This window comes from Erigeron canadensis, chromosome 1, assembly GCF_010389155.1.
Source record: "Erigeron canadensis isolate Cc75 chromosome 1, C_canadensis_v1, whole genome shotgun sequence".
In the NCBI taxonomy this organism is placed as follows: domain Eukaryota; kingdom Viridiplantae; phylum Streptophyta; class Magnoliopsida; order Asterales; family Asteraceae; genus Erigeron; species Erigeron canadensis.
Genome location: NC_057761.1, coordinates 32762817 through 32834905, shown reverse-complemented (window position 1 = coordinate 32834905; position 72089 = coordinate 32762817). Strand labels below are relative to the sequence as shown.

Genomic DNA, 72089 nt, shown 5'->3' with positions numbered 1-72089 from the left:
CTCACCAAGTGTCAAAGCGGGCGGGTTGGGTAACATATGCAATGGTTTTAGTCAAAATGTATGGGTTTAGATAGGGTTGGCCAAACTGGATTCTTTTGTTCATTTATTTTATAATTTCATAAGTAATCAATGTATAAAGCACTTCTGCCCGTAATTTCATAGAAGGTTATAGTCAATGGGATTTGAATATAGATGAAGCTTCTGCCTAATTTTTTCGTAAAAGTTGGAAATTAAGAATCTGAATCGAGAATGGGCTAATGTATTTTAGAATGGCACTAACTTATCATATACTTTTAGTCTATATATATTGTTGTTTTGGTCTTATGTCTAGGGATGATGACTCTACCAAATGACATGTATGGAACCCGATTGTTTATCAATGAGGATATCGAAGATACTAACAATCTAAGAAGGTAGAGTTATTCTCTGTTTATACGTTTTTGAACATAATATAGTCCACCTGTTGTGCTATAACTTCTTATCAAGACACCGCATAGGCATGTTGATGAGATTGTTGAAATAGACAAGGTTACCAATGTAAACAAGCCTATACTCAAATGATTAGTTTATTTACGCTAAATGATTAATAAAAACAAGAGTCCAATTGCGTTGTAGTTGCAAGCTTTCTGATCAAGTTGTGCAGTTAACAGCTTACGTTCATTACATCCGTTGGTTTAAAATTTAATGACAATATTTTTGACTTTAGTTAATGTGATTCAAAGTGTACCATGGAAGAAGCTCATCACCAATATGCCAAACTGGATGAGTCTTCACAAATACGAACCGACTCTAAGGTGTTTTATAAACAAGTTTGCGTTTATTTCTGTTTTGGTTCTGCTTACGGTTAAAGATAATATATGGATTCCACTACAACTGCTTAGTAATTTATGTAACATTTTCAAAGGATGTTGGTTCTGTTACTAGAGACTCTTTGGCTATCTAGATCAAGAGGGACTCTGCCACAAGCCCTGGTTTAAAACAACCTAGTCCATTTGTCATTGATGAAACTACAATTGGTGAAAGCTCTACTTGCAGCCTTTAACAAGTGGTGAAAGCTCTACTTGCATGAAATCGCCTGTTTTAAGTTGCAGAGTCAAAAGTCAATAGCCGAAAGCTTGAACCTTCATGTCATTTACTACTTATTATCAGAGCCATTGGTCTTCTTCGGGTATAGCCGGTGTACTACAACCAAAGAAGTGCTTCGATGCTTGTGAAGATGAATATATCGCTAACAAAGTCATGGCTTATTTCATTCAGGCTAGAAAACATGTTTTGCTACAAATATGCTTAAGGTCTTATATTAATCTCGGCTTAATATCTTTTGTTACTATCTGTAATATCTAATGTACAACTCCTACTTTGTCCGGTTTATATCTAATCCTATTTTATTACTTTCACATTATATATAGCTAATAATATTTTAGTGTTAAATTTCGTTGTTTTAAAATCGATCCGCGGTTTCCCGGGGGATAAAAATCTAGTTTAGTTAATATATCATATGTCTGTGGCTATGATTAGTAGTATCAAGTGCTTGAAAGATGATACATTTTAGGAACAGTAAGTTTGCCTCACAAAGCAAAGTTGCTATTTAAAATATATAAATAGGTTTTAGGTAAAATAAAACAACTATTAAAGTAAAACAAATAAAACAATAGGTTTTTATTCAGTGATAATTACCGTGCATCATGAAAATCATCGTACATCAATTGGTTTGTGAGTCTTCGTGCATCAATATAACCATGATCTAAGGATCAAGATCTTGTCTTATTTGTTTTACTTTAATACTTGTTTTACAATACCCAACCCCTAAATAAATAAGAGTTACAAAATAAAAATAGTAGCTCAAAACTAGACATTACAAATATCTTTAGGCCAAAACTTCTATTCGAAATTGTTTCAAAGATTTACATAACCATTTTTGTTTCTTTTTGTTGATAACACAAGAAACAAGTTCCAACATTTCGTTTGTTTGGCCCATTTGATTATTGGATATTTGAGAGCCTAACATCCATCAAATTACTGAAAATGATATCTATCACATCAAGAAACCAAGAATGCACAAAATCATAACTTAAACACGTACAAACAACAAGATTTAAAAATTTTAAGAAGAAAAAAATTACACGTCTGAACCTAACATCGCCCTAACAATAACATATGAATGTTTCGTAACTATATCTTCTACTCAATTCACGAATACATGTCATAACTATTTTTTGAAGATTGATTTTTCGGAATGTTGAATAATATGTTTATTCGCTTGTGTTCGTTTCTTTGCGTTCGTAATTTTTGTTCGTTCATAAACACACACGATCACTCATGAAAAAACCAATTTTCTTTTTGAACGATCATGAACACAATTTCAAAGTGTGGTATGAATAAATCAACCCGCAATCTCATATGCGGGTTATTGGGTTAATCATATTTTCAACATGAAGTTAATTTACAAATTCCAACACCATTCTTGTAACGCAAATCAAAACCAGCCCCATTTTAACAAATAACTCACTCCCAATTAATTGGCATTGACATAAATTGGAAATGCTAAAAGCTATCAAGTGTAGCGAACGTGATCTCATTATCGGGTTTTCAAAACTTATATCTGTTGGAATATAATCACGTAAAATGAACGTATGTCTGAAAAGTATTTAAACCTACGGGGTCACACCTCAACGTGAATGTAACTATAATTAATTAATATATTAAATGTAATTTATTAATTAGTTTGATCATGAAATAATTAATTTAAATAAGTTAAAGGATTAATTGTATTTAAATTAATTAGAAAGAGGATTAAATGTGAAATTAGGAAATTGGTGTTGGACCCTAATTCCCTAAAAGGGGCCGGTTTTGAGAAGCCTTTTAAGACTTTGATTAAACTTGGTCACCAAGTTACTAAACCCTAAATATATCCATATATATAGAGGATTATAATCTAAGGGTTTGATATACCTTCCCACACTAAAAACCCTCCTTCTTTTCCTCTTCTATTCGGCCGAAAACAAATTCTCCAAGAGAATTTGGTTTTGTGCCATTCGATCCACATGGACTTGCTCATATATAAATAATGTTCAATACTTAGCATTAATTGTATTGTATTTTGTTAGATGTTAACAATTGTTTTCGGTTCACAGATGGTTTCGAAAGAAGGGAGATACATAACGGGTTTGTGAGTTCGTGATCAAGTACTAGCATACATACGTTCCAATGTTGAGTGTGCAATTGTAGAGAGGTTAAGTTAAACCTTGTTCTTATCTTTAATCTTTCCATTATAAGGTACAAATTCTATACTTTGGTTAATTAATTAAACTGCATAGATCTTGTCTTCCGTTGCGTGCTTTGTGATTTGTTATGATAATTAGTTATAAAACCCAACAGTGGTATCACGAGCCTACTATGTATGTTTTTTGATTACCAAAAGATCAAAACTTGAAGGGGGGTTAGGGTTCTTGATCTTCAAATTTTCGAATATATATATATATATATAGAGTTAAATTGTTTTTGTAATTTAATTACATTATTTAATTAGAAAAAGTTTTTATTTAATAAATATATATGGTTCGAAAATTTTTTCCAGAAAATAAAAAAAAAAAAGTTTTTTTTAGGGTTTCCAATCCAAGTTTTGATTAATTACATGTTTATGTGATAAATTGTATGTAATTATGTGTTGTACCTTTAATTTTAATTGTTAAAAAGAAGTAAAAATCATGAATTTTTCATGCAAATTATTCATGATTCTTCTTACTTAGATATATTGATATGAAATCTTGATCATTAGGGTTAATTATGCTAGATAATTGTATAATTAATTGTGTGACAATGTGAATTTTTCGTATAAACTTTCTGTTTTGCGACAGTTTACTAAAAAATTCATATCTTTTAATCCGTAATGAGTTAGAAGCTGTGCTTTGAACTGTAGATTCTCAACACATAGGGCTAAAACTTTGTATTTCTGGTCGAAATCTGAATCGGACCAGAAACAGGTCTAAACAGGTCGTAAAGCTACTGGAAATTCCAGAAAGCTAACTATGTGATTATATGATAATTGTTTGTGATGTACATGTTTAAGGCTTACGCAATCAAGGCAACTTGATGTATGTGGTCCTCTTCTTTGAAGGGGGAGCCGGATTAGACATAAATAAACCATAGTAACATGTTTAGGTGGCCTACCATAACTCGTTGCATGCTTAAATAGTTATTGTTTATAATTTTGCATATTTATTGAGATATAAATTGTAATGTAAAATTGTTTTGAGAAAAAAATAAACTTGACTAAGCAATATCGAAATAAGAGATTTTTTAATAAATTTGGAGTCCTACAACCTTGAGATACACCAGCTCACCCATTTGAACAAACTCTAAGAGAGGTATAAGCCGGAGTGCGCTAGCCTTCTAAAAGGGCGGGTTTTTAAATCGCGTTTATCGCATACCTTTGCCTTTGCGCTTCTTTGTGCGTTCAAATTGAGCTACCGAGCTCTCTCATGTTGCTAAGACTATACAAATGATTCTATTAAATATTATGTTTAGAAGATATGCATGAATCTCCTAAACATAACTTTTTGATCACATATCAAATTGTATGACCCAATAAACTTAAGTCATTGCCATCCAATTTGTCAAGGACACATGGGGTCGTTGTTTTACTCACTGGTACATAGTGGTGAAATGACGATTGCATGGCAAAACCCATTCACTGGTACACAGTGGTGGTCAATTTTGCACGTTCTTAGTTGGACGATTTAAAGCGAGTTAAGCGGTGAGACCTTGACCCGTGGCAAAAGATGAGACAAAACATGACTACAAAAGATCGCTTGATGAATCGAGCGTCTTACGTAGGTCCCATACTTTCTAGGAATTGCACTTGTAATGCAATTATTGCTCGTCACTTACCTTTTGAGTGAAATCATTTCTAGCAGATCAACTGATGAAATGGTTGTATGTCAATTGGATCCTAGCCTTAATGAAATTAATTGTTTATTCTATAAACATTGGGTAATTAATTTCTTAAGGATTTATTATCGAAAATACTGATTTTTGAACTTAAATCTGTTTTGTAAATGGCAACAAATCTTTCACAAAACATACACGAATCGGCTTTCAGGTCGATGCTAGAAAGAGAAAACTTTCTAAAACCAATTTCAATGAGTGTTTTTGCCAATAGAGAATTGTTCTAAGAGTTGAAAAGAAAACCGACGTCATTGAAACTCAGATACCGCTATTCCTAATGCGAATGCCACTGCTTTGCAGTTGGAAGCATAAAATACTCGGTACAATAGACATATTGAGGTTGCTTATTTGATGCTAGAAGCATGTCTCCTGAGCTTCAAAAGGCAATTCGGATTGCAAAATCCGTGTGATATGATCAAATAACTCAAGTCTATGTACGAAAAACAAGTTGGAGTTGAATCTCTTTAGCTAATTGAGTCACTCCATAACTTGAACACGAGTATGGGAAACCGGTAAATGCTCATGTACTCAAGATGAAGAGTCACTTTGAGCATTATGGAAAGGATTAAACTATGCGTATCTTCTGTCAATTTTTATTGATATAAGAGATAATTGCAGATTTGCATAGTTGGACTTCATATCAAGTTGATTGAGTATGAAGAAAACCTTTCAAGAAATCTGAGATACCTCAAGTTCTTATGATCAAGGGGGGAATGGTTTAGAAAGCAAAACAACCGTAAAGCTAAAGGCAAGAACTTAGGTAAGAGGAAACAAAGTGTTTAGTCTCAAAACCTTAAAAGACCCTTTAGAAAAAGGAGCATACGGCTAAAGACCAGTCTTGTCATCACTATGCTAAGGTGAGACACTGGAAAAGGAATTGTCCTAAGTATCTAGCTGAGTTGAACAAGAAGAAGAAGCAAGTTGGTTTAACCAGTTCTTCAAGTATCTTTTTAACTGAATTATAAATGTTGATGAGATTCAAATGATAATTCAATAGCAAAAGAGTCAAGTTTACTTGGACTCTATCTTTGACATGGTCATCTTGTTTAATTTTTTTGTCAAGAAACGCAGTTAAAGACTTCAATGTGAAGATATCTTACAAATCAAATGATGAATCATTTGATAAATGCGTGTCTTCGGCATTATCATAAGCAAGAAACGCATTAAAAGTCTTCAATGTGAAGAGATCTTACAAATCAAATGATGAATCGTTTGATAAATGTGTGTCTTTCGAAGTACCGTTAGCAAGAAAAGCATTGAAAAACTTCAACGTGAAGGGATCTTACAATCAAATGATGAATCATTTGACAAATGCATATCTTGTATTTTCGGAAAGATGACAAGTATATCTTTTCCGCGTAAAACCGGAGAGGATTAAGGAACCACCTGGACTAATACATTCCGATGTATGTGGCCCTTTTAGATATATGTCAAGGAAAAATGCTAGCTACTTCATCATTCTATGAATGATTTCAATCGTTATGGTTATGTTTACTTGCTTAAACATAAACATGAAGTCTTTGAAACATTCAAAGAGTTTAAAAATGAAGTTGAAAATCAACTCGGTGAACCATCTAGATTTTTCGTTCGGATCGAGGTGGTGAATACTTAAGCCAAGAGTTTAAGGATTATCTTAAAGCATGTGGCATTGTCCAACAACTTACTCCTCCATACACTCCTCAGCATAATGGAGTGTCTGAAAGGAGAAATCGAACCTTGTTAGACATGGTGAGATCAATGATGACCTGTACAACTCTCCCATTTTCGTTTTGGGATTATGCTCTAGAGACTGCTGTACGCATTCTCAATATGGTTCCAACCAAGAAGGTTGACAAGACACCGTACGAATTATGGCATGGTGATGTCCCTAATTTGTCTTACTTAAGAGTCTGGGGATGTGAGGCACTTGTGAAGCGCGATACGCCTGACAAACTTGAACCCAGAACTACTAAGTGCATCTTTGTCGGATACCCTAAGGAAACGATGGGTTACGACTTCTATGATCCCGCCAGAAACACTGTTCGTGTTGCTCGTTATGCTGAGTTCTTTGAAAAGAAGTTAGTTCAAGAGAACAGTGGGAGGATTGTAGAACTTGATGAGACTCAAGAGGAAGATGTGTCACCTTCTGAAGATACTAGCAATCATCAACTTGAGGGGGGGGGGGGAAATGTTCAAAGTGATGAACCTCAAGTCGATGATAATGAAGCGATTCCACTTCGTAGGTCCGAAAGGACAAGACGTCCTACCGAAAGACTATGTCTGATGGTAGAAGAAGACGTTGTTGGAGATCTCGATGAGCCTCTGAATTTCGAAGCTGCATTATCAGATCCGGAATCTGACAAATGGCTTGAAGCTACGAAGGTGGAAATGAAATCCATGAAAGACAATCAAGTCTGGAGCTTGGTTGATCTTCCACAAAATGCTCAGACTGTTGGGTGTAAGTGGATCTTCAAGAAGAAGACTAACATGGATGGAAATGTACACACCTATAAAGCTCGTCTCGTGGCGAAAGTTTATACTCAACGTTTCGGTGTTGATTATGAAGAAACCTTTTCTCCAGTTGCGGACATTAGAGCTATTAGGATTCCCTTAGCCATAGCTGCGTACTATGACTTTGAGATATGGCAAATGGATGTTAAGACTGCCTTCTTAAATGGTTACTTGGATGAAGAAGTCTATATGGATCAACCGGAAGGTTTTATTGATCCGAAACATCCTAACAAAGTATGCAAGCTTCAAAGATCCATTTATGGACAAAAGCAAGCATCAAAAAGTTGGAATAAACGGTTTGATGAAGAAATCAAAAAGTTTGGTTTTGTTCAAAATCTCGATGAGCCATGTGTATATCGCAAAGCTAGTGGGAGTAATGTTAATTTTCTTGTCTTATATGTCGATGACATATTAATCATAGGAAAACACATTCCAATGTTGCAAGATGTTAAATCCCATCTTGGAAAGTGTTTTGCCATGAAAGATTTAGGAGAAGCGGCATTTATTCTTGGAATCAAGATCTACCGAGATAGATTAAAGCGGTTGTTTAGATTAAGTCAAAGTGCTTATATTGATAAGAATCTTGAAGCATTCTAAGTGTGGGTTTACACTCATGCTAGAAAGACTTAATTTATTTAGCAAGAACAGTGCTTCTACACCTAATGAGGTGGAGCGTATGCGAAAAATCCCTTATGTTTCGGCTGTGGGATCTGTTATGTATGCGATAAGATGCACTAGACCTGATATTGCGTTCGCGCAAAATATAGTTAGCCACTATCAGCAAAATCCTGTATAGGATCATTGAATTGCTGTAAAGAATATTCTTAAGTACATGTGTGCTACTAAAGAGTTATTCTTGGTGTATGGAAGAAATCCTGATCCAGAATTCAAAGTGAATAGATACTGTGATATTGGATTTTAGACTGATAAATGTGATTCAAAATATCAGTTGGGATACGTCTTCATTGTTTAAATGAAGGCACGGTGGAATGCTATGAGCTAAAAACCACAGTCGCCATGTCTGCAACAGAGTCTGAGTACATTGCCGCCTCAGAAGCCGCAATGGAAGCAGTTTGGATAAGGAAGTTCATTAGCGGGCTTGACGTGATCCCCTCAAATGAATTACCCATTGATTTGTACTGTGATAATACCGGTGCATTAATCATTGCCAACGAACCCGGAGTTCAGAAAGGTGCCAGACATTATTACTCAAAGTTCACACAGATTTTAACTTAGCTGATCCTTTCACAAAAGCTTTGTCTAGGCCCAAGCTTGAAAGGCATGCCGAGGGCATAGGATTTAAATTAGCTAGTTATTTCATGTAAATCTGTTGTTTCGGTATTTGGATAAGGGATGTTAAACAATTTATATTTTCCATAATGAAATAAAGTACTTGATATGTTTGATTTCATTCAATATTAAATTGTGTCCTATATTTGCATGTTTAATCCTTGAATATTTCATTTAGTATTTTATATATTATTAAATATTCTAAATTGTCCATTGTCGATTAACTATATGGGAATATAATTAAACGAAGACAAATGTGAGTGATTGGTTATATTCTTGGAATATGTAATAGATGGTTCCCACCAAACTCACATGATATCCATAGCGGATGCATATCGGACTACCCCACTAACGAATTATCACTTTATGGATCATCGTCATTAAGTGAAATTCGTAAATGGTTACTTTTATTGATCCTTTGACTTGAGATACAAGTAGGTTAGAATGTATGAATCGCACTTACTAGATATAGTTCTAACTCACCTGAATAAGGGGGTACATAAAGGGCTATTTTCAGAAAGTGTCGTGAAGTATGATGACTGACACGTGTAGTCAATATAGGATTTGTTCCTTCAATTTGAAATTGAAGTATGATACCATTTGGCGCCCTCGTTAGGACTAATTAAGATGTTTGCATGGCCGTGCCCAAATAAATCCAGATTGTTCTCGATTATATTTGGTAATCATTAATTAGTTATAGAATGAGAAACATAATCGTTAAATTATGAAATGATCTTGATCCATATTCATATTTAACAAAGGTATCGGAACAAAAGGATAATAAATGCCTTAACCGTTTAAAACTATACTTAAATGTTTTCGGGAGCATTGGCGTGTTGCTAGACGCTTACCAATGTTATTACCTTCATTCATTACGAGCTCAAGTGGGAGTTGTTGGAATATGATCACGTAAAATGAACGTATGTCTGAAAAGTATTTAAGCCTATGGGGTCACACCTCAACGTGAATGTAACTATAATTAATTAATATATTAAATGTAATTTATTAATTAGTTTGATCACGAAATAATTAATTTAAATAAGTTAAAGGATTAATTGTATTTAATGTAATTAGAAGGAGGATTAAATGTGAAATTAGGAAATTAGTGTTGGACCCTAATTCCCTAAAAGGGGCCGGTTTTGAGAAGCCTTTTAGGACTTTGATTAAACTTGGTCACCAAGTTACTAAACCCTAAATATATCTCTATATATAGAGGATTATAATCTAAGGATTTGATATACCTTCACACACTAAAAACCCTCCTTCTTTTCCTCTTCTATTCGGCCGAAAACAAATTCTCCGAGAGAATTTGGTTTTGTGCCATTCGATCCACATGGACTTGCTCATATATAATTAATGTTCAATACTTAGCATTAATTGTATTATATTTTGTTAGATGTTAACAATTGTTTTCGGTTCATAAATGGTTTCGAAAGAAGGAAGATACACAACGGGTTTGTGAGTTCGTGATCAAGTACTAGCATACATACGTTCCAACGTTGAGTGTGCAATCGTAGAGAGGTTAAGTTAAACCTTGTTCTTATCTTTAATCTTTCCATTATAAGGTACAAATTCTATACTTTGGTTAATTAATTAAACTGCATAGATCTTGTCTTCCGTTGCGTGCTTTGTGATTTGTTATGATATTAGTTATAAAACCCAACAATATCTAGTTTCAATGCACAAGCACATTATTGCTCAAGTGACTAATTTGGTTTTTGGAATGACTTCTTTCGATCAGCAACTACTACAGGGTAGACGCGGGTGACAGATGTGTTAACTGTACCCACCTACTGCAGTTTAGGGAACGTGTGCCCGCCAAGAATCGAACTCACAACCTTTTCTGTAATTAAAACTCCATATATGGTTGCTCAAATGACTAATTATGATAGATTTTCTATAGAGATCGATATGATTTATAATCCTTTGGAATCTTTATACGTATACTACATATTATTGTATTGTAATTCGGTTTGTTTGTTTTTTTTTTTTTTTAACAAACTTTAAGTGTGTATATAAGCTAGTAAGCTATCCTTTTATGACCATATGATTTCTGAGTGACATTGAAACCTAATTTAAGGTCATATTGGGCCTGATGATTTGGGGTGGAACAATCCCATCAAGTGATATCAAGCCCAGGTTGGGCTAATTGGTGACGCGGATGGTTTCCTGCTTAGAGCTACGCTTCAACGGTGTCAGTGGTTACCCGTATGTTACATCCACGAAAACAGAAAAAAATACAAGTACAATGTTCCTCCTCCTTCCTTCTAATTTTCCGACTCACACACACCAATACTCTCAATCCCCAACTTTAAATTTCTAGAAATATTGGAGTTATTATCATTAATTGAGGAATTTTTTTGGATTTGGATAAATATGAGAAACACACCCAAAGAAGATTGAGTTTGATGTATGCCAAGAAAGGAAAGAAGAAGATGGAAAATAGAGATGAGTCCTAAAAAAGAATGGCCGACACTTTCTCCAAGTGCCACCCTTTTTTTTCTAATTTAGATAAACCTGTTATCCATTAAAATTATAACTAAATTAATCTCATAACTCAAATTAAATACGAAATTATTTTAAAGGTAAAACTATAATATGAATCATTTTAATTATCTTTTGAAATTATTAGGCTACTAAACCACTATTGTTTTGACATGAAGATAAATTGCATTACCCAATCACAGTAGAGGTGCAAATACCCGTTAAACGCTTCCGGTCATTTTTTGTAGTAACTGAAATCGGTTGTATTTTTTTTCTAAAAAATAACCGATTTTGGTTAACTGGTACCAGTTAATAACCGGTTTCTATATAAAAAAACTCTAACCTATGGAGCCGATTGCAGTTAATAATAACCGGTTAACTGAAAGTGGTTAACCGGTACCAATTTTTAATAACTGAAATGCAAGACACTAGAAATATTGAGAAGCCACATGAAAAATAGCACAAGACACATTACACGTTTACATACATTATACAGAGAGTCAGAGACAAGACATAAACATTCAAAACCAAAAACATTACCGAAACATGAATTTTCTTTTTTTGCTTTCTATATTCTTCCCCATTCAATCAATCGATCGACACAAAAAAACCCCACAAAAAACCTTTGTTTCGATCGATAAAAACACACACATACACACACACTCTCTCTCTCTCTCTGTTTTGATCGAAAAAAATCCTCACAAAAAATAAGTAAGGCTTCTTTACCTTTCAATATAATTTCCGATGTCGTCCGACAACAAGTATTGATGACGGCTGGCCGGCGGTAAGTATAGATATAGATCTGAATAAATCGATTGAACATATAACTTATTGAATTATAATGCTAGTCGAATGTTTCTGTCTTCAATCTAGTTTCACAATAATGTTGCTACAGCGGCGGGTTTGTGTGAGGGTTATGTTCAATAAATAAAGATAATAATAGATAAATCTAGGTTAACTGGTTATAGGTTATTATCTAAAAAAAAAACGATTATCGGTTAACCGGTTAATAACCGATTCTTGTTTTGAAAGCCATGATCGGTTACTAACCTACGGTTAATAATAACCTATAACCGGTACAGTAATAATCGGTTAGTAACCGGTTAAGTTAACCAGTTTTTGAACGGATCGGTTAGGTTAACCGCTTTTTTTATGCACCTCTAAATCACAGTCAAAAGGTGACATATATATACGATAACAATCAACAATAATTTTTTTTTTCTTTTTGCCAACAATCAAGATTAATTAACACTTTATTTTACAAAAATGGCATTTCCATCCAACTATTTTAACATGTTTTCTGTATAAATTGACATCATATATTTTTGTTACTCTATTATGTCAAAATACCATTGACTATCATTATGTCAAATTTTAATATGGTCGACTGGTCGTAAATACGTTCTTCATTCAATCATTCCTAGCTAAGTGATGGTTCAGTTTTATTTATTTAACTTTTTCATTAAAGGAAATATTTTGTGAACCAAATCGACTCAAATTTATAACACTACTTATTATTTTTGTATATTATTAGGATAAGATAACATACCATCTACGTTTTTCTAATTTAAAGGTCAACCAATAAAATCCAACTATCCGAGGTATCAAATGGCGAAATGTGACCTAGCTTGTCCGTGAACGCTGATGCGTTTGGTTCACAGAATGTTTTGGAAAGGAATGAAATCTTTCAAAGAAATTGGAATTTGAAGGAATGGAATTTGATGGAATGTTTTTGATTTTTTGAAAATTCAAGTGATAGAAGGAATGAAATTCCTTCCTCCATCCCCAAGTAATGGAGATTCCATCAAATAATGGAATGTTTACATTCCTATGGAATGAGATTCTCTCTTCTTTGTGCAACCAAACGCACTAAGGAATGGAATTCAATTCCAGTTCCATCAAATTCCATAAGATTTTGTAAACCAAACGCGACCTAAGAGCATCAAGTAATCCAATCCCATCATGTAGCTTCATCCCAACCTAACCATTTAAGGTCTATTTTGAACCCTAATCTCATGAGTAAAACCTAAATGTTATACCGGGTTAGTGAATAATGTTTACCATCCCATATATATATTTAAATCATTGGCTACGATTAGGGGTGTGAACGAGATGAGACAGTTCGTGAGCTACCCGAAATCGACTCGCAAATTATTCGAAATCGACTCGGTCTGAGTTGAGCCGAGCTCGAGTTCGAGCTACTCGAGTAGACTTTCGAGTCGAGCTCGAGCTTCAAAATAACCTACTCGAAAAGCTCACGAGCTTAACCGAGCTTGTGTATATTTACAATTTTACCCTTGAATATTATATATTTTTACATAATTACTATCCTGCCAAGCCGAGCTTAATCGAGTCGAGCTTATAGGACTAATTTGACTTAAAACTTAGTTTAATACTTAATCGATTTGAGCCGAGTCGAGCTCGAAAGTGTCGATACGTATGGCGAGCTCGAGTTTGAGCATGAAAATTAAAGCTTGGTCGATCTCGAGTCGAGTTTCGAGCTTCGAGTTTGGTAGTCGAGTCGAGCTCGAGCTTGGCACTGTATTGGCTCGACTCGGCTCGTTTACACCCCTAGCTACGATACTATCTATTATTGGGTTGATAATCTGATTCTTGATAAATGGTTGATGAATTTATTCTTGACATATACTAGTAATTCTAGTCTTTTCCATACAAAACATTTTATTTTATAAGCTATTTCTGAAAGCAATGCCAAGAATAAACTCAATTCATGTTTTTTTCTTTAGTCAGACATCACAAAGATGCCATTTGTTTTTTCAGCGTAATATGTGGTTTGTAGGTCTATGTAGCACGTATACCTAAAAAGTACTGTATATAAAATCATCAATCATATATACTAGAAAATTTGGGTCGTGCGTTGGGCCACTTCGATTATTACGATTACGTTTATTTTACTAATATAATTACGTTAAAGTAATTTATTAAGATTGAATCTACAACCGTTTAACTGAAAACCAATACGTGTTTTATATGAATAGTAATGAAATAAAATTATGACAATAAGATTACCACAAAAATGATAAAAAAAAAATCATGTAAAAAACAAAGTATATAGCAATTTAAAAGTTATAAAAGAACAAAATTTTAAATGTACAAAAGTATAGAACAACAAATGTTAAAATGGAAAAATAAAAGTTAAAAGACATATTATAGAAACATAGGGGCTAAAATGAATCAAACAAAAATTAAAAGGGGCATAAAAAAAGCAAATGAAAGAGACAAAATGCAAATACTACAACACGATACTTAATTTAAAATCCCAAAATACAAAAAAAAAAAAAAAAAAAAAAGAAAGAAAAAAGAAGGAGCGGGGTTTCGAACCTTAGTCCCCTCTCCCATAAGGGTATAGCCTCAACATTGAACCAAGACAGAGACAAAAGTTATTGTTCATGACTTTCACCACCATTAATGAGGTTAATATATATATAGAAAAAGTGAATATAAGACTTTCTGTCACTTAAGTTTAGGTGTGGAACCCCTCACATGCTAATTTTTTAATATTTATTGAATTTTAATTAAATCACATGGCTCCCTAATTTTTATGAATTAAAAAAATAATATATGAGTGTTCCACACCTAAGCTTAGCTACCTAATAACCTTAGATTCCCATATATATATATATATATAGGGGTTATTTATAGTACATGCATTAAAAAAAGTACAAAAAGTACATTTGTAAGTTAACTTACTTCCTTCTTTTCCGGCGAGACGGCCACCGCCAACCACTACCATGATCATCTCCGACCACCACCATGATCCTCCGGCGACGACGACCATCTCCGGCGAAACTCACACATGTGTAGGTTATTCATGAAACATATTTTAACGAGTGTAAGTTCAGTTGGTTTTGACTTGTAAGTGTAGATGATCTAATACTTAAAAAAAGAATACGGTGATAACATTTAAAAACATGATTTTGATGCATTAAAAGTGTATAACTAATATATTATATGACTAATTATCATTATTTAATTGTTTAACAACATATAGATCTGTTAAAATAAAAAGAATCACGTTTTTTGCTCTGTGCATCCATTTTGTTGAATATGCATCAAAGATGGATGCACAAAACAAAAAATATGTTGTTGAACACTTAAATAGTGATAATTAGTTATATAATATGTTAGTTTTGGTTACTCATTGGTAATGTCTTTGACCTTGGGGTATCCATCTGGGTTCAAGACTTCAAGTCTCACTTCCCACATTTGTGCTAGTGGATTAATAGGGATTGTTCAAGAGTCCCGGGTTTCATCCCAGACATGCAACTTAAGAGTATGAGTAGATTAACATGCCATTCTATAAAAAAATGAAGTTTTTAAATATTTTCATCACGTTCTTATATTAAAGATGTTCTTTTTTGATTTATCCTTGTTCAAACATTAGAAATAAAATTTTTATTCTGACAAATTGGTTAAAATATTAATCGACAAAATCCAAAGCTTTTGAGTTCTATTTCTCGAAAATATATCCTTATCCTACAAAAAGAATCATAGTACCAGACTACCATCCCGCACAATATGCAACAGCCATAAATAAAAAAACAAAAGAAGCTATTCCAAAGTAATATATTGATTTTTCTAAGAAGTTTTAGTAAAGGACTAAGGCCTCTTCTTATAGGAGGAGTAATGATTGCCACGTCAGTAAGACTCCCATCAGGACTCCCTCTAGGACTCTCCCTGCCTATAAGCAAGTTTTTTCAGGACTTTTTCGCCACATCATCATTTAATTTATCATTTTTTTAAAATACATTTAACCAAACTATATTTTTAACATTAAAACACACATTTTGGTAGATTGAACTTGTGGGCTAGACGACGACATCACCGGTGATGGTGGTGGAGGAAAGTTGAGAAGGTTTGAAGCATGTCGTCTTCAACATTTTGGTTGGTTTTCTTGTTTTGGTTTTGGTTGTTTCTCTTAGGAATGGTGGTTGTGGAAGAAAAAGAATATTGGAGAAGGAGAAGAAGCTGTTTTGGAGGTTGGTTGTGAAAGAACAAGAAATGAAATGGGGGTCTGCTGTGTGGAAGAAAAAGAAAAGGAGAAGAAATAGATTGGAGAAACTAGCCGTTAATTTCAAAATGGAGAAGAAGACAAGTTTTTTTTTAAAACCGTTGCTACATTGGCCCACAAAGGAGCGTTCATGGGAGTCCTTGGGAGGACTAAACTTGAGGACGCACACTGTTGGATGCTTGTTGCCTATACCGTTCGTCGTCTTCACTCTTTTGGACGTTTGCAGGACTCCCCTATAAGCAGGGGCCTAAGGAGTGACTAGTCTGAATTCTATTTTTTTTCCAAGTAAGTTTTTTTTCAAAAAATAAGCACCTCTGCCTCTTTAAACCTTTGACCAAACAAAAGGTATAGAAGGTTAATTTCAAAAGTATTTTTAATTCTGTGGGGCCCACTTTTAATTGTTGCTAAGCTTGTCACCAAAAACTTTAGATCACCACGATTTGGCAACCAAACTTGTCTAAATGTCGTCGTTGTAGCTTTTGGCGACGACAAATTAATTCAACATACGGCGAGTTGGCGACGACAAATGTCGCAGCCAAAAGCCGGATTTCTAGTAGTGTAATTTTTAAAAAAGTTTTAGGAAGGTCTAGTCTGGAACTTTCTTTCTTTCCAAAGAAGTTTTTTTAAAAAACAAACACCTCAGCTACCTCTTTAATTAAACGCGCGCCATACCGAACAAAAGGTATACGAGGTCTTTAAGATCGAAGTTTTTGTTAAGCCAAATGATCTAGCTAGCTAGAAATGCAAATTTTAAAGCCATATCCATAAAACAATTTAATTAAGAATATTGGGGTTAATTTTGAGAGGAAGACAAACAGGAGGCTGCAATGCATGGGTTAATTAGTGAAGGTCGACGATATATGCTGCAAATTAAGATCTATATCCAATTATTGATGCGTGTGTGGATAACCGGTTTAGAAGAATTATATTTATCCAGGAGCGAGCTCATATTTAGTCTTCAAAACCGGTTAGGGAGATCGATCATACCATCCCCAGAATTGAACGTGGTTGTGACACCACTAGGAGTTTGCAAAACGCGGCAATAACGCAAAACCAGAACGTTATGGTGACAATAAGGAAGTACAGAACGTGAGAATTTGCCTCCAGAACGCCTTATTGGCTAAGTCCCTTAGGAATTGGAATAAATTATCCTAAAAAAAAAAAAAGCAAGTTGAAATTATCCACATATATATGTGTACGTATGGCTTTTTTTAGATATTCTCTACTAAATTTATTCCTTTCAAGTTGAAGCTTGGCTATAAATAGAGCCAATTTATCAATGCATGCCTCTCCAACAAAAACGCAAACACATACGAGTATAAAATAAACTTAATTACTTACATTTATACTCTTTTTGTACGTTGCTGGTAGTAGCTAGGAATATATATACATATATATATATATATATATGGCTAGTAACGTGTTTGGCAACCCTGTGAGAGGGGGAAGTAGGTCAGATAGGGCCTACAAGGCCCTGGAGGACAATAACTTAGACGGAAAGCGTGATCAGGCAATTCAATATGTCAAGCATGAGCAACAAAAGTTTGCGGCGCAGGGGGGAGTACTTTGCACACTGACCATCTTTTATAATGCTACAGGTGAGACCTTGTTTTATGAGGAAGACCACTCCAAGTATGGGAAGATCTATGATTCGTATCCGGCTAGAATTCAGAATGGTCAGTGGGGTGCGTTCCTGCATATAAAAAGGGCTGCCGCGCCAACTGGCTCCGAAGGATATGTAGTCTATCGTGGCAAGTGCAATAGTACAGACTTTTGCAAGCAGCTAATTGCTTGGGATGTCCCTGTGAACCAAGCGCATGTGGACAACCACGTAAGTACATATTTTCGATCGAGCTCGTTGAATTCATACAAATATTTTGAAAACATACATATACATGATTAAGTCGTGCCCCCGCGGTACTATATGCCAACGCTTAGTTGGCTGGAAATGAATTAATTAGAAAACTAGCTAGCTAATTAATTAATTAGCTAACTCAACTACCCTAATTATTAACGGGTCTAGCTTGCAAATAGTACAACTCTTACATTGTACTTACAGCGTATAAAATATTTTTACACTTTTTATAAAAATCAAAGGGGTGTACTTTAATTTTGTTATGAAAAGATAAATTTTTTTTATACATGTTAACTGCATCAGTCCTTGGGACTGTAACATTTTCCACAACCATATATTCATCAATATTCATTATCTATATCTCTCTATATATACAGCATTTATATAGCGTAAGTAAAGTTTATATTTTTGACCATGTGCAGGCCTATTGTGACATCTATGCTGATGATTACGATATCAATAAGGATAAGGTGTATAAAAGAATGGAAGCTGGTAGCAAACAACGTACAACTACAAAGAAAGGCATGTGCATAACATCCTCAATTGATGAGGGTACTTCTCCTTTGTATGAAGCACACTTCACTATTGAAGATTGAAGATATATATATATGTTTGCATGCATGCATGCATGGACTTTGATCAACAAAATTATATATATATGAGTATATGTTAAACAAATAAGGTGGGCTAGCTTTGGAGTTTGCTAGCTAGCTAGCTCATGATATCATAAAAAAGATAAATCCATATGTTTACGTGTGGCAATAATGGCCTTCACGTGTGTTATGTTGTGGTTTCAATATCGTATGCAAGATATATGCATGTAAGAAACTTTTTTTCTTTACGTACTTCATCGTATTTGATTATTTGAATAAATAAAGCATATTTATATTTTAAAGTCCCTAATTTGATTAACTAGTTGCTTTTTGTTTCATGATTCTTGTGGACGTTAATCATTTTAATTTGATGATATATGTGTCGTTTGATCGGACAATAATTCTGTAGTTATTTTTCACATTCAAAGGTAAGACTAAATATAGTTACTTTTCCCGTTTTAAAAATAGACAAATGTACATATGAATAAATTTGACAGAGTGTTACTTAAAAAGATCATTAGCCATGCATATGAAGAAAAAGCTATAAAAAATATATATAAAAGCCTTAAATTTGAAGGTTATTTTTTTTAATTTTAATTTTTATGTATTTTGTTATTTGTTTGTACTCTGCATTGAGATCTTCAAGTTGTAGACTTCTTGTTAAATCAAGCGATTGCGGCCTTCTATTTACATGTAATTGTTTTTAGTAGTTTAAATAGGAAATCGTGACAACTCACAACCACTAGAATTACATATATAATTATTAGACTAGTTAGTGCAAGCGCCCATATGAACGATCATGTTCTTATCATTTACTATACTACACGTGACCGGGTCCATTGCATGTAAGTGTGTTGTTAATTTGAAATAATTACTTGTATAACTCTTTTTATAAATTTAAAACTAGTATTTATTTTCATTTTAAAAATCATTTTTGTTTTTCTTATCAACTAAAACACCACATCAATCTCAACATAAATAACACATAAAAAAACATATAGTTTTTTTTTATATAACTTTAATTTTAAGGAAAAATCCATAAAAAGGTAATCTGTTTACACAAATTTCCTATTAAAGGTTACATATTTTGTTTTTGTCTATTTAAAGGATATTATTTCTAAAAATTTCCTAATAAAAGGTATCTCGTTAGTTTTTGACAGACGACGTTCGTTAAGCGCCACGTCATCAGATTTGCTGACGTGGCGGTTGACTTTGACCTACTTATATGTATGTGTGTATATATATATATATAGGGTAAAGTTATTTTGAGAACCTTTTTTTTTGCGAGAACCTTTGAGAACTTTTCAAATTAAGCCCAACCGATGATTGTTCTATACATGAAAATTGTTTTTTGACTGTTCTGAATAACTTATGTGTAATTTTGAAGTTTATAATTGTATGGAGGCATGGATTATCATCCGTTATACAATTATGTGGAGATTTAGATTTTTGATCACATGTGCACCAATATTGCTATGATTACATGTATGCAAGTCGATCACGTGTAATCATAGCACTATTCGTGCACATGTGATCAAGAATCCAAATCTCCACATAATTGTATACCGGATGATAATTAATGCCTCCACACAATTATAAACTGCAAAATTACATATAAGTTATTCAGAAAACAATCAAAAAACAATTTTCATATAAAAAATAATCATCAATTGGGCTTGATTTGAAAAGTTCTCAAAGGTTTTCGAAAAAAAATTCTCAAAATAACTTTTTAATATATATATATATAGGGTAACTTTCCCGTACAAACAGAATTAAAATGAGAACAGTACAAACCAGGGATACAATAGTAATTTTTGTCCTTTTTCTTTTTCTCTTTCCTCTACCACGAATCTGTCAAAACTTTTACCCCAGATACTTTAGATTCAACATATCATACAAATGAAAGCATTTGAATTTTAATAAAATACATCATTAAACTCAGAGTTTGATACTCTTTAATTTGATTACCATTTCATTAAATTTTGAGAATCATTGAAATGGATGCACAAAATTATACATGGGTGCGATATGCATTATTGCATCCATACAATTTGGATGCACAAAAAATACATACCATATATAGATGATTAAACAAAAGAACATCAATCGATATAATTTATATACAAGGAACTTGGATGCATACAAATTAGAAACACAATCATAAAAAGGAATGGATGCATATGCATCCATAAAAAAATAAAGAATTGCATGGATAACCATCAATACATCAAATGAAAAACCATGAGCAACAATCTAAGAATATTTTTTATGGATGCTATTTTCAATATAATGTCCAGAGAGTAGATTCAAGAAATCAAACCTCCAAGCCACGGATGCATTTGTTCATTCTGGTTAAAAATCCTTTTAGTTTTTTTTTATTTTTTCAGCTCTTCGATTCACAGAAAAAAAAGAAATAATCAGTGACTCGATGTCGTATTCGAAGCATCATCATTAAAACTGGATTTGTAGGATGCACCACTAATCAAAATCCATGATGTGTAACCGTAAATCAAAATCATTGTTTGTTGTGGGTTTTTATTTGTATTGTTGTATTTGTGTTAGTTGGAAAGAGAGAAAATTAAAATAAAATTTTGGGAGAAGATAAAGTTTTTGATAGAGAGAGATATTTGAATGAATGTCTGAAAATAAGATAAAGTTGGGGATACTTGGGGAAGAGGGTAAAAAAAAAATACGTGTGGTACTATAAGTTTAATTCCAAGTGTACCCTTTTAGCTATTTTAATATTAAAATAAAATATCAAAAAGTCTCAACCGTCGATCTAATTTATGTATGGATAAGATCTGTTCTTATTTGTTTCCATTTTTAATGTGTTCTTATTGGATGGGAAGCCTATATATATATATATATATTGTCGAATCACCATCATAAGCTTTAATTCATTTGAAGATCATAATTAAATTCATAGATTTGTAAATCATATCAACGGCAATAAAATCAACAAATGGTGTTGAAATATAAATTCATAAATTATATGTCATAGCACATAATCACTACCATATATAGTATCAGAGATCAGTAACTCATATATGACTTGCCAAATTATATAAGATCAAAATTCAAACTCCGTTCTAGTTTATCAGTTATCATCGCCGGAGAAGAAAACGAAACAACACAAAAACTCATCGAAAACTGTATAACACGGTATGCGATGATGTTTCAATTTCAAAGTGGAATTGATATTAGTAAATATGAAAGTAAGGGAATTTAGATGGCGGGGAAATTCGATTGGTATTAGAATTCATATATGATGAATCGGAGGTGAGGATAACAGCAGCCGGATGTTCGTCAGATATGAAGCCGGAAAACATGGAGTAAAGTTCCCCGATGATAGGTTTTGAAGATGAATCTATCGCCGGATATGATGAAAATGGTCGGCCGGTGTGTTCGAAATCGTATAGCGGCGATGCGTAAAAGTGTAAATGAATGTTGACGAGATTTTATGGAATCGTAAATCAGCGATGCCTAAAAGTGTAATTGAATGGACGACGGTGAGTTCGAATTCGTAAAGCGGCCGGATCTCATTTAATGGAATTAATTAATAAAGGAATTATATTATTTATATTATATTAGTTACCATGGATAAGTTTCCTATAATGTAACAAACTTTGAACGAATGTATATAGTAGGAAATAACTAAAGTTTTGTTGTCTGATTTTAATTGGTTGGATACATTTTCTTACATACAATAAACATTATTTTCAAGTTGTTTACATACAATACACACAACTTTAGTTATTTCCTACTATAGACATTCGTTCAAAGTTGATTACATTACAAGATATTTATCCCTAGTTACTAAAGCTTATGATGGTGATTCGACAATATATATAAGTTTGTCAAAGTCAATTGCCACGTCAGCAAATTTGATGGCGTGGCACTTAAGGGGCGTCGTTTGTAAAAACTAACGAGATATCTTTTATTAAGAAATTTTTGGAAATAGGATCATTTAAATAGACGAAAACAAAATAGGTTACCTTTAATAGAAAATTTGTGTAAATTGATTACCTTTTTATGAATTTTTCCCTTAATTTTATATTTGATATTTTGTTCGTATTTGTTTATTATTTGATATTAAATTGTTACGTTCTTGTTACTTTCATCTCTTTTAATTTAGTTTGTTACAATTGTAGTTTGATTATGTCTTTTTCTATTATTACAAAGGGTTCTTTCTTTTAAATTTGTTTTGTTCATATTTGAGACTACTCGTCCATTGAACGAGCCTGAAAGCTAGTATGATATATGTTAAATATGTTAAAACAATACTAATTATATATACTATAATATTATATTATAACATATCTAAATGTGAGAGTAATAACAATAATAATAATAATAATATAAGTGATGTATACTAATAAAATATAATAATAATACTAAAAAAAATATAATAATAATAATAATAATAATAATAATAATAATAATAATAATAATAATAATAATATCTCCTAGTTAATTATAGATATAGATTACATCACACACAAATATACAATAGGACTGAGCTTGGGTCGGTTTTAGCCTAAAACTGAAACCCAAACCGACTAATTTGGTTTTCAGGTTTTCCAAACCGATCGATTCTGTTTTTCGGTTTTACGGTTCGGTTTTGATTGGTTTTGGTTTTTGTTCGGTTTTAACATAAATAATACTCACTATATACATTTATGAACTTGTAAGTAAAGAAAACTATAAAAATTAAAGCTCATTTGCAGATTTTATATGTAGAAAGTATGGAGTTGCAGCGAAGGACCACGAAGAAGATGATTCAGGCGTAAAGATTTTTATTTTCTATAGTTACCATAGACGTCTTAACAATGTATTTATCTTTATAGACTTTAGTTTAAAACTTTCTCAACATGTTTACCAACTCAGTATACTCAGTTTTATTATTCTAGTCCAAATTAATCAAATGTAAGACTAAAGTCAAAATAAATATGTTTTGAATACTATTCGTTTAATATATAGCAAGCAAGATTATTTATTAAGAGCTTGAAGTCCACTTCCCATTATAACTTAGTGGTTGAACATCAGCTTTACATACTGACGGTCTCGAGTTCGAGACATTGGAAAGACATTTAAAGGAATTTCACCAAAAAGCCCTTCAGTGAAACAGGTTTGAGTCCTGCAGTGGGGACATAGTTTTATCTCAATTAAATGTCGTGTTTTTAGATGGTTTAGTTGAGGGTATTGAGGGTGAGGGAGCTCTATAGCGTGAACCCGGTTAAGACAACGTAAGCTAGATTCTCTGTTCGAGTAATTGATCCATACCTTTCAAAAAAAAGGAGCTTGAAGCTGATATATTGGCAAATTAAACTTTGAGATTACTTATAAACATTCGGTTTGGTTCGGTTTATATGGTTGGTTTTACAAATAAAACCAAACTGAACCGTAAAATTCGGTTTTTTGTAAAATCAAAAGCAAAACCAATGGTTTCTTCTTTGGTTCGGTTTTTCAGTTTGGTTTTCGCCGGTTTATTTTTGGTTTTTGGTTTTCCAGATCGGTTTTTACTCACCCCTAACATACAATATCAAATGAGGAGAAAAAAAAAATAGTGAAGATAACAACTTACAGGTGGGCTACAGGTAATATAAATCACAAAACAATTTTTGATTCTTGAAAATTTAAAAACCTAAAGTTAATCAGAAAAAAAATCATACGGCGATCCCAAAGCTTTAAATCGATTGGAGGAAAAAAAATTTGTTGTGCCGTCAAAAAATTTTATTGAGAGAGCATATGAAAAATTCCTACAAAAAGTATTGGGTTTGTAGTCTATTTCTTTTAAGTCAAACTCGACCATTGACCGAGTTGCCGAGGAAACCAAGTATACCCGATGTTGACCGAGGATGAGTTGTATTGATTCAGCATAAATCTCTTCCGTCTCTGAGTATCGAGTACTTTCTACGTACAAGGGTGACTTGACGAAATTTTACAACGGTGGAGTACGCCTCCGAGCATTAAGTACTTTCTAAGCACAAGGATGAGTTGATGAACTTTTGTAACAGTGGCTGCATGTTAACTTTTACGATGTACGGGTATATATTTTTTGTGTAGAAAATTTATGATATATTCGGTTTTGACCCCCCATTTTAATTGTGAACTTTTTTTTTTATATACTAAGCAATAAATTGATCCTTTACATTTTATATAAGCCCATTCAAAATTAATTAGCCCAAACTAAAACCCATTACTTATTTACTTACTTAGCCCAATTCAGGTAAACCCTAAAAAGAAAAAAGAAACTAGAAAAAAATTAAAACAATTTCCTCCTCCCGCTCCCTTATCTCCTCCACCTTTTTTTCCTCATTCCTCCCACTCCTACCCTGCTGACCACGACCACCAGCAGTCCCGCCGCCGCCGCTCTGACCTCTGGCAGTGGTGCCATCACCGATCAGCCTCTCATTTCAGGTATGTGTGTATTTTATTTAGGGTTTTAATAGAAATTAGGGATTTAATTTTTAGTAGAAATTAAGGATTTAAGTAGAAACTATAAATTATTAATTGTTAATTGAGAATTGAGGATGATTACTTGATTTATTAACTTCCTAAGAATTGGGGTTTCGACTGCAACAATAGAGAGGGGATTTTCGACATTAAAGATATTCAAGAATCGCCTACGTAATAAGATGTCAGATGATCATCTAGCAAACAGTATTGTGATTTACATAGAAAAAGAAATTGTTAACATGTTTGATGCGAACTCCATAATTGAAGAATTCAAGGGTCTTAACGGTCGAAAGGCTGAACTATAATTTTTTCAATGAATCGAACCAGGTACCAACCGTTTATCTCCTTTTTAATGTTCTTTTGTCTTGGACAAATGTTTAGTTTTTTAGTGATTGAAACTTTTTTTTTTATAATAATAGTATTTAATTTTTGACCCGATCTGAATCGAATCACTGACCCGAACATATTACCCGAAAAATAGCGTTAGGAAAAAAAAGAATTTAGATCCCGACCCCCACTCAAAAATTTATAGCTTCGCCATTGCTCCCAACATCCACAAACTTATAATTTTATATTTAGGATAATATACTATATATTATTTACTTTCAACGGTCAACCAATAAAGCCCGCTACTCATGCAACACTAATGACGAAAGGCGACTCCATGTGCCGTTAGATAATAATAATAGTAATAACAATAATAATAGTAATAATAATAATAATATTAATGCATGTCAAATATGTTAAAGTAATACTCGCCATTGACCGAGTTGCCGAGGAGACCAAGTATATATACCCGATGTTGACTGAGGACGAGTTGTATTGATTCACCATAAATCGCTTCGGTCCACCTCCGAGTATCGAGTACTTTCTAAATACAAAGGTGAGTTGATGGACTTTACAACTCTCGAGTCCGCCTCCAAGCATCGAGTACTTTCTAAGCGCAAGGGTGAGTTGATACCTTCATGTAAGAGAAACATTTTAAAAAAAAAAGATCTGGCCCCTTTTGCATAAAGAGAAGCAAAGGAGGTTTAAATTAGTCGTGCTCGTGCTCCCAACATCCCACAAACTTATCTACCAATAAATTAAAACAAGATTGAGATGTTCTTGAAACGACACAAGGCGTAATCCTTGATCGACATGTATCCTTTTAATTAATTAATTTTATTAAATTAATTTATTTTAATTGTATATAGATTTAATTTTCTTATCTATACTATATTATAAAACAAATTATCCATGTTTAAATTTTAATTTTCAACATTTATTTTCCTTAAGTGCCCTCTTATATATTCCCTATTTACTTAAAGTAACTATATTACTCTTTCTCTCTCATCAAATTTCAACCAATCATTTTTTTTCTTTCTTATATAAATCATTTATTTCTCCAATTCATTCAAAATCTTTTATCTCAAAAACCGTATAAATCATAAAGTTTATATGGGTGTTCTTAAAAAATCATGCTCTTTCATTAAAGATGTCATTCGATATACTTTCGACGAATTTTTAAATCTGAAGGCGGACGGCTAAGACATTTGGCTATCACACTCTATGACCTATCACCTCCTATGATCTACCTATCACCCCACCATCTCACCACCGCAACGCACGGGTACTTGCTCTCGTTAAACTTAAAATTAAACTTTAATCTTGCCTTATTATTACAAAAAGACATTATGGCCTTATTTGATTAATCGTTTTCTTATTAATAAATTGTCTTTTTTTATTTCTCAATTCTTCAACTCCTAATACTTATATTACTGATAATAACTTATTAACATGAAGACTTCAAAATTTTGAGTTTATGATCCGAAATCACAAGGCTATTTGTTATCATCCACTATGCTTACAAGTTCCGATTTTGATGTGATTTTAAACCTTAAGGTAAATCCAAAACTCTAACTAAACATATATTATATTTATTATTACTGTTTATTATAATTTATTTCAATCATTGATTTACTTTAACCACAATTTATTTCATTCTCACGAAACATTCGAATTTCTTTATGATATAATCTATATAGTTACCGTACATTGTACGAGTATTAGGACTAATATTTATATATTTAGGATAATATACTATCTATTTACTTTAAACGGTCAACCAATAAAGACCGCTACTCGGTAACACTAATGACAAAAGGCGACTCCACGTGCTTGAAAAAACAGACGTGTTAGGTAGTAAAACGCCATCAATTAGCTTCATTACAGGCAAAAAATCCCTATGAGGAACCAACCAAAACTGGAACCTTCGGTCCCAAAAGTAACATATGGATGCCTTACCACTCCACCTATAGTGGCTACGGTACTATTTACTGTGATTGATGATTGGATTATCGATAAACGGGTCATGAATCTATTCTTGACATATGACTACTAGTAATTCCATTTTTTCGTATACCAAACATTTTAAAGTTATTTCTAAAAACAATACTAAGAATAAACCCGATTTTTGTTTTTTTCTTGACGGGTATACATCACTAAGATGCTATTTGTTATTTCAAATATAAAATGCTGATTCTATTTCTTCGCCGGTTGAATAATGGGTCTAAAAATTGAAGGCCCGTGTAACACATGTACATAAAATGTACTTCAAGTGTAATTTCCGACAACTTATATTTGTATATTTATGATAATATACAATCTATTTACTTTAAATGGCCGACCAATAAATTCCGTTGCTCAGGTAACACCAATGACAAAAGGCGACTCCATGCGCCCGAAAACGCAAACAATGTTAGGTAGTTAAAGCCCACCAAGTAACTCCATTACAGGAAAAGAAACCCTATGAGCTTATGAGGAACCAACCACAACTAAAACAGTTGTACTCCCGGTTCCATAAGGTAGGAAGGAGTGGGAGTTGGGTATGGTTCGGGTAAGGCGAACCCGATCGAGTACACCACTCCCTGCGTGCGGATAAGCTTCGGGTAAGGCTCGATCGGGTATGTGTTTGGGTAAGTATGCCGATCGACTAGAGGGTTTGGGCATGATTTTCGAACGTTGGCAATGAGTGGTTCCCCGCCCCCCCCCCCCCCCCCCCCACCAAACGGCTAAATGTGTTACATTTAAAAAAAAAAAATTAACCCCCTTTTCTACCTTTTTACCCATAAAAACCCCATTCTTCTTCCAAAATTTACACCACAACTTTCATTTTCACCCAATTTTCATTTCACACACAATTTTCTTTCAATCAAACTCTTTACAATGGACCTTCGTGATTGTAAAATGGCTATCCAAACTCACCTAAATCACGACTCCAAACACCTCTCAGATGTCAATAACGTCATTCAGGGCGTTTCTGAGAACAAAGCGGCTTACGAAGCCGCTATCAACCGGCTTACTGCCCCGGGTTATGTACGTAACATTGCGGAGAATGAGCATCTTGTATATCTTCGACAGAAGATCGACTGGCTGAATCAAGTTATTTTTCAGTTAAACGCCGTCTCTTCAACATTGACCCGGACGCTAGATCACGGGGTATTCTCGCAAGCCAATGTGGGTGGTGGTCAAGATGTACCTTACTACTCTGACCCGGGGGAGTAGTACGTTTCTTCTATACCAGGCGCGGCCGCTGAGTCTCCTGAGCGCTACCCCTACATTCACCGCAATGACGGTGACAACACTGTGGACTCGGATTATTCCGAGGCTTAGTTTAAGTTTTATTTAAGTATTTAAGTTTTATTTAAGTATTGATTGACGGTGACAACACTTAAGTTTTATTTAAGTATTTAAGTTTTACTGTAGACTCGGATTATTCCGAGGCTTAGTTTAAGTTTTATTATTCCGAAGTGCTACCCCTAAATTGGGTAGTTGTGAGTTGTAGAGTTTTGATTGGAGGATAAATTGGTTAAGAATTGTGTATGTATAAATTACTCCTTCCATCCTAAATAACATCTAGATGTATTACAACTCCATCTATAGTGGCTATGATACTATATAATGTAATTGATAATTGGATTCTCGATAAACATGTTATGAATTTATTCTTGACATATTACTAGTAATTCTGACCAAACATTTTTAAGCTCTTTTTAAAAGCAATACTAAGAATATGACCTAATTTTTTATTCTTTACTGGTACATCACTAAGATGCCATATGTTATTTCAAACAGAAAATGCTGATTCTATTTCTTTGTCGGTTGATTAGGTGGTTTGAATTTTGAAGGTCCGTGTAACACATGTACTTCAAATGTAACTAAAATTATCATGATTTATATATATACTACAATACTAGTTTTAATGTTCGTGTGATGTACGAATTGATTATATGATACAATATATTACTGAATTATGTATGTATCGATCGTTAAACTATGAGCTAATGATTTATCTAAAGAAAAACTAAAAAGGAGATTATAGAAAAGACGTTATAAAGTTAGGATACAGTAAACAATATTATCAAAATAATAAAGTGTTAACTAATTTATGAATATTTTCATTTGAATTGAAATCAAGATACATAAAGTAAATAAAACATATATAACATATACACATAATTACATTTTTTAAAGACTCTTTTTAATGATTATGCAATAACAATGATTCGTTTGTGTTGATTATTTAAAGATATGTTAATATCCCCATTTGTATTCGTGTCGATCATGTTTTCCCTCATCATCTATAGACTTTTTAATTTTCCCCTTATCAAGATCCGTTAGTTTTTATTTGAATTACGGGAATCTTTATATATAATCGATAAGGGTCATGATTCTTCGACGGATCAATATTCTCCATGTATTCTTATCATATGGCTAGTAATTCCATTCTTATGTATGTAAAACATTATATAAGCTACTATTTCTAGAAATGATACTACTAAGAATAAACTCAATTGTTTCTTTTATCTTTGTGTATGTGCATACATATCATTATTTGTTGTTTGTTTTTCAGATAAATATGCGTTAATTGTAAGATTCGTCTTTGTGGTGTGCTCATTTTCCTGATTCCATCTCCTTCAAAAATTTTAATAGAATAGGTGTCAAAATTACTCGGTTGGTTGTTAATTACATCCCTAAAGAGGGATGTAATTCACCAAAATGAACAAACCATAGGATATGATAACTTGCAACAAACCTAACTGCATCATGGATGCAATTCACAACTAAATTGAGAAGTTTGGATCTATCTCACTAAAATTTGAAAGAAAAATGTAAGGCACGAAAATAAACAATTCAGAGGTATGAATCCTACAATTAAATCGATAAATAGAGATATTATATATGTCTTCAATTAAAGATGTGGTTTGAGGATCTGCAAACTAAATAAGTAATATTGTTTGTTTTGTAAACTAAAAACAGGGTGTGTAAAAAAGTATTGTCGAATTTAACATACTAAATAAAAGTCATATAATATTCAATTCATCTCATATTAAATACAACTCATATTAAATACAACTCATACTAATATTGTATCTTATTTTAAAAACCATTTTTTAAAGAACATGAGAACTTTTAAATTATATATTTGTTCACATGCTTTTTTGTTATTCACATATGAAATGATATAAAAATATATGTTGTAGAAAAAACTTTTTTAAGAAATCTTCAAATTAGCCTTTTATGAACTTGTAAAAGATTTTGTTCACGTTTTTTGTTCACATGTGATAAACGGCTATATATAAGGTTTTGGAAAAAATTTATTTTACAACATATGTGTTTATAATGTTTCACATATGAATGAACAAAAAAACATGTATTCCAATATGAAATTTAAGAGTTATCACAAATTTATTATACCTCTATGTTAAAAAGTTTACAATTTTGGGACATGCAAAATTACCATTTTACCCTTAATTAATTAACTTAGACAACCATTTCATAATCTTTAAAATATATTCACTATCCCTAAAAATCAAATATAATTGTATCAATTACCAACACCACTTGATGCCGACGTCACCACATCACAACTAATGTCATCGCTACCGCATTGCGTGGGTATCATGCTCGTATATATATATATATATATATCCTATTTGTTCATTTATGTTTGTAAACGTTCATTTAATTGTTTGTTTTTATATACATACATATATTACATATACACACATACATATATGTATACATAATAGATTATTGCTCGCGTTATTTAGCGGGGTAAGCATTATTCGTTAAACATTTTAAATGATTAAATTTGATAGGTTCATGTAATTTAATAGTGAAAAAATATTGTGATTCGTTACATTTTAATTTTGAATTTTTTTTATCAGTTATAAATTATTAAAAACTGCTTACATAATAATATATATCTGCTTTTTATTACAAAGTTCATTTACTTTTTGTAAGATTTGTTTGTGATTTTTTTTGACTAAATTTATAAACATATAAGTTAATATAAATATAAAGTTAACTAAAGTTATGCACGCATGATGTAGCGTAATGGCAGCAGTGGTGACGATGTAATGGCGATAACTACTGCAGTGACGAGTGGTTGTGGCATGCGGTAAGCGGCGACGGATGGTGGTAGTTGCGGTGGCAATGACGTTGATTGGTGATGGTAGCTTTGACGAGTAGTGTAGATTATTGATGTAATGTAGTTTTGATGATTGGTTAAAAGTTGAAAATGTTATTTACTTTATAATATAATTTAGGTTGTAGAAAGAGAAAGTTTGATTAAATAACATAAGTATTTGTACTTTCTTATAAAATAAATCACTCTCTTCTCTTTAACTTTTGAGCCTTCTAAATACCCAACTACCCTTCAACTTTTAACTCTTTTTGAACTCATACACTAGATCTATCCAATATACCTTAAAATATTTTCCAACTCCAATGTATCCAAACTATCCTTATTCTTTATTCACTAATTTAAATATCTACACCTAATAGTCTATAATACCCTTAATGAAATTATGTATTACAACATCCATTAAATCTTAAAATAACTACATTATCCATGTTATATAAATACTGTTTTACATTAATAACCACACCTATCACAAGTTCGCAACTAACGCCACCGCCACCGCTACTTTCCGAGTGTATCCTTCTAGTTAATTAAGATATTACTAGTCGTTGCATCATCAGTCGTCACGCCACCACCCGTCTCCATCACCATTTCACCGTTACCGTGCGAATATCCGTGTAGACATAAAAAAAAGTATCAGAATACACCATTCCACACAATATCTACCAACTAAAAACAAAAACACAAAAGAAGCACTATATTGACAAATCACACATAACTTTTATTCTATTCGTTGAGAAGCAATTCCAAAGTTAGAAGGTTGATTTTTCTAAAGATACTTTAAGAAGGACCTATCTTGATTCATTTATTCTTCAAAGAAGTTTTTTCAAAAAAGTGGATACCCGCACTAGTTTAAACCTCCGAGTCTCTCTGACCGAACAAGAGATAAAAAAGGTTTCAAGAAATTTTAATAAAACAAACGGTCCCTAATTAACTTAACCTCACTTTCTTTTTTCCCATTCGAATAATGCAAGTCGTATAAGCAATTAAGCATATGCAGTTTTTGTGAAGACAAAAAAACCTAGCGACTGAAATTAAAAATGCAGACTTTAAAAAGCCATATCAATAAAGAATTAAGAATATTGGGGTTTTGAGGCTAAGAGGAGTGTGACGGGGTAAGGGGCAAACCATCCCGGTTTGCCGGCTACACTACCCCCCCACCGGCGATCCCCCCTCCATGTGACCCATATGGTTTGCTTCAAGTTTGTTGACCGGCGCGGCTTTCCATGGCAAAAGTTGGGAGGAGCATTGCTTTTTTTTTTTTTTTTTTAATTCTCTTCTAGCATCTATATATACCACTATATATCATCCAACAATTGACACACCTACACACTTTCATTTTTACAAAACAATTTAAAAAAACACACACAACAATTTGTAAATCATGATTTGGACAAGGTCCGAAGAAATTAGTTTAACTAAAGCTTGGATCGAGGTAGCGGAAGATCCAAACTGCGGTATACTTTGTTCATTTTGGAAAAAAAGTTATTAATCTGTTTTTGAATATGGAAAACCAACCCGTCGGTTATCGTAACGAAGACACCCTCATCGCTAAATTGCGCCGTGTGCGCACCTCTATTCACTCGTTCAAGGCAATTTTCACCCGTTCGAACAATCTTCCTAACGACAAGAATTCAAAGTGCGTTAGATGAGTATAAAGCAACGTGTGGAGACCATTTCATCATATGGAGTGGGAGTTGCTAAGGAGATGCTCGAAGTTCTAGTGTTTTAATAATTTTTCTGTATTTCGTATTATTGCATCGTAGTGTTGTATTTCGTATTCTATTATGTACTTTTGTGTTTTGTGGTAATAATATTTGAGGTATTATGCACTTCAAATAAACATACATTTCTATACTTGAAATGGGTTCTTCATAAAATTTCAACACTATCCCAACGCTACCCATGACTCTCAATCAAGTGGAGGACAATATGGTGGCGGATATTCTAGACTATGTGATGTTTCAAGAGGAACTCGTGGCAGTTATGCACTAGCTTAACGCAAAAAAGAAATGGTGCGATAACAAATTTTTGCTTTACAAGCAAGAGAATGTTCCGATCTTGTGTGACAATATATAGATTATTTGCAGCTGAAGATCGACAGCCTCCAAAATGCAACTAAACAACTTGACGATGCGACTTTTGCATTCAGGAACTTGAACAAATTGGCAGAATGACAATATCAGATGGTTTAATTAGTTTGTAATGTCTTTTAATTCCCATGTAGTTTTAATTTCTATGTAGTTTATGATGTGTTTGTCTTTTTATTAAGTAATGTCCTTTTAATTTCGAGCCGTTGTATTTTTTTTCTTAATTTTATTAATAAAAATGGTATTATTTTGTGTTTATTTGATAAAATATATTGTTTATATATTAATATATATATATATTTATATATAAAGTGTAAAACAAAAAAGAAAAAGAAAATTAAAGCCCAAAACAAAAATACCAAAAGAAAATTAAATCAATCATTACCCTACCCCACCAATCCACCATTCAAGCAATTCCGCTCCCTCTATTTTTCCCAGGCAAACCCTAGCAGTGCAAGATGCCACATGGCACGTTCTGGTGCAAGTAACCCAACCCCCAGCAACTCCACTCCTCTTAGCCTGAGAGGAAAGTTCATCCCGACCATGAGATTAGGCCCAACATTAATTAAGAGGCGTACATGAGACATCCCGTCGACTAAAATTGGTAGCAATAGTTTATATTTAATTTTAAGGTTTAAAAGTAGCTCTGTCTATCCTTCGAAGTTTTTTATTTATTTATTTTTTCTAAGAAACTAGTACATAAGATTATACGGAGTAGCTCATTCCCTCACCATTTTTTCACCTTGATGAACGCTCATTTTGTGATAAAAACCACTATCGAAAAGCTTCATTTCAATGTCTTAAATGAGTTAATATTCCGGAACTATCGACACTGAATGGATTCTATGTTTATGCAGGTTCACGGAAAATGCGAGTGAGGGTAAATGGCATCAAGTGACTCAAGATGGAAGCCTATGAAGTTACAAGAAACAAGAAGGCAATTCGGGAGCTGGACGAAGCAAAATGAGAAGCAGCAGGAGCAGCCAGCGCCGCTGGAGCCCATCTAGTGCCGTTAGGAAGCCCAGTTCAGCAAACTGACTTAAACACCTATTTGAGCCGAAGAAGCCCTCAAAATCCTAAGACAGAGCTGATTCAGCAGCCCTAGCCGCCCACATCAAACCCAAGGTCGACTTTGCAGATTCTAAGGAGGTTTTGAAGCCTCTAACACCTTTCGATCTTCATCCTCAACCTAGATCTACTCTTTTATTTTACTTTAAGTTGGTAAACAATGTCTTTAATCTTTTCAGACTGTGTTATTCCTTTAATAATGGTAGGCTAGTAGACTGAATACTTATTTGGATCGATGTGATCATGTAGACGTTTATTTATTTTACTTAATTTGTTAGATCTGTTAGAGTGTGTTTTATTGTTTATCGTAGATCTATGTTTTACTTGTTCTTCATATTATTATCGGTTCTATATCTGCATGTATTGATTTAATTCTGACAATCGGTCTATAATCATACACTAGAATCAATACATAAGGAAGGAAAACACTAGTCGGTCTATAACTAGATGTAAAAAGTGAATCACTTATAACCGAGGGATCCAGACTCTAGTGACATGAAAACGTGCACTGTGGTCACCAGAGAGAATATTTATTTGGTCATGACTTAAGAGTCGGGTAACTTAAAGATGAATTAGTAACACAAACTTTAGTTCATTAATGTTTAAACAATGAATTTAACGAGAATTTGTTTATAGAGTAGTGTGAGTCTAGGGATAGTACTAGTTACTTAAGAAAAGTGAATCTGACGAGAATCTGAGCCGTGATGAAGTTTCCAAAAGTCTAACAAGTAGGTAGAATGATATCCGGTTGTGTCATGAGATTTGAGATGCTAAACAAGTATTTTAATTTAATTGCTGTTATTTGCTTTTTCAAATTATTTTCAGACTAAGCCTTTCGCTGAATAAGCGGTTGCGGCTTCTATTTACTTTTCAGTATCTTTAATTAGTTTAATAGGAAATCGTGACAACCCCACAACCGCTAGATTTACATGTATTACTAGATTTGGTAAAGCAATGCGTCCTTGCGAATGATCTTGTACTTATCACTTAACTATACCACAACTAATCGGGTTTCGTGTCCGTTAAGGTGTGTGTATGTTTTGAGATAATTACTTGTACAATTTTTATAAATTTAAACACTAAACAAAAACATACCCATCACACCCGAAATGCCCGACCTCGGCCCCGGGGTGCGTTCCGCTCCCTTATTTTTTGTACCTCGTTGCATTTCTAACGCGTCTTGCATTTTTTTTGTTCCTTCTCCTGATTGTTCGGTGGTTGTTTAAAGAGCAATTTTTTTCTATTCCTATAATTACTTATATATATATATTTCATTTATATATCTTCATTTACATCTATCTCTTCATCTCCATACATTCTTTCTCTCAAGTATTTCACATATACATATATATTCCGAAAATGTTTCCCAACTAGCGGGTTTTAGCCCAAACTTTACCCAACACGTGAAACAACCAACGACCAATCATCCAACCCAATTTTAGCGATCACATGCAATCTTCATTCTGACCCGGGTTTTTATTAAAATGCTTGGTAGCATGAATGTCGGATCACCCGTTTTAATGAAATTAACTTATATTATATTAACTTTATTATATAATCTAAATAATATATATAAAATATATAAGAAATAAAAAAAAATTGGGGGAATGCCTACCCTTGGAATGCCCTATTCTAAGGAAACGCCTTGAATGCCCCTCATGATTGGTATCTGCCACATGGAAATTTGTGAGTGGTAGAAGGGCATTAGGGGAACGCCCAACTCTTCTGACTAAGAAGAGTAGTCCGTTCCTTTTCGAATTTGTCATCTGGAACGCCCCCAAATCGCCCAAATTCGGTCCCGGGGGTGTTTTGCTCCCTTATTTTTCGTGTCCCTTTGCATTTCTAACGCGGCTCCGCTTTTGTTTGCTTGTGAAATTTGGAACGTTGCATCTTGGGGGTGGTGAGTTTCATATATATATATATATATATATATATATATTTTTATTTTGACCTGTAAATGTGTGTTAATATATATATACATATATATAGGGTAAAGTTATTTTGAGAACCCTTTTTTTTGCGAGAACATTTGAGAACTTTTCAAATCAAGCCCAACCGATGATTATTCTTTACATGAAAATTGTTTTTTGATTGTTTTCTGAATAATTTATGTGTAATTTTGAAGTTTATAATTGTGTGGAAGCATAGATTATCATCCTTTATACAATTATGTGGAGATTTGGATTCTTGATCACATATGCACGAATATTGCTATGATTACATGTGATCGACTTGCATACATGTGATCATAGCAATATTCGTGCACATGTGATCAAGAATCTAAATCTCCACATAATTGTATAACGGATGATAATCCATGCTCCACACAATTATAAACTTCAAAATTACACATAAGTTATTTAGAAAACAATCAAAAAATAATTTTCATGTAAAGAACAATCATCGGTTAGACTTGATTTGAAAAGTTCTCAAAGGTTCTCGCAAAAAAAAGGTTCTCAAAATAACTTTTCACTATATATGTAGGGAAAGGTTATTCTGAAAACTTTTTAAAAAACAGGAACCTTTAGGAATCTTTTTCCATCAATGTTTACAAGGGTAATATTGTACATCTATACAGTGGCAGATCTTGAAAGTTTTAGCGGTGGGGGCCTGAGTTTTTTTTTTGGCCATCGTTATGTTCCGAGTATCATATTAGGGTCATGTAATTCACTAATTCGGGTCGAGTCAACCAAAAACAACACTAATAATCTAAGTTTTCCATTCAAATTACAAATATATAGTTACTAACCAACAAAAAACTACATGTACTTATTAAAATTACAAGAGAAAAGATGTGTACCAGGTACTAGAATCACAAATCAACATTACGATCTTTAAGCTCTTTGAACGCATCGATTACTGATGGGGTATCACTGTTTTCAGCAATTTCTCTTTCTATGTAAATCGCCAAGCTATCCGCGAGATACGTATCTGACATCTTATTGCGAAGACGGGTCTTGAATATTTTCATGGTTGAAAATGCTCTCTCTGTTGTTACAGTAGAAACCGGAAGTGTCAAGATTAACCGAACAACTCTATCAACCAAATAGTACGCATCACGTTTTTTGGTTTCCACAAGACATTTGCAAAGATCAGCAAGAGTTGAAACACCACTTAGCAAGATATTCTTTGTCATATCAATATTAAGAGTCTCCGATTGATATCTTAACTTAGTTACCTCAAACTCAGTAAAATCTTCAGGATAATACTTTTCAACAAAAAGACAAATCTCATTAATATTAATCTCTTTTGAAGCCAAACTCGCACTAAGAGACAACAACTCCATCGCATGCTCATTAAATCTATTATCCAACTCATTTATCTGTATATCCAATGTGGCTATAAACAAATCTACCCGGTAATAATGTTCAAATGTGACGTGAAGATCTTTTTTACGAGGCCGATATCGAGTAGATGTATATGGAGCTTTCAAATCCGGTATCTCTACTTGATGCTTGTTACAAAAGCAGGTCACCTCGTCAAGTAAAGAATCAAACCCACTGTTTCTATAAATATTTAGACTCTCCCTCGTAGATGAAACTAACTCCATGGCATTAACAATATCTTGGGACTTTTTTTGTATTTCTTGAGAAAGTGTATTCGTTTTTCCCATCACTTTCTTAATCATGTGAAGAATAAACACAAACTCAAATGACTTCATGTGCATATGAGCAGCATCAGCATCTCCACGATGAGATATAGTAGTATGTGTTCTGTCTTCAATGATTTCCTGGAGAACAACACGAGTGACATCAAACATGTTGAGCAAGCTGCAAACAGAGTTAAAGTGAGAACCCCAACGTGTATCACCGGCTCTTCTTAATGTTCCAACTTGATTCAATCCTTTTCCTGATTTGATTTCACCAAGTTCCAATAACTTTCTGATCTCATCTGACTTTGCCATTTGTAACTCATCATGACGTTTGCTAGAAGCACAAACCACATTAATTACAAAAGCCAAGTTTGTAAAAAAAGTGTGAACTGGAGTGACATCCTTTGCAGCAGCAACTAACGCAAGTTGTAACCTGAAAATAAAAAGCATAATGAGCATAAGAGTATTTTAGATTGCCAAATTGGAAGTGAAAACAAACATATAAATTACCTGTGAGCAAAACAATGAACATAATACGCATAAGGACAATCCTTAAGAACAAGTGCCTGTAATCCATTCCATTCCCCACTCATGTTGCTAGCACCATGATAACCTTGGCCTCGGATTTTACTAACATCAAACTGATAGTGTAAAAGTCGTCTCCACATGTTTGTTTTCAATGTTAATGCCATGGTATCCGTAACATGAACCAAATCCAAGAATCTTTCTCTTATGATCCCATCTCTATCAACAAATCTCAAAACTATGGCCATCTGCTCTTTCTTTGACTCATCTCGTGACTCGTCAACCATTACACAAAAGTATGAATCCCCCACTTCATTACGAATATGATTTCGAACTTTTTTTGCAATAATACTCAAAACTTGTTTTTGAATATCATGTGAAGTATACTTGGAATTATAAGGAGCATTATTCAAAATAACCTTTGCAACTTCATCATTATAAGAAGCTAGAAGTTCTAGCAGTTCTAGAAAGTTACCCCGATTCTTAGAAGAAGAAGATTCATCATGTCCTCGTAAAGCACAAGATTGGAATGTCAACCAACGAACTGCATCAATAGTAGTTTTTAACCTTAAACGGTTTTTTATTCTTTAATCTTCATCTTGCTTCAGTCTAAGATTTTCAATGTGTGCAGCTTGGTTCAACAAGTTTTCACTAAATTGCACAGCACTTTTATGCTGAGAAGTTCGAATGTGTACCAAGAATCTATAATCTTTTCCATTCAACTTTTTCCAATTATCAAATCCCTTCACAGTAAATGCATCATAACCATGGCTAACACTTGGTTTATCACTAAATAAATAACACATGAAACAATAAGCAACATGTGTTGTTGGAGAATACTCTAACCAATTTGGGAACATACTAAAATAAGAATACTGGAATCTACGAGTATGATTCTTTGAACCTTTATTTGCATACGATGTAAGACGTATTTGATACGGGCCTAAAGAAAGATAAGCTCGCCTTACTTGTTCCCTTAAATTAACCGGATACTCCCACATTTGTTTTCGTTTGGCCGGATCTCTTTCTAGCTGATTAGGATCCACTTTGTTAGTGACTGGTTGTGGTTGTTCAGCTTCATTAGTAACTGGTGGTGGTGGTTGAGCTTCATTGGTAACTGGTTCTAGCACTTCATTAGTAACTGGTTGCGGTTCACTTGTGGAAGCTTTGTGTCGTTTACTTTCTGGTTCGTCATTTTTTCTTTTGAAAAAGGAATCAATGGTTTTCGTCTTTGCCATGATATACCTATAAACATTATTGATATAAGAACTACAAGTTTAGTATATATTGTTGATTTTCTTTTGTTTCTTTAATCTATAATCCAAATTCAAAAAAAAAAATAAATAAATAAAAATTAAAAACCCTTTTCAAACCATCTGCAATTGCAATATGTAATTGAATCATGGATAACAAGTTAACTTGACATTTGACACCAACAAACAATTAAATTAATCTAGCAGACTAGCAATTTGTAATTGAAAAAGAAAATTAACAACTTGATGAACAACTATTAGCAGTTAACAACCAAATTAGGGCCCAAAAAAATTAATTGTTAAATTGAATGAACTAACCGTATGGCGGTATGGTGGCTTGGACGAGTTCAGTGGTCAGTGGAGTTTTGGAGAGCAGAGAGGCAGGGAGCAGAGTGGAGGTGGGAGGAGTAGTGGTGGCGTGGTGCACTAGTGTGTGTCATACCTCTTTTTTTTCCTTTCAGGAGCAGAACAAACCTAAAAATATGAGAAGGATGGACCCATAAACAAATAAATATTAATGGGCTAAGTGGATGGTGGGCTATAAAAACCCAAAAGGTAAATTTTATTGGGCTATTAGACTTATTAAAACATATCAAAAGTTTTATAAAAAAACTCCCTGGGGCCGACTTAACACATATAAAATTTTTTTGACGAAATACGGGTATATTAGCACTACTAAGCGAAAAAACGGTGGTGGCCCGGGCCCCCACGGGCCCCAATAAAGAACCGCCCCTGCATCTATAATTAACTGTTCATGCACATGTGATCACCAACCTTTAAGAACCTATTTTCATCAATATGCACATGTGATCACCAAGGTGACTGTTTATGTACATGTGATCACCAATATGATTGTTCATGCACATGTGTATTGTTTTGTGTTCGTGAGTGAGAGGGACGAGGGACCAACAATACATAGCATGTGGAGTACAACTAAATAATACGTACTCTACTTTGTAAAAAAGACAAAAAGTTACCGTAATATTATACTATAAAAAAAAGGTTAGAGAACCGTATTAATTAATATAAGTTATTTATTTAAAAAAATATACAATCAAAATTATAAAAATTATGTATATATAATAAATTAATAAAAAAAATGTCATTCCTCCATTCTAAGGGATTGGGGGAATGCCCCTCATGATTAGACTTAGACACGTGTCATGCAAGGAGTGGAGGAGGAGTGTTCCCACAACCCTCCACTTCTCTTAGTTTCATCATAGTCCAAAGAAATTTATATTTAACAGATCATGATTAAATATCAAGTGGCGTGTTGACTTACAAAACTATTGTCTTTTTAATTGGGTTGAGTACCACAACATCACAAAATGTAATTAGATACGATCAAATGTATATAATGAGATCGAGTTAAAATTTTAGACATTGTATATTGGCAACATGGTAAATTGTTCCGGGCTACTTATCTCTTTTTTATTTGCTATTTTGACGATCGAATTAATTATGCCTTGAACTAATTAAATCATGTATGTTAGTTTCAGTCGAAAGGATACTCATTTCAATAAAAAAAAAATTTTAACATGACAATTTGATGAACTTTGTCTCTAATTATCTCTATGTACATTAGAATGAGCTATTTTATTGAAAGTGAATTCCTCGCATACTTGAAAATCCTATGAAGTTGCACCATTGATTTGCGCATTTTCAAGGATAGTCCTGTTTAGTTAGATTCTTCAAATCAACTTTTATAGAAATAGGATGAACTAATAAAAATTATCATCAAATAGTAGTAGTCTAGCTAGTGACAAAGATGGCTGTTTCTTCAAATAGTAGTAGTCGACTCTTACCCAATAACCCAAGATATTCTTGGATGACGACATTATTAGAATTTCTACTCATGGTGGTCTGAGTGAGTCCCTTCCGGATCTCTGGATTATTATAGTGGTTTTTCATCAAAAAGTTTAAGTTGGAATAAGATAATGTAGGTTAGATCTCCATTATTCGTGAATAATTCATGTCTATCTAAAAAAACTAATAAAGATGAAATGGGAATATACATGTTACATCAACTTTGATCGACTGTTATACCCGTACCCTTAACGATTGAAATAACTTATTGTTGAAAATAAATTAAATTGAAAATACCCAGATATGTGTATATGTTTTTGCTAGATATTCTCTAAATTTAATTATATATATTCCTTTCAAGAAAAAGCTTGGCTATAAATAGAGCCTATGGATCAATGCATGCCTCTCAAACAAAAGCGTATACAGTATATAACCTTCACTTATATTACTTAATTATTACACACACTGTTTGTTAATTAATAAGACTATAACTATAATTATATATGGCTTGTAACGTGTTTGGCAAACCTGTGAGAGGGGAAAGTAGGTTAGATAGGGCCCTCAAGGCCTTAGAGGATACAAACTTAGGTGGAAAGCGTGATCAGGCAATTCAATATGTCAAGCATCAACAATTAAAGGCTGGGGCGCAGGGTGGATTAGTTTGCACTCTGACCATCTTTTATAATGCTACCGGTGAGACCTTGTTTTATGCCGAAGACCACTCCAAGTATGGGAAAATCTATGATTCATATCCGGCTAGAGTTCACAATGGTCAGTGGGGTGCGTTCCTGCATATAAAAAGGTCTGTCGCGCCTACTGGCTCGGAAGGATTTGTAGTGTATCGTGGCAAGTGCAATAACACAGATTTTTGCAAGCAGCTAATTGCTTGGGATGTCCCTGTGAACCAAGCGCATTTTGACAACCATGTAAGTACATATATTTTGAGCTTGTTTTACTAAATATCTAAAGCATACATATTTACATAATTAATGAAGACATTATTTATATATATAAATAACGTCCGTGGTCTCAGTAAAGTAAAATTTGAATTTTTGACCATGTGCAGGCCTATTGTGACATCTATGCTGATGATTGGGATATCAATAAAGATAAGGTGTATAAAAGAATGGAAGCTGGTAGCAAACAACATACAACTACAAAGAAAGGAATGGTAGTAACATCGTCAATTGATGAGGGTATTTGTCCTTTGTACGAAGCACAATTCACTCTTGACGAAGATGATGCGAATGGCGGAACTTTTAAGGGGCCCGGGGCGGCCCCAACCCCTTCCATTTTTCCGCTAGATAATACAGTTTTATCCGTATTTTGTCAAAAAAATATATTTTTCTAGTGTTAATTGTAGCTACCATGACTTTCGCCACCCCCTCTAATATTTCTTAGTGTTAATTAATCGTTTAGGCCCCCACTGTCAATCTATTACCTCAAGCTTCGTCACTCATGTTACATAATATTGCTCTGGGCACCAAGACGCGTATGATGATATATATACTACGTATGTACCTGCTGTTTGATCAACAGTAATATTATTATCAAGCTTAAATAGTATATATAGTTTCAAGCTTAAGCCTGCAGTTTGCTAGCTCAATAGCTACTAAATGTAACAATAATTAATAATAAATCACGTGTATGTGTACGTGTTATGTTGTGATTTCATTAATTATATGCTGATCTATGTAAAAGAAACTTGTTTATCGATCTTTAAGTACTTCAATTCTTTGTGTTTGAATCTCATATGTGGATTATAAGAGGGACTGAGACCAGAATCTTTTTAGAAAAACCAGTGGTTAATTTCCGTCATGTTAAACATGGAGGCCAGTTGTTTTAATACAAACCGGTACTCTTTATATGAAAATTAACAAGTTATATATAAAAAAAGAAAACAACACATATTACAGCAACCACTTGTTAATATCTGGCCAATCATTCTAAACCACTAGATTCACTTCTCATCCCCAAAGAGCCTTTTGTTTACTTGATATGAATTATGAAATCTTTTGATAGTTGTAGAATATATAATACAATATAAATAGAAATTGGAACAAGCTAACTGGATTTCTATCCAAGAATCATGGATTCAGATTAGACTTAGAAGCTTATAGAATCGTTAAACTAAGTTGTAAGCAAATATGAGGCCTCACGAACACAAAACAATACACACGGACGCTAAACTTATCTTCTTATTACACAACACTTGAACGCACGACGCGTTCTTCTTGTTCTTCACGTTCTTACAAATGGACTTTACATGGGTATTTATAATTACCCAATAGACACATACGAAACAACACACCTTTTCACTAAAGGGTGACTTTCTAACAGACACTTCTTTTCTAACAGACATGTCCTTTCATAATCCTAACTGCCTATAACCGAAAATAACTTCCATTCGGTTATACACTTTATTCTTGACACATTAGACCCCTAAACTTATATACGTAATTATTGACACATGGATTAATAGATTATTATCCAATACTTCCCCCTAATTTATTAATCCATGCCTTCACTTCTTCAAGTGCTTCATTGTCTTTATCCTTGAACTTTGGCTTGTTTCCACTTTCTTTGTCTTGATCTTTAATACGAAGTATGTCTTGAATTTCTTCCTTGATTTGGCTACTTTCTTCCTTGTCTTCAATCTCGTCTAGATCATTGTTGTTAACTTTGTCGGTATCTTCCATCATTTGTATTATCTCATAGTCTTGAATCTCCAACAATATGTTTCCTTTATCACGATCTTCGTATTCAACTTTCTTGGTTCTTGACTTGATGTCTTTCTCAATCTTGCTTTCCTTTTGAAATCTTGATGGCGTCTCTTGATGCTTCTTGCATTCACCATCGTCAATTCTTGGTTCTTCTTCTAGGAGTTTCTTATCCCAAAAAACTCCATGGTTTTCTTTCTCAAGCGTTTCTCTTTTTGTCTTTAACTCTTTTATCTCTTTGCTTGTGCAATCTCTTATCTTCTTCAGGTTCTCTATCTCTTTTCGCATTTGTTTCTCAAATGCTATCTCTCTATCTTTCATTTTTTTCTCGAACTCTTGTTTCTCCATCTCAAAGTCTTGGAGTAATTCAAACTTCCAAAACTCTAGTTTACTTCTTAAGTCAGTTTCTATCTCTGACCTTATGTCTTCTAATTTTGCTTTTGGAATTTCATTTTTCTCAATGACAATTCCATTCCTTCTCGTCATTTCTTTTAAGGATGTTGTATCCTCTTCATCCTTAGTAATAACCATCAATAGCGCTGGTTCGTCATCTTCGAACACAAGGTTTGCTTTTTCTTCTCTATGGTTTGGTTTTGGACAATTTGCAGCAAAGTGTCCAAAATCTTGACAATTATAACATTGCACGTCTTTAAGTTGTCTTCTTGGATAGTTTTGATCTCTAGGGTTTTTCTTCCATCTATCGAAACTATCTTCATTCTTGTTATCTCTTACGAATCTTCCTTGGCCTCTTCCTCTTGTCTGATAACCACCTCTTCCTCTATTGTTTCCATAGTTGCGTTCATAATTTCTGCCATTCCCTTGACGTGTGAACAACAACTTTTCACTATTGTCTTCTCTACTTTCTTTTCTAAACTTAAGCCTTTTTTCGTAAGTCTTAAGTTTCCCAATAACCTCTTCCAATTTCGCTTCCTTAAAATCAAGAACCATTTCAATGGTTGCTACTATTGGTATAAACTTATCTGGTACTGCGTTGAGTAATTTTCGTACTTTCGTTTGTTCATCAAATGTCAATCCACATGTAGCAGCCTTTGTAATAATGCTCATCAATTTTCTGGCAAATGAATCTATTGATTCATCTTCTTTCATCAAGAGTCTCTCAAATTCTGATTTCAATTGTTGCGAGTGCGCTTGTTGAACATCTTCTGTCCCAACAAATCTGGACTTTAACGAGTCCCAAATTTGTTTTGCTGTTTCACATCCCGCAACTTGCATTTGCAAATCTTCTGGCAATCCTTGGAATAGATATGCAGATGCAGAACTATCCCTTTTTATATCTATCTCTTTTGATGTACTCGTTCCTTCTAGTAAATCCCAAATTCCATTTGCCACTAATATCTTCTTCATTCGTATGGCCCATAACGTATAGTTCGTATTGTTTAGAATTGGACATTGATAGGATGATAACGGTATGGCAACAACAGGATTGTTGTTTTCGTTTTTATCTCCCACCATATTCTTTCGATTTGGTTTTCTCTAAAACCAAGATAATTCTAACAATCATTGAACTTAACTTTCTGTCTAACCCACAATAATTCTCAAACAATTTCTATTTCTAAACTTATATCTTACTCTTCTAATAGATAAATAAACAGATTTTATAAAGTAAATAATAAAACCTGTTAGTTTCCTTGGGCTTTTTCTGTCTAACCCACCATATTCTTTCGATTTGGTTTTCTCTAAAACAGATTTTCGTGGGCTCCTTTTCCAAACACAAAATACACGCCCCTTTTAATAATACCGATCGTTCCTTTTTCCTTTCCCAAATAAAACACGCTCTGCTGCTTCTGGTACTTCTTTTTCTTTTGGCGGTTCACACACACAAATTAGGGCTTCCTTTTTCTGATCTTTCAAGCAATCGGTGGTGGTGTTAATCAGTCTCTATCTCCTTTCTTTCTCTTCTGATGATGACGGTTACTATGTATTTGTCTTCTCTGGTAAGCGCGGTGGCGGTTACTTCTTTTCCGGCAACACACGGCGGCGGTTTCTTCTTCTCTGGCCACACACAGCGGTGGCGGCTTCTTATTTGAATAACTGGTATGTTTCTTTTTCTCTCTTATCTCTCTGATTTAATCTTTACTCAGACAATTCTTTTCTTTCTTTGTTTGCTTTTCTGAATCGATCTTTACTTGATCGGTTATTGATTCCCCTGAATCAATTTTCTTCTCTGTCTCTTTTCTCTTAAGCGATCCTTCTTGAATCGCTGTTCTCTCTTTGGTTCGAACGACCTTGGCTCTGATGCCACTGTTGGTCCCTCGTCCCTCTCACTCACGAACACAAAACAATACACACGTACGCTAAACTTATCTTCTTATTACACAACACTTGAACGCACGACGCGTTCTTCTTGTTCTTCACGTTCTTACAAATGGACTTTACATGGGTATTTATAATTACCCAATAGACACATACGAAACAACACACCCTTTCACTAAAGGGTAACTTTCTAACAGACACTTCCAATAGTGGTTTGGTTTAGGAAGCTTAGCTGGTGATCGCCAGTGGTTTGGTTTAGGAAGTAGAATCGTCATAACAAGAGATGAAAAGTTTCTAAAGCAAGCTAAAGTTAATGTGAAATATGAGGCCAAACAGTTGAACGATGATGACTCTTTGAGGCAAAGAGTCTATTAGGTTCTTAGGTTCTTCGTGAAATGATGATGAAACAAGAAGCAAGTGATTCGTACAGCAAGGCATGTAGCAAAGAGCAGATATCAAGTTTAAAGGGGTACGTGAAATGTTGGAACTAATCTTGATGGTTCGGGTTTGTGTATGGATCGAGTACGGGTCAAGTCAGGTTGTTTGGTTCAAATTGGACACATTTTCCTTTTCAGAATGACTCACTGCCTACAAAGATTGAAACGGTTGGTGCTGTTTATGTGTAAGTTTGGAGGACGATTTTCGTGACTGCTTGAATAACTCAATGCTATACTTACATGATTATTAGTATGCAGTTTTTAGTCTTTATTTTCAGTGTTTATGTCTTTACCGAAAGCTGTTATTTAATGTTTATTATCGCATAATGTACATTTTTAATATCTATGTAAGCAGCAACTCTAACATGAAGTATACAATATGTATTATTCCCTTAACTATTGGTTACATTATCTTATATTAATGTCTCAACGACTCAACCTTTGAGTTTCATTAACGATTCAAAAACCCAACAACATTATACATGCAATCAATATATTTCAAACTTGACACGCATAGTACGGGCATTTAAACCCTCAGTTCTTTAAAATGAATGTAAAATCACATTGTTGAATTTATTATATTAAATAGAAGTCATTTAATATTCAACATCTCATAGTTGATATCAAAAATACAATGACAGCACCAAAATATCGTATTTTAGATTACCATATATAAATAGAAGTCATTTAATATTCAACATCTCATAGGTGACTGGTGGCGGCGACGAGTATTATAGGTTATCGATATAAAGATAATTGGTGGCGGCGACTAGTATTATAGGTTATCGATATAAAGATAATTGATGTAAAATGGGTTAGTATATTTATTTTAAGAATTATGGGATAAATGTTACAAATGTTTTCATTAAGATATTTATGATACATCAATAAAGGAATCAAAAGATACAATAGAAAGAGAGGGGTAAAATAGACACTTCAAATCATCATTTAAGAAGAGGGTGGTTTGGTTTAATAAGGACTAAGTAGTATATAAATTAAATTAAAACTATCCATATATGCAAGTAAGTAAACAGATCTCAATGTCTTCTATCACTCAATGCCGTGTTTTACGAATTTTGTGTCTCAATATTCATATATGTATTACTTATATATATTCTCTAAATAGATTCCTTGCGAGTAAAATCTTGGCTATAAATAGAGCCTTAACATTAATGAATCAAGTGCACACCTCTTAAAGAAAAACGTAATTAACAAAATAACTTTACTTACACACTCTCTCTCTCTTGTTGGTGGTAGCTAGGACTATATGGCTAGTAACGTGTTTGGCGAACCTGTGACAGGGAGAACGAAGTCAGAGAGGGCTGCCAAGGCCAACGAGGACCCAAACAAAGACGGAAAGCGTGATCAGGCACTTGCCTATGTCAAGAAAGAAAAAGAAAAATACGGGGATGGAGTTTCTACACTAAGTATCTTTTATAATGCTACCGGTGACACCTTGTTTTATGCTGAAGATCACTCCAAATCTGGGAAAATCTATGATTCGTATCCAGTTAAAGTTCAGAATGGCCAGTGGGGCGGGTATCTGCATACAAAAGAGCCTGTCGTCGTTGCATCTGGCTCGGAAGCATTTGTAGTGTATCGTGGCAAGTACAATGATACAGATTTTTGCAAGCAGCTAATTGCTTGGTATGTTCCTGGGGACCAAAGGCTATTTAACAACCATGTAAGTATACTTTCGAGCTAATTAGGAAACTAGCTAGCTAGCTAAGCCACTAAACTAAATATTAAATATATAAATGTAAAATTTGAATATTTGTCGTACGTGTGCAGGCCTATTGTGAGATCTATGAGGATAACTCCGAAATTGACAAGGATAAGGTGTATAGAAATACGGAAGGTGGTGGCCCACTACATTCAACTATGAACAAAAGATTGGCCATTATAACGTCAATTGACGAGGGTACTTCTCCTTTGTACCAAGCACATTTCACTTTTACAGAGGTTGGCCGCCATGGCTAGCTACCTTGCAGCTGTTTGCTAGCTCACTATATGTAATAATAATATTATAAAAAATAAACCCACAATTGTGTGCAGGCAATGTCCTTCACGTGTGTGTTATGTTGTGGTTTCATTATGATAATAAATCCACATGTGTGTTGTGACAACTAGTAGTTAATTAGCAACGGGTTAATCTTAATCTCGTTTAAGCTTAATCATTATCGCTATATGTAATAATAATATAATAAAAAATAAATCCACAATTGTGTGCAGGATTTGTTGTTATGAAAGTGTTGATTTCCCCTTAATTAATTTTTATCTTTCTCTTAAAATTAGGGTTCATGAAGTGACCTAATTTGGGGATTTTTGTTAGAATATGATTTATGGTTAATTTTCTTAATTCCTTAGATAACCTAGTTGTCATTGAGTTAAGTGATGTATTTGATTATGAAATTGTTAAGTTTATGAGAAAAATTTAGTTAAAGAAAAAAGATGAGTTTTTGCTAGTTATTGAAATGTGGATGAAAATGGTAGGTTGAACTACCTAAAGTTATTGTTAAAGATGAAAGTAACTCAATGACAAATGGGTTGGGTTTTGGGTTTAGAAAAGGCTAGTGATTGAGAATGGCTAGGTTGAGCTAGTCAAGTTGTAAATGTAAGCTTATTTTTATGATATGATCATAGGTTGAAGCTTGTTGTGCATTATCGTTTTAGCTTTATTTTCCAAGTTGCGGAGGAGGTGAGTATATTTGCATACCTTTATGTATATGTTGGATCAATTGGCCACATCATGTTGAAGCCTTTTGTCCATGTGTGGTGTTGACCACATCATGTTGAAATTTATTTATCCATGTGTGGCAATTGATGCGGCATAAGTCCATGTGGGGCATAGTGTTTATGAGGCCTAAGAACCTCCGGGGCCTAAGAAACTCGATAGCCGATCTATTGAGGCCTAAGAACCCCGATAGATGATCATGTTTATGTTGTTTAGCTTATATGGATCCATATATGTGTTTATAGTGTGCAAGGTGAGCATGTAAATGTGACATGACGGTGTCATAAGTTACATGTGAAAGTCCTTGCACTTTGCCCTCCTTTGTATTTGTAAATGTATGCAAGTATATTCACTAAGCCTTTGCTTATATTTTAGTTGTTTACCATTTTATAGGTAGTTCCAGAAGAAGGAACTAGTGTGGTTGAATTGAAAGAGTTGATTAGAGCTTGAAGTTGACTTTTGCAAGACTTGAAGGTATTAGGTCATTCTTGGATGAATGACAACTTTTGGTTTTGAGGCCTAGAAATCCCTCTCTTTTATGGCTCTTGGTACATTTTGATTTGATGGTCATACATTTGTTAAAATATTGTAAATGTTTAGGTGTAAAGTTTTAGCAAATTGTGAAGTTGCATTTTGGACGAAAATAGCGTCAAAATGGGTAGATGACCCATTGATGGTGTTCATGGATTTTGAAACAAGCCGATGTTGTAATTATGTTTAAAATGGGTCTATGAAGTTGTTATAAACCTCTGGAATGTGTTTTAAGATGTTTGTTTTGCAATTTAAAGGTTATAAGTTTGATCAAGGTTGAAATGAGTTTTTGACTTGCTGATCAGGTGGTCCACTGCAGCGCAGTGGGGGTGGTTTTGCCTACTGCGGCGCAGTGGAATCCCACGTCCAGAAATTGTGTTCCTCCCACTGCGGCGCAGTGGGAGTGTGTCAAACCCACTGCGGCGCAGTGGGGCTTTTCCAGACTTAAGTCCGAGAATTCCCACTACGGCGTAGTGGAAGTGCTCAACCCCACTGCGACGCAGTAGTATTTTCGGTTATCGAGTCCAGTCCTTTCATTTGGGCAACATACAACCCGCTGAAGAGAGTCACTGGACTCGCTGAAGACTCGTTGACGACACACGTCAGCGAGCAAGTCTTATCAGCGAATCCAAGACTCCACAAAAATCACCTTAATAATATAGCATCTTAATAATATATCAGATTATCAACAAAAAAAAAAAATACAAGAATTCTTAGTATTCTTTCGAGAAATAATTTGTAAAATGTTTTGCATAAATTACAAAGAGATTGCTAGTCATATGTACGTCAAGAGTAAATTCATTGTGTTAAGTCTGGGATTCGCTGAAGAAGACTTGCTGGCTGACACACGTCGTCAGCAAGTCTCTAACAAGTCATCAGCAGATGAAGAGACGTCTTCAGCGGGATGCATGCTGTCTAAGTTTGTCATGGCGGGAAATATTCAAACTACATGAAGACAAAAAGGTCACGTGGTGGGTAACCAACTGTAATTTGCCCTTAATGGCAAATGTACATGTTGGGATCTAAGCAAGGGTTCTCTCTCTCTCTTTCTTACCCGATTTGGTATAGAAGACAATAGGCACATGATTCAAGTACCATGAGCCAATTGAAAGTCGACAACCACCATCAAGTCACAATCAAAGCAGGCTGTGTTGCCCCAAGTCTTCCCCTATATAAAGCAACATAGCCACATTGTTTGAAGTGCGTCTGGCCATCTTAAAAGTGTGTGTCACTTGAAATTGTCTAAGTTTTTCTTGTCTATTTAGACTTAGCAATTATCTATGTTCTTTTGTATTCTTGTAAGTCAAGTGTAAGATCAACCATGTATTCATCTTTTAATAAATGATACATATGATTATCCTTGCATTGATGTATTGCAATTGAACTTTACATTGTTCTTGTTACTTACTTGCTTACTTACTTTCTTTCTTGTATACTTAATTAAAATATAAGTTGTGCATTCGTGGACCATCAAGTGGTATCAGAGCCACCGTTCCTAAATCATTGGAACAAGATCTGTTTGCCTTCTTTTGTTTATATTTAAAATTTATGTTCTTTAATTCCTCTCAAATTTCTTTTTAACAAGAACCATGTCTTCTGTTCCCAGCCTTGTGAACACACGTGACTTTGGCTACGTGTCGATACCTCCTAAGTTCGAGCCCAAAGATTTTGGGTCTTGGAAGGAGAGAATGCTTCTACACATCGCTGGTGTGGAACCCTATTTAATGACTATATTAACTAAGGGTCCATACGTACCGATGTATGTCCAAAGGACTCCAGGAGCTACACCTGAAGCTCCTGAAATAGTCACTGACCTGGTTAAACCAGAGGTCCAATGGACAGATGAAGAAAGAAAGCTGGTAAATCTTGATGCTAGACTTAAAAACATGATTATAGTTACCCTCCCTACTGAAATCATGAAACTGGTCATCAAGTATCCCTCTTCAAAGGAAGTATGGGATAAACTCGTCAGCACCTATGAAGGTTCTGCTGACCTATTAAAATCAAGAAAATTGATTTGAAAAGAGCTTATGAAAATTTCTTCTCTCTTCCCGATGAAAGTCTTGAGAGCACATACACTCGCTTTAAAGGGTTGCTCAATGATATGACAAATGTTGGCATTACCCATGATAACTTTGAGGTATGTCACAAATTCATTGATTCTCTTCCTCTTAAGTGGCAAAACTTAAGACAAACTCTTCGTACAACGAAGAAAATCCAAGACTTTGATCTTGAAGAACTTTTTGGCACTCTTCAATTCGAAGAAAGAGCATTGGCTCAAAATATTCGAGCGTCTGCTGATGCCAAAAGACATGCTGGCTCTTCCTCTTCTTCTTCAGTCAGCATCTCTCCTCATCCAATTTCTGACCCTATTGCTCTTGTTTCCACTGAGCCCATCGATCTCTATGATTGTGCCAGTACCTCTAATCTTCTAGCATCAATTCAGACTCTCATTAATGAGCTAGATGATGAAGAAAAACAAGAAATGTTTAATGACTTCATGGGCTTTGCCATGGTTGCTGGAAGAAAATACTCAAAAAGGTGGAATAATCGAAAAACGATTACTTCCCTCAAACCTCCTGTTGACAAATCACAAGAAGAGTGCTGGAGGTGTGGCAGGAAAGGCCACTATCAGAAGGAGTGTAGAGTCTCCTTACCCAATCCTGCTGCCTCCAAAACTAATCCTTCCAAATCTGCTGATGAATATAGGAACAAATATTATCAGCTGAAGGCAAAGGTTGCTGAAACAGAGGATAAAGTCTCAGCAAAAGGACTGATTGCTGAAGAACATGATTGGGCTGACTCAGATGATTCTGATGATGACGATTATGTTGATGCCATGTGCCTTATGGCACTTGCTGAGAGTGATGCTCTGACCAAGGATCAAGTCTCCTCTAGTCAGTGGGTGAACGTCACTGTTAAAAAGGTACACTCTCTTCTCTCATCGTCTAATCAAGACAAGACCAAAATTATTGAGTCTTTGTCTTGTGATCTTCAGTTCGTAGAAAGTCTACGTGCTGAACTTCAATCTAAACTTAACTTTGCTGGAGTAGAGTTGAGTGAAAAATCTGAAAAACTTATGAAATTGAAAAATGTTCATGTCGAACTTCAATCTCATGAGTTGATGACTCAAAAACTTCAACTTGAGAATGAATCTCTCAAAGCTGAAGTTTCTAATTTAAAAAAGATTCTGACCTCCTGGTCTAAGGCTTCTAAATTTCATCATCAATGCTTGAGCGAACAAGTCCCTGCTCAAGTACAAGCAGTAATTGGTGGCAATTTTGATGCTGCTGCCTCCATTGCTGATTCCTTTAGAGATGATGTAAAGCCTGAAGTATCCATTCCTCCACCATGTTCATCTTCCATCTCACTGGATGAAAAGAAAAAGTGGTATTTTGTCAAGGGACAAAATGACTATCATGCTGAGATGGACACTAAAGTTTCAGCTTCTTCCTGCGATCCCTCTTCTTTAAATGCTAAAAGTACTAGTACTTCTACCAGTACTTTTAACATGTTCTCCCATCTCCCTATCGTTGGCATGTTGCCACATGAAGGGAGAGTTCAAAATTCTCCACCTAGAACCTTCAATGGAGATATCTCGAGCGATGGGTATGTACCCATTGCTCCTCAACCTCTATCTTCAAAAGGTGTTGAGCCTTTTAAAAGAAGTACCATTGCTGCTCCCTATGACTATGGTATCCCTCAGCAGGATCATCATGTCGGTCAGCAACTTTCTGGTGCTAAATCTTCTCAACTTGAACCTTCTCATACAAATTCTATGTCAGGACAAGTATATAGAAGGGTCAGGTTTGCTGATGAAAAACACCAGCAAGTACCTCCCACAAAGGGTGTACATGCTGTATCTCATTCCTTACCTCCAAAATCAAATCCAAGGCATGTTACTCCAAAAAGAGGAAGACAGCCTTCTCAAAATAGACCTATAACTCCTCAGCGAGGATATTTGCCTCATCAGCAAACAAGGTCTATTACTCCTCAAAGAGGACATGTGCCCTCTCAGCAGTATCAATCCTCTTTTTCCAACAAGGAGTATCTACCTCATAGGCAATTGAGGTCGACCACTCCAAAACGTCAAGTCAGATCCACAACTCCTATTCGTGAGAATCTGCCTCAGCAGGGTTCCTCCTCTTTTCATCCTGCTGGGAAGCAAGCATGGACCATGATTAGAGGACATCAGCCTCCTCAAAATCATCATGGTGAATCCATACTTGGCCCTGTTCCTCAAGTGCCCCTCCTAAGCTTAGACAAAGGAATAAGTCCAAGTCTAAGCAAAAGAGCAAGGCTTCCTCTTCCTCATCTCCTCAAATAAATGAACTCACTCAGCGAGTGAATGATCTTTCATCTCAACTGAGGGATATTCTCAGTCAAGGCAATTCCTCTGACAATAAATGCTATCTCTGTAGCAGCAGATGACATGTTGCTTCTGAATGTGTTCTTTTCTGTCCAAAAGATGCTCCAGCAGGTGTATGTGTACCTAAAATTCCCACCACTGCTGAAACATCTTCCTCTTCTAACAGGATCAGTGAGAACCTCTCTACTGAACCAGTTATCAGTGACTCCTCCTCTGTCACAAATTCAAGTATTGCTGACTACATTGCTGCTCAGCGCATTGAAATTCCTCATTCTCAAAGGGTTGTTTCAAATGCTTGGGGGCAACCCTCAATGCTGGTTGAATTCAGTGCTCCTGATGTTGTGAGCAGCTTTGCTTACTTTCATAGTAATGAAACCAGCATTCTGCCCACAAGTGAAGAAAATCCTATCCCTGTCTCTATGGGAAATCACCTTACTCTGGTGGAAGCTCTCTCTGAAGAGCCTACTTCCTCCCCTGAAGTACCTCCAGAAAATCCTGCTGACATAGGTTTGGATGAATAAAGTAATCCTTATCCTCTTTTCATCCATGCAGGGCTCGCTAGGTAAAGGAGTGTGGTATTTGGACAGCGGCTGTTCAAAACACATGACAGGCTCAAAATTCCTGCTGGATGATTATACTGAGGCACCTGGTCCTATAGTGGTGTTTGGTGATAACTCTACTGGCCAGACTGAAGGATATGGTCTTCTTTCTAATGGCCTCATAAAATTCTCAAAAGTTGCTTATGTAAATGGATTAAAGCATAATCTCATCAGCATAAGTCAACTATGTGATGCTGACTACAAAGTAATCCTTGATAAGCATCAAGGCACTGTAGTAAACATCAACAAGGAAGTCGTCTTGGTTGCTCCAAGAAAAAGAGATGTATATCTTGTAGACTTCACTCTTATCAAAACTGATAGTGAGACTTGTTTCTTTGCTAAGTCAGCATCTGAGTTAAATTGGTTATGGCACAAGCGTATGTCGCATGTGAATTTCAAAACCATAAACTCACTGGCCAAAAAGAACCTTGTTCGTGGCCTTCCTCCTCTCACTTTTGAAAAATATAGGCTTTGTGGTGCTTGTGAAAAAGGCAAATGCCATAGAGCTACTTTTAAAACTAAACAAGCCAACTCTGTTAAGGGTTGTTTTCACCTTCTTCACATGGACCTTTTTGGTCCAGTGAATGTCCAAAGTCTAAAGGGTAGCAGATACACTTTAGTAATTGTGGATGAATATTCACGATATACTTGGACAATTTTCCTTAATTCTAAGAGTGATGCTGCTAATGAAATCATCAAATTCATTAAGAAAATGGAAAATCTCAATGGCATAAGGGTCAAAGAACTCAGAAGTGATCATGGCACTGAATTTAGAAACCACACTCTTGAAACCTTTTGTGCTGATCAAGGGATCTCACAAAACTTCTCTTCCACTAAAACTCCTGAGCAAAACGGTGTTGCTGAAAGGAGAAATAGAACTCTTATTGAGGCAGCACGCACTATGCTCAGTGAGTCCTCTCTTCCAAATAGGTTTTGGGCTGAAGCAGTCAACACTGCTTGTCACACCCAAAATAGATGCCTCATTGTCAAAAGACATGACAAAACTGCATATGAGGTTTTAAGAGGAAAGAAACCTCAAATCAAATACTTTCATGTATTTGGATGTCCTGTCTTCATTCTTAATAATAAGGATCATTTAGGGAAATTTGATCCTAAAGCTGATGATGGTTACTTTGTTGGATACTTTTCTATTAGCAAAGCGTTTAGAGTATTCAATACTCGTCTTCAAAAAGTGGATGAATCAATTCATGTCACTTTTGATGAAAGCTCTTCTGCTCTTAAAGATATCCAGCCATTTTCTACTGAAGAAATCTTCAATGAGTTCATCAACCCTCCTATGGAGGATGCTGACTCATTTGTCGATGCTTCTTGCTCGCCTCCTATTGAACAGCAACTCACTGAGGAGAGTTCAGCAGACCATGAGCTGGAGCAAGTTGCTGCTCATATCTATACGATTGAGCCAGTTGAGCCTATCTTAAGGTCAATCCATGCAACGTCTGCCAAACCTAGATCACTGGCTGATGATGTGCAAGTTGATAACTCTGCTGATGAAAAGTATCATGATGCTTCAGCTTACACTAAAGACATGGTGTCTGATGACCCCATCGCTAAAAACTTAAATCAACCAAATGGCTCCACTGATCAAGCTTCTCTTAATCCTTCAATTACCATTGATTTCTCCTCTTATTCTTCCCCTGATGATCCCATGCAAATATCTTCCGCTGCCCCTCTAGGTTCATCAAGTGTTCCATTACTTAAATGGACTTCAAGTCATCCTGCTCACCAGATTATTGGTGATCCTCAGCAGGGCATTGTGACTAGATCAGCGACTAGAAACACATGCCTATATGTTAATTTCTTGTCAATGATAACTCCTAAGAATATTGGAGAAGCCATGGTTGACCCATCTTGGGTTGCTGCCATGCAAGAAGAACTAACTCAATTCCAAAGACAGCATGTTTGGTTCTTAGTTCCTCTTCCTCCTGGCAAAGAACCCATTGGAACTAAGTGGGTTTATAGGAATAAAATGGATGAAGATGGTGTTGTCATTCGCAACAAGGCTAGGTTAGTAGCTCAAGGGTACCTTCAAGAAGAAGGAGTCGACTATGACGAAACCTTTGTACCAGTGGCTAGACTTGAAGCAATCCGCTTATTCCTGGCACATGCTGCTTATCGAAACTTCACAGTATATCAAATGGATGTCAAGAGTGCCTTCCTAAATGGAAAACTCGAAGAAGAAGTTTATGTGGAGCAGCCACCTGGTTTTGAAGATCTAACCAAGCCAAACCACGTCTATCGTCTCTACAAAGCTTTATATGGTCTTAAACAAGCTCCCAGAGCTTGGTATGACACTCTCTCCGAATTTCTTCTCTCTCATGAGTTTCAACGAGGATCTATAGATTCCACCCTTTTTATCTTCAGGAATGGTGTTCATGTTCTCTATGTACAAATATATGTCGATGACATTATATTTGGATCCTCCAGTAAGAGACTTTGCAACAAATTTAGCTCACTAATGTCCTCTCATTTTGAAATGAGCATGATGGGTGAGTTAACCTTCTTCCTTGGTTTACAAATTCGCTAGCTCACTGATGGCATCTTCATAAACCAAGAAAAATATATTCGAGACATGCTGGCCAAATTTGATATGTCTAATATCACTACAAAGTCAACTCCCATGTCTCCTCCTAACAATCTCCATGCTGACCCTGATGGTAAGCACGTGAATCCCACATTCTATCGTGGAATGATTGGCTCTCTAATGTATCTCACAGCGAGTCGTCCCGACATTATGTTTGCTACTTGCCTTTGTGCAAGGTATCAAGCATCCCCAAGGGAGTCTCATCTTCTCACTGTCAAACGTATCTTCAAATATCTCAAAGGGACTTCCTCCTTAGGTCTCTGGTATCCCAAGGATTCTACCTTTGACTTAGTTGCATACTCTGACTCTGACTATGCTGGATGCATTTTAGATAGGAAAAGTACCAGTAGTGGATGTCAACTGTTGGGGGGAAGGCTGACTAGTTGGTCTAGTAAGAAACAGCATACAGTTTCCATCTCCACTGCTGAAGCAGAGTATGTGTCTGCAGCAAGTTATTGTGCACAAGTCCTTTGGATGAAAAACCAACTTGCTGACTATGACCTAAATTTTTCCAAAATCCCCATCATGTGTGATAACACAAGTGCTATTGCTATCACACATAATCCTGTTCAGCATTCCAAAACTAAACATATTGACATTAGGTATCACTTCATTCGTGATCATGTCATGAAAGGGGATGTTGAAATTTACTTCATCCCAACTGATGACCAACTTAATGATATCTTCACTAAACCTTTAGATGAAAAGAGATTCAAGGATCTCGTCAGCAGGTTGGGTATGTTAAATGGTGATTTTACAAATTCAACATGATCACTCATGTTTTGCTGCCCATATTCCTTTTATGAAGATGAGCAACGACTTCTTAAGTCAAAAGTTATCAGCGAGCTCTTCCTTCTACTCGCTGATCCCTGATGCTTTGGGAAAAAGCATAACAAAAGTAATAGGGTGCTGAAAGTCCCTATCTAGTCCAGCAGCAAACGGCTGCTGGTAAAGACATCTAAAATCCGTTAATCCTTGATGCTTTGGGAAAAAGCATAACAAAAGTAATAGGGTGCTGAAAGTCCCTATCTAGTCCAGCAGCAAACGGCTGCTGGTAAAGACATCTAAAATCCGTTAATCCCTGATGCTTTGGGAAAAAGCATAACAAAAGTAATAGGGTGCTGAAAGTCCCTATCTAGTCCAGCAGCAAACGGCTGCTGGTAAAGACATCTAAAATCCATTGATGGCTGACAATTTGCCAAAAATTGTTTAATGATCATCAGCATCAACCTCTTTTTTTGTGGTGCTGATTAAAACTTCTCTTCAGTGGATACCTCAAGTTTTCTGAGTGTATTCCACTATGTATCTTCATTAATATTATATTATATATATATATCCCAAACTGTTACCTCGATTTTCGCCCAAATGGGCTACTTGTACACTGTACAGCCGTATACACTCGAGTATACTCGGTGTATAGGTACACGTCTCATCAAACTACTTGTTTACATTACTCATATACGTATTTGTAATAAATAAATAAAAACATTTATTTGCACTATCATTGGTACAACATAGGGATTGTATCTAGTTTTACATTTTTTAAATTCATCAAATATCTTCATACTACGTATGTGAGAGAAAAAGTGACGGTTCACTTTTGCAGACGTAGGACCCACTCCCATACCATATATATTTCCAATCATGTCTATATCCATCCTCTTACGTTTCATTTTTCTCTAAATTCTTATCTTTCTAAACTGCTCAAATCTCTCAACTTCTCTTCAAATTCCTCTAATCTTTCATTATCCTTAAAGTTCCTTCATTCTCTCTAAACTTCTAATATCTTCTAATCGTCCTCTCTTATAACATCTAAAATGGCTTCTTTTTCTGCTCAAACTCCTCATGAAAACATTGATTCTGGAAGTGTTCCTACATATCTCACTTCCAAAATATTTGATCCTGAAGGGATTTCTTCTTCTCCTCTTGTTTCCTTTCAAGCTTCAAAACTGACTGTCAAAGTGAACAACTATCTTGGATCTCAGGGTGTACCCAAGAATGTAGAAGGGTATCTAGCCATTGAAATAAAAGATACTGAAGATGACGCCTTGGTACGAACACTAAAAAGCTGGTATGTCAGGCAGCAGGAAAACAGTGCCAGCATCGAAAGCATCAAAGAAAAATCCATCTCCCTAGCTGTTGATCAAGAAAAACTACGCACATCTCTCTCCTCTATCAAAAAGGATCAGCAGATTATTCTGGGGACAAGTTGATCGCTGTACAAATCTGTAAACGCCACCAAAGTCATGGCTATGAAGGCATCCACCAGCAGCTCCTCTGCAGCTGCTAAAGTTACGCAACTTGCTGATCTAGTCTCTCCACTTATCTCCAAAGTGGAAGACAACACCAAGGCTATTCATGCCTTGGATACTCGTGTGGCCAGTCTTCCTCCTCTTCAAGCTTCATTCACTGAGGAAGATCGTAAGTGCCAGCAGAAGTTGGAAACAGAGGTTGCTGAAATAAAGAATCTGCTGACCCAACTTCTAAACAAGAAAGATGCTCCCGCAGCAGTAGTGGAAGTAGTTATCAATGATACTACCTCCAAGGGGGAGAAACTTGATGCTGTTCTCTATGATCTTGTCTCTGAAGCAGTTAAGAAGGCTGCTAATGATTTCATTGAAGAAACTGCTGACAAGATCATAGATGAAAATGACAACACTTGTACAGCCACCGAAACTACCAATGATGAAAGGGCAATAGTGGCTGTACAAGACGTAGAAAGTAATGTTGTTCCCCCTGCTGGTGCTAAGGGGGAGACAAATACTGAGGGGGAGCGACAGTTAATGGTGATCGATGCTCCCCAAGAGGATACAACTGCTGAGGCTACAAGGGTTCCAGCCAGTAGAAGGCCAGAATATTATCTTAATGCTGACAATCTCTCCATCATCTCCCCAACAGGCAATCAATTCCAAGTGATTGACATTCTCGCTCTAACTGCTGAGGGAAAAACTCAACAAGAGGCACTGGAGGAGCTTGATAGAAGGAAGCTGAACAAAGAAAATGAAAGGAAAAACTTAGAGCTCATTGCCAGTATGGCCCTTGCTGAGAAAGATGAAATGGATGGTGAGCAGAAAATGCTACTACTCACTGATGGGCCTGAAGCGCTGTACAGACAAAAACAAGCAGATGTTGAGCAGCTGGTTAAGGAAAAGAGGGAAAAGTTTGAAAGGGAAAAGGCCAGGTGGTTGGGAATTATGGATGAGAGAAAAAGACCCGAAAAGATTGTTGTTGTGGAGGTAAGAAAAGCTGCCATGGGTACACAGACTAATCTGAAGTTCAGGAGGGAAGGTCTTCCCACTCCAGTAAAACTCATGAATGTGAAGCTGAAAAATCTTGGGGTGTCTGAATGGTTTGAAGTTTATATGCTGATCAAAGATAAGAAAGCTGCTAGCTACGATCACCTTCAAAACATGCTCAAGAAATTTTTCGAAAGAATTCTGGAGTATGAAACTAAATTCAAGGAAGATCTTCCCCTTCTGAGAACTATATTTGGCACTCCAGCAGCTGTTTCTCAGACAGCAGGCAGAAGGGTTCCAAAAAGAAAGATATCCAGCAGACCTCTGTTTGCTGACCTCCCTCCAATTCCCACTGACGCTGGCTTAAACCTAAGGCTTCCCCCCAGGGCTCATTTTGAAGAAGGAAGGGTACTGGAACAACCTGCTGGCATCTTCTTCAACAATTTCGCAAATGATCAATTATTCTTTCGCCTTGAAGAGATTGAGAGGGCTTCTACTGGATTTCTGGTCGGGTTAAGGAAAAGATTTGCAAAAATGGATTGTGCCAGACCAGTAGTCAGCTGAATAGAAGAAGAGCTGATGAAGCCCCACAGGTTGAGTGATCCAGTACTGAGGATAGCAAAGCAAGAAGAAGCTTTTGAAATTGAAGCTGCTTTGGCGTCCTCCAGCACTTTTAATATGTAAATTGTAAATGATGTAACTTTTCTAGTATATGAAATAAAGAGCCTTCTTCTTCCAATTATTTCTATGTTTTCTCAAAAATTTTCATCCAGCAAGTCTCCTCAGCTAATAGGGGGAGATTGTTAAGTCTGGGATTCGCTGAAGAAGACTTGCTGGCTGACACACGTCGTCAGCAAGTCTCTAACAAGTCATCAGCAGATGAAGAGACGTCTTCAGCGGGATGCATGCTGTCTAAGTTTGTCATGGCGGGAAATATTCAAACTACATGAAGACAAAAAGGTCACGTGGTGGGTAACCAACTGTAATTTGCCCTTAATGGCAAATGTACATGTTGGGATCTAAGCTAGGGTTCTCTCTCTCTCTTACCCGATTTGGTATAGAAGACAATAGGCACATGATTCAAGTACCATGAGCCAATTGAAAGTCGACAACCACCATCAAGTCACAATCAAAGCAGACTGTGTTGCCCCAAGTCTTCCCCTATATAAAGCAACACAGCCACATTGTTTGAAGTGCGTCTGGCCATCTTAAAAGTGTGTGTCACTTGAAATTGTCTAAGTTTTTCTTGTCTATTTAGACTTAGAAATTATCTATGTTCTTTTGTATTCTTGTAAGTCAAGTGTAAGATCAACCATGTTTTCATCGTTTAATAAATGATACATATGATTATCCTTGCATTGATGTATTGCAATTGAACTTTACATTGTTCTTGTTACTTACTTTCTTTCTTGTATACTTAATTAAAACATAAATTGTGCATTCGTGGACCATCACATTGCATGTCTATCAAGAATCCAATTATTATTATTAATTACATATAAAGAATCCTACAAAAATAAATTTTTTTACGGAACTTATTCTCCAAAAGAAAAACCAGTTACCCAACACTTAACAAGTAAACCCTAATATTACTTTTTATTTTTTAAACAAAAGATTGTTTTGCAAAAGGAGATTTTCATTGTAGAATTTATCATATCAAATAAAAATCATTTAATATTCAAGTTCATTCATTATCTTTTACAGTAATAGTATAAGTATCAATAACCAAAAAATTGGTAACATATATAAAATTCAATTAGAAATCGTAATTGGCCAGATATATAGGATCGGATTTTGGTAATTCTGGTATTAAAAATCCTAATCCCATTGGTAAGTTGTTTGACCTTGAGATGTTCCACTTGAGTTCGAGTCTTACTTTCCATATTTGTGAGGGTAGATTATTGAGAAGTTTTCAAATGTCTTAAGTTGTATATATCTTATGTAGTTGTGTAGTTTAAGATAGATTGTTGTTAAAAAAAATAAATCCGAGTCCCAAACTCAAAACTGGACCCAATAAATCCCCTGATTTACTTACAAATTGTCGCGTAACTAATTTTTACATGGGTAATTGAGATATGTTAAAAAAGATTATGGATTCTTTATATGTTATTATTGGTAATTGGATTCTTGATATGAATTTATTCTTGATGTACATATGAATAGCAATTTCATTCTTATTTATGTAAAACATTTTACAAGTTATTTCTCGAAGGAACTAAGAATAAACTCGATTCTAGCTTGTTTTTTCTTTGCTGGTATATTATCAAGATGTTGCTTGTTTTTTCGAATATAATATATATAGATATTATGCCTTCAATTGAATTGAAGATCGATGTGGTCTAAATTAAGGTTCGTATAAACTAAATAAATGATATCGTTTGTTTTGTAAACTTAAGATTGTTTGCGTGAATGTAAAATCGCATTGTCTTAGATAGAAAACATTTAATACCTAAGTTCATCTCATATTATACAAAAGTCATTAATTTCTATATCTCGTTCTTATTGTTTATGTTATCAGAGATGTTTGTTTATCTGTTTGTATATATGTTTGTTCGTTAATATATTCTTAGTATATATGGTGTAGATATATGCATACACACATGCATATACTTATACTATAGGCTATTGTTTGCGAAATGTCACGGAGGTAATTAGTATAATTAATGAGTTAAAGTTCAGTATCTCAAACATCAAAAATAAAATTTTCAATATCACAAACCGGTTTAAAATATTACTCTTTGCGTCTCATTTTAGTTGTCTAATTTGACTTGTCAAGTCTGCTGTCTTCAATTTTGACTGTAAATATTTTTATTTTTATTTTATAACACTTACTATAATATATATAAATCGATTAAGTTTTAAATGTAATTTTATTGATATAAATTTTCATCAACTAAAAAACAAAGATATTTACGGTTAAAATTTAAAGGAAAAGGTTTGAAAAGTTAAAATAAGATATTTAAAATGGGAGTGGGGAAATAATAATTGACAAAATCCTGTCAACTTTTACTTTGGCAGGTTATTTTCATGGCCTTTTAGCTTTAATTTTTCAATTTTATTAAACATAAAATATTTTATTATCTTTTTAATTTATTTTTTCTATATACTTGTTAAAAAATATAATTACAATCTTGAAACAATAAAATATAGTTTGAGACTTGAGAGATGACTTCAAAATTTTTAACAGCCTAGTTTTATACCAGTCCCTTCAGTCAAATTATTGAAAACATAATTTTGATAAAAAGAGATTTAATTTAATTGAAATCTTGAAACAATACAATACAGTTAGTAAAAGGAATTAAATACAAAGATTAACCAACAAATAAAATACACTATAAATAATGAATTACAACTATCATTTCTACAGAACAAATTAACAGTAATAACAATTCTGGCAAGCATAAATTTCCCGGCGAAATTTCGGCAAACATACTTTTTCCGGTGAAAATGTAAAGAAACATAAATTTTCCGGCGAAAATTCCACCGGAAAATTCCAGCAAACATCCATTCCCAGCGATATAAAACTTGATCCTTATATATATTTATCTAAATACATATATTCATATATGTAATAAACTTACTAAAAATCGGCCGCCCCCTGTGACCACCTCCAACCGCCACTTTCAATTCTGAAAAACCAGCGACCACCACCAACCACAACCACTTTCATCAACCACCACCGACTAGGGGTGTTCATGGGGTCAGGTTTTGGGTGAATAGAGTTATTCGGTTTGGGTTATTCGGTTTTTTAAGAATTAATAAACCGCCCATTACCCAATCTATATATGTGGCCACCCAATCCAAACCACCCAAATAAAGTTCGGGTTATTTGGTCGGGTTTTGGATTACCCAAATAAAAAAAGTTTTCAAGTTTTAATTTAGTATATATGAATAATCATGCAATTTGAATGTTAATGTACACCATTTTTTTTTATTCATGGTGAGGTTATTCAAATAACTACGTGTATTAAGAAATTTTGGATTAATTTATTATAATAATTGAAGTTATATTTATGTCATTTAAATTAGGTTATTATAGTTTTATTAAATATTAAATGTTTAATTGGGTTTCGGTTGGGCCCAATTGAAAACTTTTAAACCAAAACCGAACCGTTTAAGAACTCCCTTAATCGGTTTCACCCAAACACCAAACCAAATCCGAATAACCCAATCCGAATAGTACACAAGTCAAATGGATTGGGTGGGTTATTCGGTTAATCCGAATAATGTACACCCCTACCACCCACCACCGCTACTTTCATCAACCACCACCAACCACCGCCACTTTCATCAACCACCACTAGCCACTGCCTGTTTCAGATCTAAACCGCTGCCATCTTCAGCAACCACCCCGTTTCAGATCTAAATCGCCGCCATCTTCAGCAACCACCACCAACTGCCGCCGCTTCCAGATCTAAACCGCCGCCGCTTTCAGATCTAAACCGCAGCCAAGACCAACCGCCACTTTACGAATCTAAAATTAATCACCACCAACCGTCGGATGGAGGATTAAAATGAGGGGCGGCAGTGGTTAGAGAAGAGAGAGGGTGGCGGCCATTAGAAGAGAAATAACGGGATGTTTTTTGGGGGGAGGGAGGAGAGAACACGTTCTGTTTTTTATTTTGAGAATGGGCAATATCTTTTTTTAAGGGATATGGGAAGGTTTTGGAGGTGTGAAGGGTTATAAAATTGATTTTTAATAAAAAAGTTTATTAAAACTGATTTTCTTTGTTTTTTTTTTTTAAATCGTCAAACTCATTTTTTAGTAAACTGATTTTTATATGTCATTTTACTTTAAATATGGACATATTTTTTATGCGTAATTTTTTACTCATTTTTTAGTAAACTGATTTTTATATGTCAAACTCATTTTTAGCATCCATTTTTTACTCTAAATATGGACACATTTTTGATATGTCATTTTTGGAGTTGTTTTTTAGGGGTTAAACTTTTATTAATTATTTTTAAGGGTTAAACTTTTTTTTATAAAGTTATACTATTGTTATAATTTTTACAATAACTTATACTATATTGTTTTTTTTTTTTTCTAAATGTCTGATTCTACCGAATATGACTCGAGCAGTAAAGATGATTTTTTTATGAGAACACCCGAATTTGTCACTAATGAGGTATAACTTTTATAAAAAACTTTTATTGTTATTTTTATTATTTTATGTTTTAGTTTTGTTTGTAAATTTATTATTATTATATGCATTTATTATCATTATTTTCATATGTTTATGTTAAGTCTTGGATTCGCTGACAAGACTTGTTCACTGACGTATGTCGTCAGCGAGTATTCAGCAAGTCCAGTGACGCTCTTCAGCGGGTTGGATGCTGACCAAATGTTTGTCATGGCGGGAAGTATTCAAACCATATGAAGACAAGAGTCACATGGTGGTTCTTCCAACCGTACCATACCTTACATGGTAAAGGTACAGGCTGGGACCAAAACTTGGGTCTTCTCTTTCATACCCATTTTGGTAAAGAAGACAAAGGCTCTTGCTTGGAAGTACAAAGAGCCAATGAAATGTCGACAACCACCATTTATCACTATCAAAGGAAGGTTGTGTTGCTCTAATTCTTCCTCTATATAAAGCAACACAGCCGCATTGTATCAAGTGTGTTAGTCACCTTGAAAGCGTGTGTCACTTGTAATTGTTCAAGTTTATAGTGTGTCTAGACTTAGCAATTACCTTGTTCATTTGTATACTCGTAAGTCAAGTTTGTAAGATCGACCATGTATTCATCGTTTAATCAATGATACATATGATTATACTTGCATTGAATTATTACAATTGAACTTGTCATTGTTCTTGTTATTTATCTTCTTATTTACTTTCTTGTCTAATTTAAATATAACATAAGTTGTGCATTCATAGACCATCAGTTTATATTGAATTTTTATTATTAAATGCATTTGTTATAATAACTGCTTTTAAGTTTATTATATTTTATTTAATATGTAATTATTGTTATTTTAATTTTAAACTTCTCAAAATTTAAAAGTAACACGTATAACTCGTTTGTAGGTGTTCGGATCTCGTGAAGAATTAGTCGATTGGGTACAAAAGTTGGCATACTCAGTTGGTGTTGTCATTGTAACAAAAAGGTCGAATCCAAGACCTTGTGGTTTCGTGTATAGGGTTGTACTCAAATGTCAACGTGGCGGGAAATATCAATATAAGGATTCAAGTAAAGATACGGGCACCAGGAAAACTAATTGTTCATTCAAATTAGAAGGAAGATATTCAGATGAATATGATTGTTGGATCTTAAGGGTGATATGTGATGAACACAACCATCGACCTATATTGTTTATGGAGGGTCATCCATATGCAAAGCGACTTTCCGCGGATGAATTTAATTATGTTGCAGATTTAACAAGGATGCATGTGCCACCACGTAATATTCTATCGCTACTTAAGAAGCGAAATTTAAGTAATGCGTCTACTCCCAGGACTATTTACAACGCACGCAATAAAATTCGCATGGTTGAGTATGGTGGAAAATCTCAAATGCAGGTTCTCATGTCCCTATTGCTTTCTAACAATTATGTATCCGAATTTACTACAACTGAGTCAAATGAGTTGGATAACTTATTTTTCGTTCATCCAACATCATTTGATATCTGGCGTGCATTTCCACATGTGTTGATTATTGATGCCACGTACAAAACGAACCCTTATAATATGCCTTTCGTTGAGATTGTTGGCGTAACTTCAACCAGCAATACATTTTCAATACCTTTTGCTTTTATCCATAGCGAAAAGATAGCTAACTATAAATGGGTCTTAGATTGTCTAAAGCGGACACTAGACGAGTGCATGCTCCCACGGGTTATAGTTACAGATAAGGAGATGGCACTAGTGAATGCATGCAATGAAGTTTTTCCCGATGCCGCTCAGTTACTTTGCAGGTACCACATTATTTTATTTACTTTTATTAGTTTTATTTATTTATTTTATTATACTTACTAAAATAAAATTTAAATTTACTTTATAGGTGGCATATTGAGCAAAATATAATTGGAAAATGTAGGCAATCTTTTAAGTCATTACATGATTGGGAAGAATTTTTTTCGTTATGGAAGCTACTAATAAAATCTACAACGTTGGAATCCTACACACACAATTATGACAAACTTGACTCATTGTTGATCAACTATCTTACAAGTTTACATTTCTATTTGATATATATGATTTATTTATATATACATAATATATATATATATATATCTTACAAGTTTACTTTGAATTTCAGGTGTTTTAAATTATATAAATAAAAGTTGGTAAACAAATACAAGGAAATGTTTGTGTCTGTTTGGATTGATCAACATCTCAACTTTGGAAATAACACAACTAATAGGGTAGAGAGCCAACATGCAAAGTTAAAGATATATATGGACAAGAATGCAAAATGTAGTTTGGATAGACTTCTAGGTTGTATTGACGAAATCCTGAAGTCGCAACTAACATTAATCAAAGAAAGCTTGGAAAATAGTAGAGTCGTTCGCATTCATAAGCATAATCTACGATGTTTCAAACTATTGCGTGGTTTTGTTTCAAATGAAGCTCTCAAAATAGTTCTTGAGGATCGTAAGCGATGGAAGGATCATAAGGGAGACTGTGGTTGTCGACTTCGCACTGCTTATGGGTTACCATGTGCATGCGAACTTTCAATGCATATAAGTTCACGTAAGTACTCTCATTTACATGCAATTTATTGTTTTAAACTATTTATTACAAAATTTTAAATGAAGTAATACTTAATTATATATAAATATAGGTCAATATATTACTTTGGATTTGATTGACATTTTTTGGAGGAAGCTAGATCTTTCACCATCATCTACGCAAAAAGACGATGTTAGCTGTGATGATGTACTGCAACATTTTAAAGAAAACTAAAACAAGCAGTCCAAAGTTGGGAAAAAAAGTTGGTTAAGAAAGTTGATGAATATTTTTCGTCCAGATACAACTGACATTCGGAAACCTCGAGTTCAAAATAAAACTCGTGGACGACCAAAGAAATCGCAACAAAAAAAGCGTACCGAGTTTTGTTCAACGAGATTTAGTTGTTCAACCATGCCCGATTTTGTTGAGCCGATTAGGGAGCCTGCCAGACAAAGTACATTTGAATTTGACTTGAACAAGGAGTCAAATATAGATTTGAACGAGGTCCCATATGAGTTTCAGGGTCCACACATGTTGGACTTAAATAAAGCGCCACTGAAGTGTGGTTCAAATTTAATGAACGATATTCCACAAGTATTTCATCCATACATTATGAAAAAATAAAATGTTTTCGGTGATGGAAACTGTGGATATCGAGCATCAGCTGTTGGTCTTGGACTTAATGAAGATAATTTTTATGAGTACATTCGGCAACAAATGAGAGAAGAGTTGCAAAATCGATATGATTTATACTCGAGGATTTTCGTTATTGATATAAATTCAATGTATCAAGACCTGTGTTTCTTTGGTTCCCCTTGTCCACCGGAACATTGGATGAAAATGCTCGAGGCAGGTGTTTTAATTGCTAATAAGCTTGGTGTGATCGTCCATTCTTTAGACAAGAGAGGCAGTACGACGATTTTTCCGTTTTGGTGTGGTCCGGAAGATGTTCAACATCACAGAGCTCTTACAATTGCCCTTGTAAATGGAGAATCACATTTTGTCATGGTGGAGTTACAAGGCGAGTACCCAATGCTTGTAATCACGCCATATTGGACATTTCACCATGGCCCGTGTGCAGCCGGATGGAAAATCATGTATAGGCCGCGTCTAGATATATATATATCCGTCTTTGTCGTCATGAGAGTGATGTTATTAATATATTTGATTAATTAAGTTAGTGTTTTTGTAGTTTTATTATTTTATTACTAGAAATTTAAAATAAACCTTGCATTTTGTTAATTATTCTAGTGTTTGTACTTTTATCTTCTTATTATTAGAGGTTAAAATAAACCTTACATTTTTATATTTTCATGTTATCATGTTGATACATAAATTATGGGGAAAAAAATAAAACATTAAAATATTAATTTTGGTTAAAGATAAATAAAAACATAATCATTACTTTAAAAAAACATAATCATTACTTTTTATTATATCTAATTAAAAAATTAGTAAAAGTTAATAATTATTATGAAAAGTTAGTCAAAGGTTGAATTTTGGGTACAAATGTTTTTTTTATGGGTCTAATTATCAAGCCCTTTCTCGAATCCTCATCCTACAAAAAGTATCATAGTACCACCTGGCCCCACATACTATGCAGCAACTAAAAACAAAAACGCAAAAGATGCTATTCCAAAGTTACAGGATTGGTTTTTTCAAAAAAGTACGTTTCAGGAAGGGCTAGTATAAATTATTTTTTTCAAAAAAGTTATTTCAATAAACAAACACCTTTACGTCTTTAAACCTCTGACCGAACAAAAGTCAAAAGGTAGGAGGTTTATAAGAAGTTTTTAATAAAACAATTAAACGGTACCTAATTCACTTAATTAACCTTACTATCTAGTTTTTTCCATTAGAATGATGCAAGCCACAGAAGCATATGTAGTTTTTGTTAAGCCAAATGACCTAATAATGCAAACTTAATTTATAGCCGTATCCATAAAACAATTAAGAATATTGGGGTTCTCAGAGGAAGCTAATTAAGGTGATCCCATGAGATTAGGCCCAACATTTTAATTTGTCGGATCTTGATCAAATATCTAGTGGTATATTGACCAACAAACCTACTGTTTTTTTATTTGCTATTTTAATAACAGAGTCAATTAATTATGTCTTGAACTTTTTTTTTAAAGTGATAAATTTCATTTGAACGAAATTAAACCATTATACAATAAATATTAAAAAAATTATTATGTGAGGGGTTTTATATCTATCTAACAGCCATATATATATATATATATATATATATATATATATTTACTTTCTTGCTATATATAAAATAAATATTATACATATATATAATATATATATGATAAGGGGGGTCGCACCTCACCTCATCTTTGCTCGTTAAAATTTAGAAGAGGCATGCCAAGTAAGACGAGGGGCGTGCCATAAATGGAAGAGCTTCAAGACATGCTAAGTGAAGACGGCTTGATTGTAGAGGCTTATAATTAGGCTGATTCCTATTCACTCTTCGTGAATGGTCATCATGTTTGGACATGCATGACATACGCATGGTTGTGTATGTAGAGGTCGTCATCGATCATTTCCCATTGTAAATTAGTAATGGTTGGGCGAATATGTATGGGGCCCAAATGTTTGTTTATGTGTGTAAGAAGAGAGAGAGAAAGAGTGGACAGTGGTATGTGAGAGTATATGTACATGGATGTATAATTTTTTAATTAATTAAGGATGAGGTGAGGATGGAGTTATGATACTAATAGGGGTGTTTTTGGGTGTGTCTTGAAGAGTAAGTTAAAATTGATATAGTAAAGAGGATGAGGGCTTAAGATTCTTCAAATCAACATAGAAATGGAATGAACTAATTGTAACACCCCAACTAGGCGGAAACATGGGGCATTAATAGAAAAGCTCAGCACGACATGGAAATTAAGTAGAGACGGCTAAATGCATTCAAGGATTAGAGCAATCCATACATAATTCAAATACAATTAC

At 34.5% G+C, this 72089-nt stretch overlaps 5 protein-coding genes across 5 annotated transcripts; 3 read left to right on the top strand and 2 right to left on the bottom strand.

Annotated features, from left to right (window-relative positions):
- The first annotated feature begins 17542 nt into the window (after nt 1-17542).
- LOC122582742 (23 kDa jasmonate-induced protein-like) lies at nt 17543-18700 on the top strand. The gene is made up of 2 exons (XM_043755170.1): nt 17543-18074; nt 18521-18700. Exons 1-2 carry the CDS (start codon nt 17652-17654, stop codon nt 18692-18694), a joined length of 597 nt encoding a protein of 198 aa, XP_043611105.1. The 5' UTR covers nt 17543-17651; the 3' UTR covers nt 18695-18700.
- Nucleotides 18701-37453: 18753 nt separating this feature from the next.
- On the bottom strand, nt 37454-40488 carry LOC122585771. Its single transcript, XM_043757894.1, has 3 exons — nt 40466-40488; nt 38880-40139; nt 37454-38802 (listed from the first exon to the last, which is right to left on the bottom strand). The coding sequence occupies exons 2-3, from the start codon at nt 39179-39181 to the stop codon at nt 37590-37592; spliced, it is 1515 nt and encodes a 504-aa protein (XP_043613829.1). The 5' UTR covers nt 39182-40139; nt 40466-40488; the 3' UTR covers nt 37454-37589.
- Nucleotides 40489-42370: 1882 nt separating this feature from the next.
- Nucleotides 42371-43679, top strand: LOC122584790 (23 kDa jasmonate-induced protein-like). Its single transcript, XM_043756849.1, has 2 exons — nt 42371-42879; nt 43020-43679. The coding sequence occupies exons 1-2, from the start codon at nt 42457-42459 to the stop codon at nt 43302-43304; spliced, it is 708 nt and encodes a 235-aa protein (XP_043612784.1). The 5' UTR covers nt 42371-42456; the 3' UTR covers nt 43305-43679.
- Nucleotides 43680-44439: 760 nt separating this feature from the next.
- Nucleotides 44440-46146, bottom strand: LOC122590206. Its single transcript, XM_043762544.1, has one exon. The coding sequence runs from the start codon at nt 46144-46146 to the stop codon at nt 44440-44442; it is 1707 nt and encodes a 568-aa protein (XP_043618479.1).
- Nucleotides 46147-48581: 2435 nt separating this feature from the next.
- LOC122585686 (23 kDa jasmonate-induced protein-like) lies at nt 48582-49625 on the top strand. The gene is made up of 2 exons (XM_043757808.1): nt 48582-49068; nt 49176-49625. Exons 1-2 carry the CDS (start codon nt 48652-48654, stop codon nt 49362-49364), a joined length of 606 nt encoding a protein of 201 aa, XP_043613743.1. The 5' UTR covers nt 48582-48651; the 3' UTR covers nt 49365-49625.
- Nucleotides 49626-72089: the final 22464 nt, after the last annotated feature.

Bases quoted from the DNA above. Each gene is read 5' to 3' on its own strand.
- LOC122582742 (XM_043755170.1), top strand. From the start codon at position 17,652: ATGGCTAGTAACGTGTTTGGCAACCCTGTGAGAGGGGGAAGTAGGTCA. The intron at 18,075-18,520 runs GTAAGTACATAT...GACCATGTGCAG, and splicing joins AAGCGCATGTGGACAACCAC to GCCTATTGTGACATCTATGC.
- LOC122585771 (XM_043757894.1), bottom strand. From the start codon at position 39,181: ATGGTTGACGAGTCACGAGATGAGTCAAAGAAAGAGCAGATGGCCATA. The intron at 38,803-38,879 runs GTAATTTATATG...TTTTATTTTCAG, and splicing joins GTTCATTGTTTTGCTCACAG to GTTACAACTTGCGTTAGTTG.
- LOC122584790 (XM_043756849.1), top strand. From the start codon at position 42,457: ATGGCTTGTAACGTGTTTGGCAAACCTGTGAGAGGGGAAAGTAGGTTA. The intron at 42,880-43,019 runs GTAAGTACATAT...GACCATGTGCAG, and splicing joins AAGCGCATTTTGACAACCAT to GCCTATTGTGACATCTATGC.
- LOC122590206 (XM_043762544.1), bottom strand. From the start codon at position 46,146: ATGGTGGGAGATAAAAACGAAAACAACAATCCTGTTGTTGCCATACCG.
- LOC122585686 (XM_043757808.1), top strand. From the start codon at position 48,652: ATGGCTAGTAACGTGTTTGGCGAACCTGTGACAGGGAGAACGAAGTCA. The intron at 49,069-49,175 runs GTAAGTATACTT...GTACGTGTGCAG, and splicing joins AAAGGCTATTTAACAACCAT to GCCTATTGTGAGATCTATGA.